This window comes from Haematobia irritans, chromosome 1, assembly GCF_050003625.1.
Source record: "Haematobia irritans isolate KBUSLIRL chromosome 1, ASM5000362v1, whole genome shotgun sequence".
Lineage (NCBI taxonomy): Eukaryota > Metazoa > Arthropoda > Insecta > Diptera > Muscidae > Haematobia > Haematobia irritans.
In genome coordinates this window covers 145,455,927-145,528,015 of record NC_134397.1, presented here as the reverse complement: position 1 = coordinate 145,528,015, position 72,089 = coordinate 145,455,927, and the positions used below count along the sequence as shown (strand labels likewise).

The 72,089-nt window shown below is 31.0% G+C and overlaps 1 protein-coding gene across 2 annotated transcripts; it reads left to right on the top strand.

Annotated features, from left to right (window-relative positions):
* The first annotated feature begins 36,300 nt into the window (after positions 1–36,300).
* Positions 36,301–63,499, top strand: gl (glass). 2 transcript variants are annotated; one of them, XM_075291839.1, is made up of 6 exons: positions 36,304–36,456; positions 45,408–45,556; positions 55,863–55,993; positions 59,988–60,719; positions 60,812–61,593; positions 62,994–63,499. In XM_075291839.1, the coding sequence occupies exons 2-6, from the start codon at positions 45,511–45,513 to the stop codon at positions 63,070–63,072; spliced, it is 1,770 nt and encodes a 589-aa protein (XP_075147954.1). In that variant the 5' UTR covers positions 36,304–36,456; positions 45,408–45,510; the 3' UTR covers positions 63,073–63,499. The 2 variants fall into 2 exon arrangements, with proteins under 2 accessions (XP_075147955.1, XP_075147954.1); XM_075291840.1 differs by lacking the exon at positions 62,994–63,499 and having other exon boundaries at positions 36,301–36,456; positions 60,812–61,597.
* Positions 63,500–72,089: the final 8,590 nt, after the last annotated feature.

Genomic DNA, 72,089 nt, shown 5'->3' with positions numbered 1-72,089 from the left:
TTAATTTCTACAGAAAATTTGTCAAAATTTTATTTCTATAGAAAATGTTGTCAAAATGTTATTTCTATAGAAAATTTTTTTTTTATTTCTATGGAAAATTTTGTAAAAATTTTATTTCTATAAGAAATTTTGTGAACATTTTATGAATATAGAAAATTTTGTCAAAATTTTATTTCTATAAAAAATTTTGTCAAAATTTTATGTCTATAGAAAATTTTGTCAAAATTTTATTTCTAAAGAAAATTTTGTCAAAATTTTATTTTTAAAGAAAATTTTGTCAAAGTTTTATTTCTATAGAAAATTTTGTCAAAATTTTATTTCTAAAGAAAATTTTGTCATAATTTTATTTCTATGGAAAATGTTGTCAAAATTTTATTTCTAAAGAATATTTTGTCAAAATTTTATTTCTACAGAAAATTTTATCAACATTTTATTTCTATAGGAAATTTTGGCAAAATTTTTTAAATATTATTTTTAAATAATATTTTAAATAAGCAGTAGATACGAATTATTTTAAAATCATATAAATTCCCACAATAAAGATAACAATCACACTTCAATAAAGATGTTATGTTTTTACACCCTGCACCAATATTATAAGTTAGTTCATATGTTTCTTTCATGGTGCCTTCTTCAATAATGCTTAGGGCCGCATCTTGACTACGGTTGCCACTCGAGCCAAAACTAATCACCAAATTATCAAGAATATTTTCAAAAAAAAATTATTTTGCAAACTTTTATGTCTATAGAAAATTTCGTCAAAATTTTATTTCTATAGAAAATTCCGTCAAAATTTTATTTCTATAAAAAATTTTGTCAAAAAATTTTTTGTATAGAAAATGTTGTCAAAATTGTATTTCCATAGAACATTTTGTCAACATTTCATTTATATACAAAATTTTGTCAATATTTTATTTCTATAGAAAATTTTGTCAAAAATTTATTTCTATAGAAAATTTTGTTAAGATTTTATTTCTACAGAAAATTTTGTCAACATTTTATATAAAATATTGTTGTCAAAACTTTAGTTCTTAAGAAAATTTGCAAAAATTTCATTTCGTTAGAAAATTTTGACCAAATTTTATTTGTTGTTGTTTTTTATTGCAGCTTAAAACCATACATTGACTAAACTACAAGAGCAGCTTAACCAACAGAGGAAAACAATGATAATTGGTTGATAGTTTTGCTGCAAGTAGAGGATGCTGATGAGGAATGTGGTAATTCCGAAACGTGCGTCCATCCAACCATCTTGCAGTCTATAGGGCTTTGCCCAAATAAATTTGACAAACATTCTTTTCCTCTGTTGGTTAAGCTACTCTTGTAGTTTAGTCAATGTATGGTTTTAAGCTGCAATAAAAAACAACAACAATGCTTAAAGAACAAAACCAACAATAACAAAACAAAACAAATAGAAAAAGAAGAGGAGGCACGCTCAAAATAAACCCAGCCATGTGAATTCAAATCGATGATTTGACAGTGGCATAGGAAAAGAGATATGTTTGTTTCGAATTTATTTCGGCATAAGCCGGCTATCAATGTAAAACCTTTTTTCGGAGGGTTCAAGTGTGGTTTTTGTTGGGTTTAATAAACTGCCTGAATTTATTCTGATAATTGGTTGATAGTTTTGCTGCAAGTAGAGGATGCTGATGAGGAATGAGGTAATTCCGAAACGTGCGTCCATCCAACCATCTTGCAGTCTATAGGGCTTTGCCCAAATAAATTTGACAAACATTCTTTTCCTCTGTTGGTTAAGCTACTCTTGTAGTTTAGTCAATGTATGGTTTTAAGCTGCAATAAAAAACAACAACAATGCTTAAAGAACAAAACCAACAATAACAAAACAAAACAAATTTTATTTCTATAAAAAAATTTGTTAAAATTTTATATCTATAGAAAATTTTGTTAAAATTGCATTTCTACAGAGGATTTTGTCAAACTTTTATGTCTATAAAATATTGTTGTCAAAATTTTATTTCTACAGATTTTTTTTTCAAAATTTTATGTCAATAGAATATTGTTGTCAAAATTTTATTTCTATAGAAAACGTTGTCAAAATTTTATTTCTACACGCTCACAAAAAATCGCTTCTGTAACATATACTCCCAAACATATTTTGCTTCAAGCATATATATTTTTGGGTATTGCCCAAACATTTATATGTTTGATCTCTACCAATATATAATATGTTTGAAAGCATATTGGTCTAAACAATATATGTTTGGGTAGTCTAAGTTCCAAACATTTTGTATTTTTACATCCAAATTCAATAATGTTGTCTTCCAAAAAACAATATGTTATTATGTGAACATATAATATGTTTGGAAGCATTTTGCACCCAAAAATATTATATGCTTAAAAAAATTCTCCCAAACAATATTGTGCTCAAATTTTATTTATTTATTTATATATTTACAATCATAATGAATTATGAAAATAAACAGGTAATATAGGTGCTAACAACATAGGTCTTCGACCTGAATGCTCAAAATTTTGTTTCTGCCCAATTGTATATTCCCCCACATCTTTCTCACTTCCACGAGATTTTTTAGTTCTTAGCACCTTTTTCTGTAATACAAACATTGTAGAAGAAATTATTCAATTGTATGATTTTTTTATTTTAATTTGACCTTTTGCCGGACGGGGATTCGAACAGCGGACCACACAGTTTGTAAGGATCAAAGAAGTAGCTGATCAATTGCCCAAGGAAAAATAAAATGTTAATTTTGTAATAACAAGCAACAACCACCAACTTAATTCAATATCGCTCCCTGTTAAATAGCGCTCCAAGCTACTAAACACATATATGTTTATAGGCTATTTCTAAATTAATATATGTTTGCATCCAAGCATATTATATTTACAAACATTTTATGTCCCAAACATAATATGTTCTAACATATTAACATATATGTCCCAAACATGTTATGCGAGTTTATGAACATTATATGCTTGCACTCAAAAATATTGTGTTTAAAAATTTGTGTTCCAAACATATAATGTTTATAGCCAAACATATGAAAAACAGTCTTTTTCATCCGTGTATATGAAATTTTGTCAACGTAATTGCGAAATATTGAAGAATAAAAGGAAATAATACATACAAAAAACGAATAATTATTTTCTATTTAATAAAAAAGAAAGATCGAATAAAATCAAAATTTCTAATTTTATTTCTATAAAAAAATTTGTCAAAATTTTATGTCTATAGAAAATTTTGTCAAAATTGTATGTCTGCAGAAAATTTTTTTCAAAATTTTATTTCTAAGAAAATTTTGTCAAAATTTTATTTCTATGGAAAATGTTGTCAAAATTTTATTTCTAAAGAATATTTTGTCAAAATTTTATGTCTTTGGAAAATTTTGTAAAACTTTTATTTCTATGGAAAATGTTGTCAAAATGTTATTTCTATAAGAAATTTTGTCAAAATTTTATTTCTATAGAAAATTTTGTCAAAATTTTATTTCTATAGAAAATTTTGTCAAAATTTTATTTCTATAGAAAATGTTGTCAAAATGTTATTTCTATAGAAAATGTTGTCAACATTTTATTTATATAGAAAATTTTGTCAAAATTTTATTTCTATGGAAAATTTTGTCAAAATTTTATTTCTGTGGAAAATTTTGTCAAAATTTTATTTCTATGGAAAATTTTGTAAAAATTTTATTTCTATAAGAAATTTTGTCAACATTTTATGAATATAGAAAATTTTGTCAAAATTCTATTTCTATAAAAAATTTTGTCAAAATTTTATTTCTAAAGAAAGTTTTGTCAAAATTTTATTTCTATGGAAAATTTTGTCAAATTTGTATTTCTATGGAAAATTTTGTAAAAATTTTATTTCTATAAAAATTTTGTCAAAATTTTATTTCTAAAGAAAGATTTTATCAACATTTTATTTCATAGAAAATTTTGTCAAAATTTTATTTCTATAGAAAATGTTGTCAAAATGTTATTTCTATAGAAAACTTGGGAAGTTTCTCTTAGTTGGAGAGGAATATTTTATTTATATTTGGGAATATAAATAAATCTACCAAAACATCAAGAATTCTACCATTCTACCATTTATGGTAAAATTCTACCAACTGTGGAAACCGTGCCCCTGAGTCGATTTGTTGTAGCCCACTTATTTTCTTCTGACTATTCAGTCAGTCTATTGTGATACCACATAAACCCTTAAATGACAGTCAAAGGTAGACTGTCTGAGAATATATTAATGCCAACATGTGTTGGAACATTACTTCTCAACAAATTTGCCACCTCTTTTATTGTTAATATTTTAGCCTTAAAAACGCTCAGTGTTTAATCAATCTTTTCGCGATTTTAAGTTCCAATGTTTTTGAATATATTCCAAAACCCACTTGTCCACCCAATTTACAGCCAATGGTATTGCAATAAATATACTAAAAGGATTCATTCATTGTTGAAAATGTTATAGAGGAGGTATAAAATGTGCTATATTTTTACACATCGCTGTATGATCTATGTTGTTGTTGAGATTTTTTAAAGTCTTTGGACCGGTTCACAATTGCAAAAAATAAAACCCAACAGCTCAGGGGTGTAGATTTCATTATAGACGTGAATAATAACAACAGCAACAACATAATCATTATGACAGCAATGGTGAAGCAACAAAATTGACATTTTTTGCTTCTGGTTGTTAGTTGTCTCCCAATGAAATGGTCCTTTAAGTTGTACTGAGTAAAACATTAATTGAAAACACCAAATTTCATATGCACCACAGATACTTATCCTTTGTATATATAAAAGACAGAATAATTTCATGATTCACCTGTACAAATAAAAATACACCGACACACATAAAGGATGTTTCCAAGGAGCCCAAAAAACGCTTCCGTTTTCAATCACAATTGTAATTATTATGATTTTTGCATGGTCACAAATAAAACCACCAATTCTCGATAACACTTGGTCCTTCGACAAAGTAAACCGCAAATACAATTTGGTGGTGAGGGAGCTTCCTTCCATGTTCGTACATTCTTAGTGATCCCTCAGAGTACATAGGCAATACAGTGAAAAACAATTCCACCCCGTTTCCCAAAAGACTTTTGGCAAACATTACATGTACCGCATTGCTGCAATGTTTCCAATAGCAACTATCTGGCTTTATCCTGTGTTACTGTATCAGTAGCACAATCGTGCACCATATCTTACCAATTGGGCATACATGCACAAAACGATACCTGTTATCTAACCTGCTTTGATGTTCAAATCTCGACTGTCGCATTGGAAATATCTTTTCGATTATCCTCTACAGTTTGTTTATTCAATTAACACGTGCTATCCTGTGTACCAATCTTTAAAATAAACATATCGTTTAATAGAATTTATTTATTTAACTTCATCCATTATATGCAGTTTTCTTAAGGGTTGAGGGAGAGCGATGGTCCACATCGTTCAAATAAAACCACTGAGAATATTTCACACTTAGAACTAAATATCAGAATACTGAAAAAACAGTGAACCCATCTGGAAGAAAAATTTTGATTAATTTTACAAAATTTAGATTTTTTTAAGAAAATTTTAATTAAACTGTATTATTTTTCGACAAATTCAAAAAAATGTATTGCATGTAATTAATTTTTGTTCACTTTTGTTAAAGAAAATTTTGAAGTTTGAAGGAAAAAGTTGTAGTCCAAAATAGCAAGAATGTCTTCTACAGAACAGAAAAATTCCTTGTTAAACTTGCGCTAAACTTAACACATGTTTAATGAAAATAATATATTCTTTTAGTTTATTTTTTTTTTAATTTAAGAATTTTTTTCAAGCCCAATGAAATGTTTTGTGTCAAAATATGTTTCAAAAATTTTCTGAATGTGTTTTTTGCGAATTGTACACTCAGAATTAAATATCAGTTGTGCTGATCTATTTCCTTCAATCACAAGCGTTTGTCTGTCTTTAATATCATTTGATTATAATTTAAATAGATTTTCGTTTGTAATTGCAAACAAATGGTTGTAGCATTTAATTGCATCTCTTTTGAAAAAAATTATTTGAATTCGATAGAAATGACCTACCTTAAATAAATTCGTAACTGTCATTTAGTACTTCTAATTGATATTTGGTATTCTCAGCCGAATGCCGATTGATGAATTTTCAAATGTCATTTTTATTTTAACAAATTATTTACTATCAAGGGAAGGCATATTTTTGTAGGCTTCAAATTGGTTTAAAAATGAAACGTTTTTAACTTTTCATTGAACCTGCCGTTTTGTATCTGGTAATAGCTGTGGACCATTTTTAATGTGCTATGAAATTGTGGGTATGTTTTGGAATTAGTTTTATAAACTCTAGCAGTGATAACAGGTTGGCTGATAAGTCCCCGGTCTAACAAAGAAAAAAACATTTTTTTTGTCAAAATTCGTTTTTATTATTCAACATAGTTCCCTTCAAGAGCGATACAACGATTATAATGACCTTCGAATTTTTTGATACCATTTTGGTAGTACTCCGTCGGGTTTGCCTCAAAATGGGCCTCAGTTTCGGCAATCACCTCTTCATTGCAGCCAATTTTTTCCCAGCGAGCATTATTTTGAGGTCTGAGAACAAGAAAAAGTCGCTGGGGGCCAGATCTGGAGAATACGGTGGGTGGGGAAGCAATTCGAAGCCCAATTCATGAATTTTTGCCATCGTTCTCAATGACTTGTCTTGGTGGAACAACACTTTTTTCCTCTCTCTCTCTATATATATATATATATATATATATATATATATATATATATATATATATATATATATATATATATATATATATATATATATATATATATATATATATATATATATATATATATATATATATATATATATATATACCCAATTTTTTGCTGGGAAAAGTGTGGAACTACCCTACGGGAAATGGATCAACCACAGAATTGGTACAGGACTAGTCCCTGGTGTGTATGGACCAGTCCCAATTCTGATCAAAACGTATGGAGGGACCGTCCACCTTAACATGGGTTTGTCATTGACGGAGTAAACTTACATTTTAGGACGCGTCTTGGACTCACCCTAAAGGACACGTCCTGGGACAATTTAGCAGGATCAACCCATAAACAGGTCCTCAGGAACCAGTCTCGGACAAACTCTTAGAAATCTCTTTCAATTTGGGCTCCTAATCGAACCCGAAATGAAAAGAAATTTTTGAAATATGTCGAACAAAAGGTTATTCTGATAATTTTATTTCACTAAATGTGAAAATTGCAACTAACTGGAGCGCAGGTACCAGTTCTGTGATAGGTCCGTCAGTGGCAATTTGCACCAATTTCCCGTAGGGTACTTTTAGTTGCTTTATTATAAATTGATTCTCGAGTTATTTTGATGTCTATTTTTTATTCAATTTTATGAAATAAAACATTAGATGACCCTATAAGTTCAGTCTATAAAGTTTTAGCTAGGGGGGCTATAGCCCCCCTAGGAAAATTGTCTAGTTACGCTAATGGCTATGCGTGCCAAATTTGGTTGAAATCGGTTCAGATTTAGATATAGCTCCCATATATATGTGTTTCTGATTTCTACAAAAATGGTCAAAATACCAACATTTTCCTTGTAAAATCACCACTGCTTAGTCGAAAAGTTGTAAAAATGACTCTAATTTTCCTAAACTTCTAATACATATATATCGAAGTTTCCATAAAATTGCTTCAGATTTAAATGTTTCCCATATTTGTATACCCTGCTCCACACTGTGGAACAGGGTATTATAAGTTAGTGCATATGTTTGCAACACCCAGAAGAAGACGAGATAGACACATGGTGTCTTTTGCAAAAACGCTCAGGGTGGGCTCTTGAGTCGATATAGCGATGTCCGTCTGTCCGTGAACACATTTTTGTAATCAAAGTCTAGATCGCAGTTTTAGTCCAATCGGCTTCAAATTTGGCACAAGTATGTGTTCTGGCTCAGAATAGATCCCTATTGATTTTGAAAGAAATCGGTTCAGATTTAGATATAGCTCCCATATATATATTTCGCCCTATATGGACTTATATGGCCCCAGAAGCCAGAGTTTTACCCTAATTTACGTAAAATTTTGCACAAGAAGAGCAATTAGTACTATAGTCAAGTGTGCCAAATTTTATTGAAATCGGTTCAGATTTAGATATAGCTCCCATATATATCTTTCGCCCGATATGGACTAATACGGTCCCAGAAGCCAGAGTTTTACCCCAATTCCATATGGCAGTTAGGCACTTAACTGCTAAAAATTTTTCAGTTAAAGGTAAGATATTTGGAATTTACTTTCTGTTAACTGGCAGTTAAAGCCTAACGGAGCTACATGAAAATGGCCGTATATGTTGTTTGTTTGGACCAATCTGCTTGATGTGTTTGGGAGTATATGTAACAGAAACGATTTTTTGAGGGTGTAGGCAATAAAATTTGCCTAGAAGAAATAATGGTTCAGGATACCGCTTTGTGTTCTAACAAATACTGTCCGTCATACGCTAGAACACAAAATCTTATGATTATACACCAAAAAAAAAAATAATTTCCTCGAAATTTTTGGACAAACGTAATTCCCCTTTGTTATAAAGTATTTTCTTTATGCTAGAATTTAAGACAATCGTTGCAAAGATAGTCTCTAATATACTTTATTTACTTTTAAAGAAAATGTTTTAGTTACAATTGGTCGAGTGAAACAACTTCAAACAGATAGTAGCTGCATTAAAATAATTTATTAGAAACAAACATGTCCTTGGCCTTAAAATATTTGCATTTAGGTCCATGTAAATTCTCTTTTGAGTGCAGTTTTGCTAATTTTTCTTTTTTTATATTTTAAGATGGAATTAAAAACAACAACATTTAACATTTTCCTTCAACATTAAACGGCAATTATCTGCAATAATATTTTTAGCAAATGCCCTTCTTTTCTTATATATGCTATACGGCAATCGTATCGACCCTTTCATTCTGTAGTAAAGACCAAATTTTTCTGTACCCCTCATAGACTTGTTTTACCCCTGGACCCATTGTACAATAAGTGTTGTACATATTTTTCCAAAATATTTTCTTAGGTTTCAAAAATCAATGAAATACTTATTCGTTTGCCGTTAGAGCATTTGTGAGGATTCATTTGTTTTCAGTTTTTCCCTTTTCGACAACATTTCTATTGGCGTCCGTTACGTTATTTGAAATGAATGAAACAAAAAAAAAAAAACAAAAAGAAAATGATTTCCATTTGTGGACTCATTCGAAGAGTTCATGTTAACTAAAGAAAAAAAAATGGTGGTATGAATATATAGCATTTACATACATAAATATGTTTATATACTTGAAGACCACATATTGGATAACTGTCTTTATTTTAGAAAGGCAAAACTTTAATGTCTGCGGTGGACGGAAGATTGGCAAACGTTTAAATACAATGTATATGGTTCATATAAAATGCATAGTTATTTAAAAATGCATTGTTAACTTAAATCGAAAGGGTTGTTTCTCCCATTAAACTATTAAAAAAATAATTTTAATTGAAACAAGAAACAACCCAAACTTGGTGCGAAAACTGATCAGAAACAATGCATACACAGAAAAAAAGTCAGTTGTAAAACTGATGCTAAAATGAACTAATATTTATTGCAAAAATTTTATTTTGTTTTAGTTTATTTTTAAAATTTTGTAAGAAATTTTCCCCAGCCCAACGATTTTTTCTTTATTCCAAGAATGCCTCAAAAATTTCAATGACATACAAATTAGTTCAATTCTAACTAAAGCAGAAGAAGTTTTTCGTAAACTTCTCAAAAATAGTAAGAATTACGTACAGAGTGATTAAAATGGTAATGATCCGACGCCTAACATTTTTTCCTTATTTTAGTTAATTTTCAAGAAGGATTCATTTCATAAAAGATACACACAATTTTTTTCTGATTCTATCACGAAATTAATTGACCGAAATTAATTTTAATTGTAATGTCTTCAATCACGAAAATGACAGTATCTACCACAGTTTTAATTAGGTATAAAAAATACTTGATTAAAAAATTAATTGATTTCATTAGAAAATTTCAATTAATTTTTTAATTGATTCAATTAAAAATATAATTGATGTTGTTTGCAAAACTATATTAATTTTTTAAATGAAAACGTAACTATTTTCCATAACTTTCAGTAAGTCGACTTAGTGTTTTTAGTTTGATTAAAAAGTTGATTGTTTGAAATAAATTTTTAATTAAAAATTAACAAATTTTCCAAACTTTTTTAGTCTTCCGAGTGTGATTAAAAAGTTACTTATATTTTTAAATTAAAAATTTAAAAATGTTCAATCATTGACCTAACATTAACTTAACGTTTCTATTTTGTTTAAAATTTTAATTGTATCAATTAATTTATTAATTGAAAAAAATTTTCAACTTCAATCATTTTTTTAATTGGAAATATTTTGGTGATATTTATTCCTGTGTAGTTAAAAATTCAAAAATATCACAAAATTTTCATTAATTTAATTAATCTCAAAATTTGGAATACATTTAGTTCAACTTTCGCACGAGACAATTAAAATTTTAATTGATTGAACAAATTTTTTAATTGAAACAAAAATCAAACAGAAAAATTAATAGTAAAAATTAATTTTTTAATTTACTTTCTATTAATTTTTTAATTGATACTATCATTTCTGTGATTGAAGACATTTCAATTAAAAAATTAATTGAATCAATTAATTTCGTGATTGAATCTGAAAATTTGTTTTTGTGTGTATGATGCTATTTGGTATTTCTGATTTCATTTGAAAACATAAGAAAAAAATTAAAAATTACATAAAAAATTATTTTTTTTGCTAAAACTGAAAAATAATTTTTTTTGAAGTGAACATTAAGTCTATCTCTAGAAGAGCATTTTTGGATATGCATTAAAGGTAATGACTAAAAAGTAAGAACTTCTACATTTTTTAGGTGGGAAGGCATAAATGCGTTCGGTACAGCAGACCCTTACTACACTCAATAAAGAGTGAACCCACCAGGAAGAAAATTTATGGCCTAACTTCTATAACAAACGCAGATGTCACGACGATTTCACAAAAATTATTAAATATTTTTCGACAAATTCGAGAAATCGAAAGAAAATTTTGTAGTTTGAAGGAAAAAATGGAGTTCAAAATTGCAAGAATGTCTTTAGTGACATACGAGGTTCAAAATGTGCGCATTATTGGTAAAATTTACAAATTCCAAGAAATTCTATACTATAATGTGTAAGACGCGAATTTAGTTAATCTTTATACTTTATTTGTGTATAATTTATTCCCCTTAATTTAACTAATGCAAGAAATTATTAGATCCAAAGAGACTTATTTAAGGAATAATATTCGCGTGAACTAAAATACACTCCAAAAAACAGTGAACCCTATATTTCACTAAAGCCGATTTAATACTATTTCAGTTTAGTTAATTAAAATAACTAAAAATTCGTGTCTCCCACAAAATAGTTCAGAATTTCTTAAAAATTGTAAATTTTACCAATAATGCGTCCATCTTGACCATTCTTGCAATTTTCAACACCATTTATTTCCTTTAAACTACGAAAATTTTTTTAATAAGTGCAAAATAATAAATTTGTCGAATAAATTTTCTTGAATTTGTCGAAAATTATTTACTTATTTTGTGAAACTGCGTCACATCTACGTTTCTAATACAGTTTAGTTAAAATTTTCTAAAATTAATCGAAGTCTTAAAAAAAACTAAAATATTTTTTCAATTTAATAAAGACTAGCTCAAAAAATGTTTTTTTGTACAACGACGATCTTTGGAAAATATGAATATTTGGTGAACTTGTTCTTTTAGGTAAGAAAGTACATTACCTGCAATAAAATAAAGCATAGCTATTCAGAAAGCTCAAACTTCAAAGAAAAATTCCAATTGTAATATCCCTGCGGCGTAGTTCATGTGCTTGGAAGGCCTTTTTCCAGGCCTGTCTAGGCATTACAGAGGCCTGCTTAGGACATTACAACTTCCTTTCCATTTAACATAGGGTGAGATTGGAGGGCAAGGCCTTCTTTGTAGCTTACATAAAAGGGCGTTCACCAGCCCTCTAAACAGAAGGAGTTCTACAGGGGTGTATATAAGAATTCCTACATAATTACTGAAAATAAAACCACACCTTCGCTCCTTCTTATTACAGGCATGCTGCAGCGCTACGTCAAGAAGGTGTTCTGTAGTACAGGGCGTTCTTCCCTATACGTTCTCAAAAGAATGACTTTATCATTACTAGACATAGTTCTTGTTTTAATTCAGATTTATTTTTACAATAAGAAGTTTCGATTTCAAAGATAGATAAATAAATAGATAATTAATATAAAATTAAAGAAAAAAAAAATATACAAATTTTTAAGTCAGGACTTCTTTCGCCACATTTGTTGTTGAGATCTGGAAGAATTTAAATTCAAGAAATTATAGAAAAATAATGGCCCTTTTTGGGAAATTGAAGGCAATCCAATTATGTTAGATGCTTGTCTACTTATATTTGTAAGTGGGATTTTATAAAACGAGCGATTGACTTAGAAAGGCATTGAAAATGCATTGTAATTATAATTAAATAGCAATGCAAAGTTTAACTTTTCACAATTTCACAAATTTAAAAACACAAAACAAGGAACGCGTCTGTACTTCACAAAATCAAAACTGAACGAACGAATGGCGTGAATTGGCGTCCGCAAAATTTTATTTTCTGTCATAATATGAAAAACCACTTGACTTCCAAAGGCATTACAAATGCATTCTAATTATAAATGAATAGGGATGTAAACAATTTTAAAGCTCTCTTTTAAACGAGAGCATAAGACAACTCTCTTGCTACATCATTTTAACACCCATGCTATACAACTTCTATAAAGAAGGCAAAGAGAATGTCTGGGTGTATAAAATGAAAAAGTAAATGAAACGCAATGCTTAATTACAGGTCTGATTTTAGAATGCCTACGATGAATGTAAAATCAGTACACATGCATGTCTTATAAATACAACTCCTTCCAATTTAAGGCATTTAACATGCCTGAATTTGTAAGGTCCTTCTCGATTCCGCCGCTGGGATGAAACCTATTATTATATGCATAATTATATCAGTAAATAAATATGTATGTATGTGTAAATATTTCATTTTCATATCCAGCTGAGAAAAACTTTAAGAGTTCTTCTTAGAACTTAATCAAAGAATAAAGCCAAATGACAAAGAAATGCTTCTGTGATTTCTGCATATCTATGAAGACCTCTCAATAAATGTGTTTTGCATAGTTTTTTTTTTTCTTCAATTTTTCATAATTTATCCAATTCAGCCACAATTGTGATATCGAATAACTGTCGACAAGGAAGCACAATTAATGAAAAGTGTAAGCCCAATACGAACGAATTTAAAATACACTACTCCTCTGCAAAAATGTTTACAAAATTATTAATAAAAAATCGATTAAAAGTAAACTATCTGGTCAGAGAGAGACGGCGAGCAAATCAATGCAGCAAAATTTGCTACACATAAGGAAACAATAATTTCTTCCCGAACGATATTTTAAACAAATGCGTCTTCCCCCACATATTTCTCACTTACACGAGGTTTTATAGTTTTTAGTGCCTTTTTCTGTAATACAAACAACGTAGAAGAAATTATTCGATTTTATAAATTGTTTAAATTTTACTTTTCGCCTGGACAGAGAATCCAAAACCGTGAACCATAAAGTTTGTAAGCCAACACACTGTCCACTGCGCTATGTAGATGTTATTGTCATCAAAATACATTTATCATTATAGCCATCAACGCACAAGCACCACAAACAAACAGTGGTATTTTTATATAGCATAGTTTTCGGCACCCACGAGCCGACGTAAAGAAACTTTATTTAAGAGAAACATACATGCATGCCCGCCAAAGGGTCGTGGGTTCAGTCCCTGTTACCCCCGGAACCTCAGGTACGTCATGTTGCCCTCTAAGAACCATACAAAAATTATGTATACTGATACCCAGATTTGACTTTCACAGCCTCTTGGAAGAACAAGTGTGATTTCAATATATGCTTTCTGACAACCAATGCTATACACATGTTGTTGGCACATGTTGTCACTATATGCCTATATGCGTGTGTTACTATCTTGGTGCTTTTCTAAGAGCTTGCAGATTTTAAATTTAAATAAAACACATTATGAAACGACAAAACCAAAAATGTATTTGGTAGATAATTTCTTGTCATTTAACATTTAAATATACTTTCGGGCATATGGTCACCACGACCATTTTGCACAAAGGTCGTTCTGGAGGTCCAATTTTTGATCATCCTTTCAAGTATTTCAGCAATGACACGTTGAATATAGTTTTCCAAAGCGTCAATCGACCACATTTCGTTTGCATTCATATCTTGAAGTTTTGGCAACAAAAATTCATTGATCATATTCAGTATCGATTTCCATTTACGGTAACGCGTCGTCCTTCGTTATTTTTAAAGAAATAAGGACCGATGAGTTCACCAGCCCATAGACCGCACAAACGACAGCCATATTTTCTTCTGTACACAGTCTTCTCATTCTTTTCGGTGGCTTGGTATCCAAAAGAGTGAATGCAGATCGAAATTTGGAAATTACGTTTTTATGGTGGTCTCAGATGGACGATAGTGTGCACCAAAAAATTCACGAATTGCTCTATAAATATTTTTGACCGAACACTGTTTTTGAAAATAAATTTCCACGATTTGTTCTGGAGCTAACCTATTCATGATGATTTGCCAACCAGTACTGAGTACACTGAAAGAATTCTCTTCGTTAATTTTACGAAGAATTCTTCATTAACTATTCTTCGTGAATTCTTCATTAAAATAACGAAATTTTCATTCATTTTCGTAGATTTTACGAAGAACATTTTACGAATATACGAAACTTCTACGAAATATTCTACATTAACTTTTCTTCGTAAAAAGTTCGTACTTTTAACGAAACTTTCTTCAAATTTCATGAATTTTGTGAAGAAGTTGTTACGAATATTTTACGAAACATTCTGCGTTAAAATTTCTTCATAAAAAGTACGAAACATTTTTTTTTTTAAATAACGAAGAAGTTTCATTGAAGTTGTAAAATTTCCGTTCGCGACATAAAATTGTCTTTTATAATGTGCTTGAGTGTATTCCTTTATTCTATTTTTTTATGCATGTCTATGGTACTTCTCATTTGGGTGATAGCGCGCTATGAATAAAAGTGAAGCAATAAACTAAAAATTATTTAAAAACTTAAGATGTAAAGTAGTGATGTACGAAAGTTTTTCATAAAAAGTACGAAAATTGTTCATAAAAACTACGAATGTTTCTCATAAAAAGTACGAAACATTTTCATAAAAAGAACGAAATTGTTTCATAAAAAGTACGAAGATTTTTCATAAAAAGTATGAAGATTCTTCATAAAAAGTACGCATTTTTTTCTTACAAACTACGAAAATTTTGGAAGAACTTTTCTTCGTAAAAAGTACGAAATATTTCGTACTTTTAATGAAAAGTTTCTTTGGTTGTAAAACAATGACAAATTTCGTACTTTTAACGAAATTTTTCATTCTTTTTAAGAAGAAAATTCTTTCAGTGTAGAGCGTGACTCTAAACAGTCAACACAGCTGCAGATAACAGAGTGATTCATATTAAAAAAAAAAACTTCTTTAAAGGCATCCTTTATATAGCCCCCATACACACCAAAAAAATAAAATATGAATTTGTATATTGTTAAAAATGTATGGACTCTTCCATAAAAATATGAAATGTTTATTAATGTGCATGAACTCTTTCATAAAATTAATGAAACTTTACATAAAATATCCAAAAATAGTGGTTTTTCTCTTAGCGTTAGAGAGCCACAATATAGAGTTACTCTCATACGTACTCGTATACAATGAAAGCATATAATAAGAGACAAAAAAAACATAACGTGTCTTTGCTGTGTTTGGGGTTTTCAGTACAGGTTGAGTCACCGTCGTGATTTGCTGAAAAAAGTTGACGAAATAAAACAAAATTAGATGGAAGCCTTGGTACTCATATTTATAAATAATATAAAATATTATACAATTGTGTTCTTTAAGTTCAAATACAAATTGAATTTAAGTCCGATAGTATCTCAATGTTTTCTTTATGGGAAGACTGAATTCTTACTATTTGCGATTCCGAATATCGGAACATGGGGGTATGTAAAAGTAAATATTTTTCATTGTCGAAATATATGTATATTTAATTTACAATATTAACAATTTCATCAAAATTACGTATACATTCGTACACGCAAAAAAAAAAAAACGTTTGGAAAACGTGTACCGAAAACGTTTTTCTTTTGTTAGAGTTTTTTGAATTGCTTCGAAAAGTATACACTTTTATCACCAAAAAAATTCGTTTGTTACAAAATTTTTATTTTTTCAATAAAAAAAGTTATTTTTGAACCAACAACACAGTCCATTTCGTTTATATCAAACACTGTTCTTTTCTAAATTTAGGTCTTTAATAAGACACATTTTACAGTTCATAGTAAAAATTTAATATAGTAGAATGTAATGTTGAAAATTTTTTCGGAATCTTCCGATCATATCTGGAATATATGTAAAAAAAAAAAAACTTTGGTCGAAGCAGGGATCGAACCCACGACCCTTGGCATGCAAGTCAGACGTAGCAACCACTGCTCCACGGTGACCAACTAAATGTATTTTTCTGTTAAATAAACTTTGTTTAATCGGCTCGTGGGCGCCGCAAGCTATGCTATATAAATATAACTTAGTTATATGGGTAATTGTCTATTGATGACAATAACGGCTACATGGCTCAGTGGATAGTGTGTTGGCTTACAAATTGCATGGTCCGCGGTTCGATTCTCCGTCCAGGCGAAAGGTAAAAAAAATTTAAAAAATTTATAAAATCGTATAATTTCTTCTACATTGTTTGTGTTACAGAAAAAGGTGCTAATAACAAAAAAATTCGTGGAAGTGAGAAAGATGTGAGGGAAAATGCAATTAGTCAGAAAAAAATTTTTTGAGTTAGTCTTTATAAAATTGTTTTTACATCCTGGTAAAGAATAAACGTTTATCACAAAAAAATATACTTTTCTTCTAAATACACTTCCTTTCAATGAAAAGCAAATGAGAAACGAACTTTGTTTGTCTAAAATTTCGTTTGGGAGGAAAGAATTATTTTTTTGCGTGTAGTCAATGAAAACCTGTACTTTTTCATTTATGAAGTTTTTCATACAACTTATGAATTCTGTGTTTGGAAAATTTTTGTGACCACTATTCATAAAATAAATGTATTATTGTTTTGTTTTTATAAAACAATAGACAGTTTTGACATCCGAAACCTATTGGAGGAGCAAATTTTATCCGCTCCGGTTGAAATTTGGTTGGTGATGTTGCACACAAAAAAAATTTTTTGTCTTCAATCACGAAATTAATTGATCGAATTAATTTTTAATTGAAATGTTTTCAATCACAGAAAGGATAGTATCAATTAAAAAGTTAACTGAAAGTCAAAAATGTATTGATCCAATTAAAAAATTAATTGATACTATTGATTAATTGATTTATATAATATATAATATATAATATATGATATATATATATATATATATATATATATATATATATATATATATATATATATATATATATATATATATATATATATATATATATATATATATATATATATATATATATATATATATATATATATATATATATATATATATATATATATATATATATATATATATATATATATATATATATATATATATATATATATATATATATATATATATATATATATATATATATATATATATATATATATATATATATATATATATATATATATATATATATATATATATATATATATATATATATATATTTCGTAAAACTCTTTCTATGTAGTATATACCTTCTAAAACCCATGAAAGAAAATTCGTCCATAGAGGTACAAAATTTATATAGCCCCCAAATTTGTACTTCTAATAACCATTATAACAAAACAGTTGTTAGCAATCGTTACCATCAGAAGGCAACAAATAATTTATGTTCTCAATAACATAATTTGTAAGTAATTTGTTGAGCATCCAACCGTACAAAATATTTGTTGTTGAACGTTACGTATAATCCTTAACAAATATTTTTGAATTTGAACGAAAAAATTTGTATGTGGTTTGTTGGAGTCTATCAATGACCTGTAACAAATTTATTGGTGTATTTACAAAAAATTAAATTGAAATTGACAGAATTATTGCACCAAAATTGCAAAATTGCCGGAACAATTTTGGAGATATTTTGTTAAGTACACACAGAGAAGGAATATGACCAAAATGCTATTTTTGGACGGGGAACATGTAACACTTTTGTGTCGAAAATCCTATACTCAGTTTTGTAAATGTATGACGATTTTAAATTTGAGTAGTTCAGGGTCTAGCAAGCATTTTGACAACTTTTTACCCAGTGATATATATTCTAGTTAATTAGAATTGTAATAACTCTAATCCCGATATTAATATGGTTTTATTAATTATCTCATACAACAAACACTTTTAAGAAACTACCAACTTGAAAAATATAAATTTTTCACAGAAATTCACAGAAATTTTCTGTATTCTCTGATGAATGAGCTCTTTGTTTGCTATCATACACGTGCATTTGCTCATACCAGGGATGGAAAATGCAGTACTATAGTACTTTTTTTCAATACTTTTTCACCCCGGTGAGTACCGTAGTACCCCCTCGAATGATTTAGTACCTTTTGTGTAGACATTTTTGAGTCGATATCAGATTTATGGTACAATATCTTTGACAAAATATTTTAATATTTTGAGAAAGTCTTTATCAACCTTATTTGCTAATAGTCTTTTACAAATATGGCAAAACAGACATGTTCATGTGGGAAGAAAATCTCGATTTTGTAAAAGACATAGTCAAAAACAGGATTTTATTGATCTTCAAGAATGTTTTAGTCGAAAAAAGAATGCGATTCTATATTATCGATTTTTTATTTCGGTAGAAAATGTTGTCAAAATTTTATTTCAATTGAAAATTTTGTAAAAAATTTATTTCCATAGGAAATTTTTGCAAAATTTTATTTCTATAGAAAAAATTTTTCAACATTTTTTTTCTACAGATTTTTTTTGCAAAATTTTGTTTCTATAGAAAATTTTTGCAAAATTTTATTTATATAGAAAATTTTGTCAAAATTTTATTTTCTTTAAAATTTAGTCTCTTGACAATAATTTTCCAGTGAAATTTTTGTTGAAATTTAGTAAAAAGTACCTTTCCGCTCAAAAAATACCTTTTTTGTATTTTCTTAAAAATTGTATTTTCCATCCCTGGCTCATACTCATTTTGTTCTAACGGTATTCTTCGCATACTTCTTTTAGCTTTCGTACATGTTCTCAGCGATGTGCGCGTAACCAGTCTTGTATTTTTGTTTTTGTTTTCATATCGATAGCAGTCAACTATTTTCGCAACAAAACAATTTGTTGAAAATTCAGAATATTTCTATTATTTTCGCTGTCAAGCATCTACAAACACATTTCAACAACACATGCCTCATATTCAATAGACAAATTGGTTGAGCATCAGCAGATTTTACATACAAATGAAGTCGTTAATATTTATTTGCAGTTATTTTTTTGTGTGTATATATAATTCTGTACCTCCAATTTTTGTATGGTTTGTAGAAGGCATATACTAACATCATCTACCAAATATATATATATATATATATATATATATATATATATATATATATATATATATATATATATATATATATATATATATATATATATATATATATATATATATATATATATATATATATATATATATATATATATATATATATATATATATATATATATATATATATATATATATATATATATATATATATATATATATCGTAAAACTCTTTCTATGTAGTATATACCTTCTAAAACCCATGAAAGAAAATTCGTCCATAGAGGTACAAAATTTATATAGAACTTTGGTACGTGATTTTACTATATGCCCTCCCACAGACATGCTAAATTAGGTCCATAAAGGTACATAATTATAAGTACACCCATATAAACCGATCCCCAGATTTGACTTGTGGAACCTTTTGGAGAAATAAATTTTACCCCACCCGGTTGAAATTTGGTAGATGATGTTAGTATATGCCTTCTACAAACCATACAAAAATTGGAGGTACAGAATTATATATACACACAAAAAAATAACTGCAAATAAATATTAACGACTTCATTTGTATGTAAAATCTGCTGATGCTCAACCAATTTGTCTATTGAATATGAGGCATGTGTTGTTGAAATGTGTTTGTAGATGCTTGACAGCGAAAATAATAGAAATATTCTGAATTTTCAACAAATTGTTTTGTTGCGAAAATAGTTGACTGCTATCGATATGAAAACAAAAACAAAAATACAAGACTGGTTACGCGCACATCGCTGAGAACATGTACGAAAGCTAAAAGAAGTATGCGAAGAATACCGTTAGAACAAAATGAGTATGAGCCAGGGATGGAAAATACAATTTTTAAGAAAATACAAAAAAGGTATTTTTTGAGCGGAAAGGTACTTTTTACTAAATTTCAACAAAAATTTCACTGGAAAATTATTGTCAAGAGACTAAATTTTAAAGAAAATAAAATTTTGACAAAATTTTCTATATAAATAAAATTTTGCAAAAATTTTCTATAGAAACAAAATTTTGCAAAAAAAATCTGTAGAAAAAAAATGTTGAAAAATTTTTTCTATAGAAATAAAATTTTGCAAAAATTTCCTATGGAAATAAATTTTTTACAAAATTTTCAATTGAAATAAAATTTTGACAACATTTTCTACCGAAATAAAAAATCGATAATATAGAATCGCATTCTTTTTTCGACTAAAACATTCTTGAAGATCAATAAAATCCTGTTTTTGACTATGTCTTTTACAAAATCGAGATTTTCTTCCCACATGAACATGTCTGTTTTGCCATATTTGTAAAAGACTATTAGCAAATAAGGTTGATAAAGACTTTCTCAAAATATTAAAATATTTTGTCAAAGATATTGTACCATAAATCTGATATCGACTCAAAAATGTCTACACAAAAAGTACTAAATCATTCGAGGGGGTACTACGGTACTCACCGGGGTGAAAAAGTATTGAAAAAAAGTACTATAGTACTGCATTTTCCATCCCTGGTATGAGCAAATGCACGTGTATGATAGCAAACAAAGAGCTCATTCATCAGAGAATACAGAAAATTTCTGTGAATTTCTGTGAAAAATTTATATTTTTCAAGTTGGTAGTTTCTTAAAAGTGTTTGTTGTATGAGATAATTAATAAAACCATATTAATATCGGGATTAGAGTTATTACAATTCTAATTAACTAGAATATATATCACTGGGTAAAAAGTTGTCAAAATGCTTGCTAGACCCTGAACTACTCAAATTTAAAATCGTCATACATTTACGAAACTGAGTATAGGATTTTCAACACAAAAGTGTTACATGTTCCCCGTCCAAAAATAGCATTTTGGTCATATTCCTTCTCTGTGTGTACTTAACAAAATATCTCCAAAATTGTTCCGGCAATTTTGCAATTTTGGTGCAATAATTCTGTCAATTTCAATTTAATTTTTTGTAAATACACCAATAAATTTGTTACAGGTCATTGATAGACTCCAACAAACCACATACAAATTTTTTCGTTCAAATTCAAAAATATTTGTTAAGGATTATACGTAACGTTCAACAACAAATATTTTGTACGGTTGGATGCTCAACAAATTACTTACAAATTATGTTATTGAGAACATAAATTATTTGTTGCCTTCTGATGGTAACGATTGCTAACAACTGTTTTGTTATAATGGTTATTAGAAGTACAAATTAGTTTGTTGCAGGAAAATTAACAAATTTTGTTATTGGTTTTCCAACAAAAGTTATTGGTTCTCAAACTTATTTTTATCTGTGTAGCCCGCATTTTACTTCCGTTGAACTTTGGTAGGTGATATTCCTATATGTCCTCTAAAAACCATGCTTGCTTTAATTTTTGGGCAAATTTATCTTTCCTACCTCCCACTTCTAAAACTTGGAAGTATTACTGTAGGGCGTTTAATGAATTCGAACTACTGTGGTGAATTTGAAACAAACATTGACTGAAAACTTGGTAAGGCCCACTAAAAGGCACAAAGAGAATAGAGCACAGACGATACAAACCAATCTGTAAATTTTTCAGACATACTACAAACAATGCCATATAACCAGTAATGCCACAAATTTCTGATTGTGTATGTTTGTGTGTGAACATACAACATACATACATATGTGCATCCACAAAATATGTATGGCCAGAAAATCTACAAATCGATGCGAATATGAGTCGGTTAACCGCTCTTACACTGAAGTAGCGTACAGTAGACATCCGAAACGAAATGGTGGAAGCGACAGCAACTGAAATATAGAAATGGAGGAAATATAACTACAACAACCAGAAGCAACAACACAACAAACGACACATTTGTGGCTGGGTTGGAGCGGTGGAAAGCCATTGGTTGAGAGGTTGATTAGGTTTGCGGTATAGATGAAATGGTTGGGTTGGCTTAACAGGCAATGGTGGTTTGTCGTTTTCTGAACGAGGTTGGTATAAAGATGAAAGAGAGAGAGAGAAAAAAATCTACAATAAATATGATTTTAAGACCGAAAATTTATATCTTATGCTTAGTACTAAGTTCGTTTCTGCGAAAAACGAATATCTCCATCTATCTCCGTATATAGGATCTCAAACCCAGGGATGTTACCTTATTTATACGAAAAATATGCCTGCCTATTTTTTCGTGCGAAAAATCCAGGGTTGTATAAATATGTGCTTTAAAATGCTTAAAACAAAAATTTCGCATTTATTCCGCGCTAACATTTTTTATATGGAGTATAACAGTTTTTCGCGCGAAAACGTGATCTTGGTACTAGGCTTTACACGGTTTTTGAGAAATTCCAAAAAAAAAACTTTGTACTTGTTTCCGGTAAAATTCACTTTTTAGACTTAGCGTACTTTGGAATGGACACATCGATATGATATGGATCAAATGAGAGAGCAATCGAAAAGAAAAATTAGAAAAAAACAAATATTTACGTAGCCACATAATTAGTCGTCGCTACTTGATAATAAGCACAATTGCTCTGGACTAAAGTCGGTATCATCGAGGGATGTCATTCGGGATATATCCCGTCTCGAAATCCTGGAATTTTCGGGACGGCAATTATCCCAATCCCTGGGATTTTCAATTTTTAATCCCGGGATTTTTCGGGATCCCGGAAAAAAAATCCTAATTTCTTAAATGTGTGGCTTTTTTATACCCTCCACCATAGGATGGGGATATATTAACTTTGTCATTACGTTTGTAACACATCGAAATATTGCCGTAAGACCCCATAAAGTATATATATTCTGGGTCTTGGTGAAATTCTGAGTCGATCTGAGCATATCCGTCCGTCCGTCCGTCTGTTGAAAGCACTCTAACTTCCGAACGACTTGAAACTTGGCACAAGTAGTTGTTATGGATGTAGGTCGGATGGTATTGCAAATGGGCCACATCGGTCTACTTTTACGTATAGAACCCATATAAACGGACCCCCAAATTTGGCTTGCAGACCCTCTAAGAGAAGAAAATTTCATCCGATCCGGCTGAAATTTGGTACATGGTGTTAATATATGGTATCTAACAACTATGCAAAAATTGGTCCACATCGGCCAATAATAATATATAGCCCCCATATAAACCGATCCCCCGATTTGGCTTGCGGAGTCTCTAAGAGAAGCAAATTTCATCCGATCCGGCTGGTACATGGTGTTAGTATATGGTCGCTAATGACCATGCAAAAATTGGTCCACATCGGTGAATAATTATATATAGCCCCCATATAAACCGATCGCCAGATTTGACCTCCGGAGCCTCTTGGAAGACCAAAATTCATCTGATTCAGTTGATATTTGGTACGTGGTGTTAATATATGGCCTCAAACACCCATGCAAAATTGGTCGAAATCGGTCCCCTATATAAACCGATCCCCAGATTTGACCACCAGAGCCCCTTGGAAGAGCAAAATTCATTTGATTCGGTTGAAATTTGGTACGTGATGTTAGTATATGGTATCCAACGAACATGCAGGTATTGGTTCATATCAGTCCATAATTACATATAACCCCCATATAAACCGATCCCCAGATTTGACCTCCGGTGCCTTTTGGAGAAGCAAAATTCATCCGATCTGGTTGAAATTTGGTACGTGGGTGTAGTATATGATATTTAACAACCATGCCAAAAGTGGTCCATATCAGTCCATAATCATATATAGCCCCCATATAAACCGATCCCGAGATTTGGTTTTGGAGCCTCTTGGAGGAGCAAATTTCATCCGAGTCAGTTGAAATTTGGTACATTGTGCTATTATATGGCCGTTAACAACCATGCCTAACTAGGTCCATATCGGTCTATACACGCAAAGAAAAAAAAAACGTTGGAAAACGTGTTACAGTTTTTTGAATTGCTTCGAAAATTTTAAACTTTTATCACCAAAAAAATTCGTTTGTTACAAAATTTTTATTTTTTTTCAATAAAAAAAGTTATTTTTGAAAGAACAACACAGTCCATTTCGTTTATATCAAACACTGTTCTTTTCTGACTTTAGGTCTTAATAAGACACATTTTACAGTTCAAAATTTAATATAGGAGAATGTAATGTTGAACATTTTTTCGGAATCTTCCGAACATATCTGGAATATATGTAAAAAAAAACTTTGGTCGAAGCAGGGATCGAACCCACGACCCTTGCAAGTCGGACGTAGCAACCACTGCTCCACGGTGCCAAACTAAATGTTTGTTTCTGTTAAATAAACTTTGTTTATTCGGTTCGTGGGCGCCGCAAGGTATGCTATATAAATATAACTTATATGGATAATTATCTATTAATGACCATAACAGGTATATAGCTCAGTGGTTAGTGTGTTGGCTTACAAAGTGCATGGTCCGCGGTTCGATTCTCCGTCCAGGCGAAAGGTAAAAAAATTTTTAAAAATTTATAAAATCGTATAATTTCTTGTACATTGTTGGTATTACAGGGAAAGGCGTTAAGAACTAAAAAACCTCGTGGATGTGAGAAAGATGTGAGGGAAAAAGCAATTAGCAAGAAAACAATGTTTTGTTTTTGAGTTAGTCTTTATGAAATTGTTTTTACATCCTGGAAAAGAATAAACGTTTATCACAAAAAGTACATGCTTTTCTTCCAAATACACTTCCTTACAGGAAAGGCAAATGAGAAACGAACTTTGTTTGTCTAAAATTTCGTTTGGGCGGAAAGAATAATTTTTTTGCTTGTAGTTATATATAGCCCTCAGATAAATCGATCCCCAATCACAAAAATTGGTCCATATCAAGTTCATAATTGTATATAGCCTCCATATAAGAGACCCCCATATTTCAATTCTGTCTCCCTACGTACCGTACAATAGTCCATATCGATTCGTAATTATTTGTAGACTTACCTACACATACCTTTTTTGTCTAATATATACCACGTATGAACTAACTCTCAATTTAGAAAACGATTTAAGATACCACAACCCAAGTAATTCGATTGTAAATGACATTCTTACGTAGAAGTTTCTACGCTATCCATGGTGGGTACATAAGATTCGGGCTGGCCGAACTTACGGCCATGCATACTTGTTGGAGTAATAAATTGAATCTTCATTCAGTGCAAACGTCCCTTAGATTTCATACCCGACAAATTGAGTTAATAAACATTTATGATACACCTTGAATAAAAATATATTATAAATGGGCTATACTACACTGGTAGAAAAAGTTTCGTTATATTAACAAAATGTGTCATTAAAAGTGAGCCATTGAAACAACTTCGTTAATACAACGAAATTTTTCGTTGTTATAAAGAATTTTCTGTTAATTAGCATAACGTTTCGTACTATTAACGAATATTTTCATTGTATTAATGAAAATGTTTCATTATATCAATGTACAATTTTCGTTGGCTCAATTTTAATGAAATTTTCTTTGTGTGTATAAACAGCACAATTTCATAAAAATCGAAGCAAACGATCAGTTCTTCCTTTGAACAATGAATTCATTTGAAACGGATTCATTTTCGTGCAAAAAAATTAATGCACTGTTATTTTAAGAAGTTACTTAAAACGATGAAGTACAAAATAAGTTTTGCCATCATTTTTTTTTTGTTTTTCTTTATCTTTCATTTGTGTATAATTTTTATACCTACGACCATAGAATGGTGACGGGGTATAATAAGTTTGTCATTCCGTTTGTAACACATCGAAATACCAATTTCCGACTATATAAAGTATATATATTCTTGATCAGGGAGAAATTCTAAGACGATATGGCCATGTCCGTCTTGCTTATCGGTCCATGTTTTGGTGTAGCCCCCATATAGACCGATCTCCTGATTTTACTTCTTGGGCTTATAGCATCCTTAATTTTTATCCAATTTGCCTGAAAGTGGAAATCTAGTGTTCTTTTACGGCCACAAAGAGGTATACCGAAAATAGTGAGTCCATGTTTTGATATAGCCCCCATACAGACCGATCTCCAGATTTTATTTCTTGGGCTTATAGAAACCGTAGTTTCTATCCAATTTGCCTGAAATTGGGAATCTAGAGGTATTTTAGGACCACAAAGAGGTGTGCCGAAAATCGGCCCTTCTTTTGATATAGCCACCATATAAACCGATATCCAGATATTACTTCTTGGGCTTATGGAAACCGTAGTTTTATCCAATTTGCCTGAAAATGGAAATCTAGAGGTATTTTAGGACCATAAAGAGGTATGCCGAAAATAGTGAGTATCCGGTCCCCCACATAGATAGATCTCCAGATTTTACTTTTACACTGAAGTGGGCATATAAAAACCGTAGTTTTTATCCAATTTTCCTGAAATTGGAGATCTAGAGGTTTTCTAGGACCATAAAGAGGTGTGCCGAAAATTGCGTGTATTGGTTCATGTTTTGGTATATCCCCCATATAGACCGATCTCCCGATTTTATTTCTTGGGCTTATAGAAACCGTAGTTTTTATCCAATTTGTATGAAATTCGAAATATAGAATTATTTTAGGACCATAAAGAGGTGCGCCGAAAATGGTGAGTATCGGTCCATGTTGTAGTATAGCCCCCATAAGACCGATCTCCCGTTTTCTAGAAACCCAGAAACCGTAGTTTTTATTCAATTTGCCTGAAGTTGTAAATATATTTTAGACTCACAAAAACGTGTACCGGATTTAGTTTTTTATAGGTCCACTTGGTAAGGCCTCCATATAGACCGATTTCACTTCTTGAGGGTATAGAAGGCGCACTGATCATGAAAATTGCTTGAAACTGAATGTTAAATTTCCAGATTTTACTTCTCGTAATCATTTAAATAATGGGGATGCAAATCTTCAGATTTTAGATTTCAAATCAAGGCGTTATTTCATGATTTTCCTGCACACCTACAAGAGATGTTAATGATTCCTCTAAAACACAAACAAAAATTAGAGTAGTACATTGTAATTCGTTAATTTTGCGTTTTAAAGGCTTTGAATAGCTTAAATAAATGGAAATACTTCCAGAATCTAATATAGTCTTCATAGGAAAAATCTTTAGATTTATCTTCGGAACTGCTCTATTTTGGAGAATATCTGTCATCAAACCCCCCTTAAATTTCATTATATTGCTGTGTACACTTGTTTTTTTTTTTTCATTTGTGTATAATTTTTTCCGTTTTGTTAGTTCATTTAACTAACGTACTCAAAAATTATTAGAGTGAATTAAAATAAAGTTAAATTGACTTTAGTGAAATAGAGGGTTCACTTTTTTTAAGTATAGGGTCTTTCGTCCGGTAATAGAATTTTGAACAGTCGGACTAATTTCCGAAAGGTCTTGCTCTGTCGACTTTAAAGACAGTGCAACGCATGCTTAAATATTTCTCATTGACAAACTCAAAAATTATGAATTATTTTATGTAAGTTTCAAACATACCATACTAACCACCTGTCTACACAAAAGTTTTTTTTTTTAAATGGAGGAAAAATGGAATTGATAATAAGCACAATTGTTCATTGGAAATATCCGTCAAAGTGTTCACTAGGGTCTTTCGTCCGGTAATATAGTTTTGAGCTGTCGGAATAATTTCCGAAAGGTCTTGCTCTGTCGACGTTGAAGGCAGTGTACGGTATGCTTAAAAATTTGAAATAAATTTCTCATTGGCAACCTCGAAAATGGCGAATTTGTTTATGTAAGTTTCAAATTGATTATTGACCATACCATGTTTACCACCCGTCGACACATACATTTTTTAAAAAATGGAGGAAAACATGTACTCATGAATCATTAAGGTTTAGAATGTATTTTACATTTGTATATATTTGCAATAGTGTGTGGCCAATTCGAAACTGTGTTGAGAATTACAGATTTGCTATAACAATAAAAAATAATAACAGCTACCAACAAATCATATTGTTCTAACTAATAGGCGAAAATTAAAACCACGTATGACTAATTTTTATTAGATTTATTCATTTATTTCAATTTTTGTTGTTGTTGTTTTGATAAAGACTTAAGAGATTTTATTTTAATTTCAATCGTAGATTGAAATGTAACCATGCTACTGTATGAAGTAAGGGGTGGCACAAAAAGGGGCAGACATTCTTGTTAAGAAAACATACAAATTAAATTCATTTAATTGTCCTTAGCAATCATTTTATTAAGATTTCATCGAAAACCACACTTTACAGTTCAGGTAATATACCTAAAATACTGTTCGAGATATCGAGCCTTCCTAATGAATTAATACGCGTAGCAGACGTGAACTAAAAATGGGAAAAAAAGTTTTATACAAATGAAGTACACAATTTTGGGTACTTCATTTGTAGTTACACAAAAAAATACTGGTACTATAAAATTTTGTAATTGAGTTTTGTTTCAATTAAAATATTTGTTGAAACAATTAAATTTTTAATGGAATATTTTTAAAAACTCAATTAAGACTTTAATTGGAAAAATGTTCGTGAAATTGTTTTCTGTGTATAAAATAAAGTGTTATACAAATGAATGGAGATTATTCTATGTTATCTAAAAGATGGGCTGAATCGATGCATGAGCATGAAAAATTTCGAAACATTGATTTTATTTAATTCATTTTTTTATCGTTTTATCGTCCGATCGTCCTCAAATTTGCAGTTGGCATATGAGCCTTCGACTCATAGACAAATCCTATTGATTTTTTATTTCTATAGAATATTTTGTCAAACTTTTATTTTTATAGAAAATTTTGTCAAAATTTTATTTCTATAGAAAATTTTGTTAAATTTTTTTTGCGATAGAAAATGTTATCAAAATCTTTTTTTGACAGCAAATGTTGTCAAAATTTTATTTCTATAGAAAACTTTGTCAAAGTTGTATTTCTATAGAAAATTTTGTCAAAATTTTATTGCTAGAAAATGTTGTCAACATTTTATTTCTATAGAATATGTTGTCACAATTTTATTTCTATAGAAAATTCTGTCAAAATTTTATTTCTAAGGAAAATGTCAAAATTTTATTTCTATAGAAAATTTTGTCAAAATTTCATTTCTATAGAAAATTTTGTCAAAACTTTATTTCTATAGAAAATTTTGTCAAAATTTTATTTCTAAAGAAAATTTGTTCAAAATTTTATTTCTATAAAAAATTTTGTTAACATTTTAATATCTATAGAAAATTTTGTCAAAATTTTATTTCTATAGAAAATTTTGTCAAAATTTATTTCTATAGAAAATTTTGTCCAAATTTTTTTTCTATAGAAAATTTTGTCAAAACTTTATTTCTATAGAAAATGTTGTAAAAATTTTATTTCTATAGAAAATTTTGTCAAAATTTTATTTCTATAGAAAATTTTGTCAAAATTTCATTTCTATAGAAAATTTTTGTCAAAATTTTATTTCTATAGAAATGTTGTCACAATTTTATTTCTATAGAAAATTCTGTCAAAATTTTATTTCTAAGGAAAATTTTGTCAAAATTTTATTTCTACAGAAAATTTTGTCCAAATTTTTTTTCTATAGAAAATTTTGTCAAAACTTTATTTCTATAGAAAATGTTGTAAAAATTTTATTTCTATAGAAAATTTTGTCAAAATTTTATTTCTATAAAAAAATTTGTTAACATTTTATATCTATAGAAAATTTTGTCAAAATTTTATTTCTATAGAAAATTTTGTCAAAATTTTATTTCTATAGAAAATTTTGTCAAAATTTTATTTCTATATAAAATTTTATCAAAATTTTATTTCGATAGAAAATTTTGTTAAATTTTTTTTTGCGATAGAAAATGTTGTCAAAATCTTTTTCGGACAGAAAATGCTGTCAAATTTTTTTTCTATAGAAAACTTCGTCAAAGTTGTATTTCTATAGGAAATTTTGTCAAAATTTTATTGCTAGAAAATGTTGTCAACATTTTATTTCTATAGAAAATGTTGTCACAATTTTATTTCTATAGAAAATTCTGTCAAAATTTTATTTCTATGGAAAATGTTGTCAAAATTTTATTTCTATAGAAAATTTTGTCAAAATTTTATTTCTATAGAAAATGTTGTCAAAATTTTATTTCTATAGAAAATTTTGTCAAAACTTTATTTCTATAGAAAATTTTGTCAAAATTTTATTTCTATAGAAAATTTTGTCAAAATTTTATTTCTATAGAAATTTTTATCAAAATTTTATTTCATTCGTTTTGTTATTGTTGGTTTTGTTATTTCTATAGAAAATTTTCTCAAAATTTTATTTCTATAGAAAATGTTATCAACATTTTATTTCTATGAGAAATTTTGTCAAAATTTTATTTCTAAAGAAAATTTTGTCAAAATTTTATTTATATAGAAAATTTTGTCAAGATTTTATTTACATAAAAAAATTTTGTCAAATGTGTTTTTCTATAGAAAATGTTGACAAAATTTTATTTCTAGAGAAATGTCAAAATTTTATTTCTAAAGAAAATTTTATCAATATTTTGTTTCTAAAAAAAAATTGTCAAATTTTTATATACACAGTCTCACATAAGTTTACATACCCTTGAGGTTTTTACCTTATAACTAAACATGTTTCTTGTTGTTGTTTATAATCCAGACTAAAAACATCTTCTTGAAAATGGACAAATACTTTGTTTTTCAAATTAATTTACAAAATCTAAAGCATATATATGCATATTTTATTATATTTTAATAATTAAAGAAAATACAATTTCTTAAACCGTATGTAAACTTGTGTAAGACTGTGTATATATATAGAAAAGTTTGACAAAATTTTATTTCTAAAGAAAATTTTGTCAAAATGTTATTTATATAGAAAATTTTGTCAAAATTTTATTTCTATAGAAAATTCAATATTTGAGCTCACGAACCCCAAATAAATTTCAATATGCATATTCACATCTTACACTACTCCTGGATAACACCAACAATTCCTATTGATCCAATGCATTTCTTTGGAAACTAGCTTTTACTCTGGTATGCATGTTAATATATTTTTGCAACAAATATCAGTCTCAATAGTAAAAGCGTCCCCCGTGTATATTTCATCCAATTGAAAGTTTCTCTTGATACATATAAGCGTATTCTCAAGCTCTACCATTCATCCGTCTGGCATAAAGTCAAACAGACACTCTTTCATTCATTAATGCCATCAAACTTCATGACCACATAAAAATTGCCACTATAACTACCAATATTCCAGTTGCTCACTCATTCAACCATTCCTTCTCACACATGGTAATAACAAAAAAAACCGTCAGAGGTATCTGATGTCGCTCGTCCAATAATGATATTGGGTGACAATTTCAAACCTACTGTCTATGCGGACGCATGTTCGTACGTACGGGACAGCATGTCCGTCCGTTCATTGCATTTTCATAGTATGAGTGATGACTGGTTGTAATTCTTGCTGTGAAGAATTAAAGCCGCAAAATGTACACACACACACATGCCCATTTTAAGGAAATACTGTCTCTTCTCAGTTCAGACAGGGGTAGCAAAACTCGAAGTGATTTACAAACTGATGTTTGGTGTCATCCATCCTATCAATCCATTGAGGGCACACGATAGTGGGGGAGGGGTTTCGGTATTGAGCCGGTTCATCCACTAGTTTCTTTTTTATTTTGCCTTTCATTTCTCGTGTTAAAATAGGGGCGATATTCTTATTGTCATTTCTTTCTTGGTATTGTTCATAGTGAATTTTGTGTGTTTTTTTCAGCCTACAGTCATTGGACAATGAATTAAGTCCAAATTTCTTACACATTCCACTTTCCCATAGTATGGTTTATTGGTGTGTCTATGATCACCCCAAACATGTTTCAAGAGCAAAGTGTTATATTTTGTCGATGAAGTTGGAATATTGTTGTCCCAAAAATGCTGTTTTCGTGGCAATTATATAAATAAAAATGTAGAATAAATACGGATATGGGCCTCTTTATTTCTTGATCGGTTTATATAGAGGAGCCTATAAATAATCTTAATTTAGTTTATTTAAATGTTGGTTTTCTACATTAGATTTACGGCTTTTGTGACATACGAGTACATATTATGCCGTCGTAAATGTATGTCGCAAAAGTCACAGTTTGCTACAGGCCAAATCTGATAATGTACGATATGTTGATACTCACAGAAACAAAAATATCACCAAAATAATTTAATTGAAGTTGAATTTGATTGAGTTAAGAAATTTTAACCGTCTCGGATGAAATTTACCCCGGAAATCAACCCTAGGGATCTGTTTATATGGAGGCTATATAATTATGAACCGATATGGACCAATTTTTGTACGGTTATTAGAGGGCATATGATAACATGATGTACTAAATTTCAATCAGATCCCAAATTGCACTTCATATGGGGCTTTATGTAATTATGGACCGGTATGGACGAATTTTTCCATAGTTGTTAGATACTAACATCACGTACCGAATTTCAACGACATCGGACTAAATTTACTCCTCCAAGAGATTCCCGAGATCAAATCTGAACATCGGATATAATTATATATAATTATGGATCGATATGAACTAATTTTTGCATGGTTGTTATGCTGATGGCATATACTAACATCACGTACCAAGTTTCAATTGGATCTGATGAAATTTGCTCCTCCAAAAGCCTCCGTATGTTAAGTCACCGTACACACACTGTGACTTGCAGAACGAATAGCAGCACACGAATTCACGTTAGTTATTTTCAATAAATTATATATCAAATAATATTTGTGATCTGTGAACATTAAATGTAATTTAATTTTTTCTTTTTATGTAGATATAAAATCCCAAAAGATGGTTAGTGGCACTAACCGAAATATTGGAAATAAATATTAAAACAAACCAATAATCGATTGTTTCTATGACCTCAAGCCGAACACAATTAATAATCAGAATAATCATAAAATAGGTCAACAACACTCAAAAATACGTACAAAATTTTATTTCTATACAAAATTTTGTCAAAATTTCATTTCTATAGAAAATTTTGTCAATATTTTATTTCTATAGAAATTTTTGTAAAAAAATTTTATTTCTATAGAAATTTTTGTCAAAATTTTCGGAGGGTTCAAGTGTGGTTTTTGTTGGGTTTAATAAACTGCCTGAATTTATTCTGATAATTGGTTGATAGTTTTGCTGCAAGTAGAGGATGCTGATGAGGAATGTGTCTATAGGGCAGTCTATAGGGCTTTGCCCAAATAAATTTGACAAACATTATTTTCCTCTGCTGGTTAAGCTACACTTATGGTTTAGTCAATGCATGGTTTTAAGCTGCAATAAAAAACAACAACAATGCTTAAAGAACAAAACCAACAATAACAAAACAAAACGAATGGAAAAATAAGAGGAGGCACGCTCAAAATAAACCCAGCCAACTGAATTCAAGTCGATGATTTGACAGTGGCATAGGAAAAGAGATATATTTGTTTCGAATTTATTTCGGCATAAGCCGGCTATCAATGTAAAACCTTTTTTCGGAGGGTTCAAGTGTGGTTTTTGTTGGGTTTAATAAACTGCCTGAATTTATTCTGATAATTGGTTGATAGTTTTGCTGCAAGTAGAGGATGCTGGTGAGGAATGTGGTAATTCCGAAACGTGCGTCCATCCAACCATCTTGCAGTCTATAGGACTTTGCCCAAATAAATTTGACAAACATTATTTTCCTCTGTTGATTAAGCTACACTTGTGGTTTAGTCAATGTATGGTTTTAAGCTGCAATAAAAAACAACAACAAAATTTTATTTCTATAGAAAATTTTGTCAAAATTTTATTTCTATAGAAAATTTTGTCGGAATTTTATTTCTATAGAAATTTTCTATAGAAATTTTACAACTATAAACCAATTATCAGAACAAATTCTGGTAGTTCACCAAACCCAAAGTGAACCACACTTGAACCTTCCGAAAAAAATGTATGATAGTCGGCTTTTGCCGAAATAAATCTGTACAAACATTTTTCTTTTCCTTTGCCAATTCCAAATCATCGATTTGAGTGCAGTTGGTCAACGCATTGGTTTTTAGGCTGAGATCAAAACAACAAATATGATTGAAATACAAACCAACAATAACAAAACAAAACGAAAATTTTATTTCTATAGGAATTTATGTCAAAATTTTATTTCTATATAAAATTTTGTGAAAATTTTATTTCTATAGAAAATTGTGTCAAAATTTTATTTTTGTGTAGAAAATTTTGTCAAAATTTTATTTCTATAGAAAATGTTGTCAAAATTTTATTTCTTTATAAAATTTAGTCAAAATTTTATTTTTATAGAACATTTTGTTAACATTTTATTTCTATAGAAAATTTTGTCGGAATTTTATTTCTATAGAAAATTTGCAAAATCTACCAAAAAAAATCAAGAATTTCACAAATCTACCAAAGAGTAAAAAATCTAATATTTTTGGTAGAATTCTACCAACTGCACGGTAGCATGGTTGCCAGTGCTCCGAAAGCCAAACCTGGGGGTAGATTTATTTAGAGGCTATACCTAAAGGTCGTCCGATATGGCCCATTTGCAATATCATCCGACCTACATCAATAGCAACTACATGTGCCAAGTTTCATGTCGATAGCATGTTTCGTTCGGCAGTATGCGGGATTTCAATAGATGGATGGCTCAGAATATATTTAATATATATATATATATATATATATATATATATATATATATATATATATATATATATATATATATATATATATATATATATATATATATATATATATATATATATATATATATATATATATATATATATATATATATATATATATATATGTATGTATATACCCAAGGTGGATGGTATAAATATGATTGAAAATTTTGGTCAGAAATAATACGATTTTATATACCATACTATTAAATATTTACCGAAATCCAAAACAAATCCAACTATAATTATAATAAGAAAGAAAAGTAAGAAAATGCTTTACGTTTAAATAAAATATATTATCATTTTCAATAATTTCAATTAAAACCTTAATTGGAGCAATTATTTTCGAGATTGAACCAGAAACATTTGTTTGTATTGCCGATATCCCCGGGATAATTCTATTAGTCACTATTTGAATTTCCTGAATTTATTTATAGAAAATACCGCCATGAGAAATATTTCGATACTTCACATTGTATAAACTTTCCAAATTTTTATTTATTATTATTTTTTATTTATTTTTATTATTTATTAAACATTTAGAATATTTTCACGATAATTCAAATATTTCATAAGAAGCCGAAATCTTTCACGTGTTTCTTATTGTTTCTTATTCTGTACCAAAGAAAAACGTTATGCCACACTGGCTTGATTATTATCGATGAGTAGTAATTCAATTGCCATAGGCTGTATTTTATTCACTGTTTACGCTACGTTATTATGTATGCTCCCCTCATTTATTTGTATTTGTCACTTTAGGCTTTACATCGCTAAACAGACACACACAGACACTTATACACAATCTCATCCACAGTAAACCTATACAATGACGAAATTACCCATCAATATGGTAAAGACAAAATAGTTTTTCTGAATCGATCTGAAACTTAAAATTAGTTGCCGTCTTTAGTTCGTCGTTGCAAGTTGTTCCTTAGTTAGAAATTATTAAAACATTCCAAAAAGAAAGAGAAAAAACACAACATTATTCACACAAAAATTAAATTTATACAAAAGTATTCTTTAGTAATTTAATAAGGGATTAAAATAACTAAACGCGTAACGGGATTTTTTCGAAATAACAAAAAAAAATATTGTGTGAAAAGTTAAATTAAATTAAAAAAAATATATATTATATAAAATTAAACCAATATTTAAGCACAAATATTTCTACATAATAACCACAAACTTCTTAATACATCGTAAATCTAGGATATCATAAATTAAAATTAGCCTTAATAATGGAATACTACTTGTTCAAAAGGTGTGTGTTAAATTCAGATTATACACTTACAAAATTAACAATTTATTAAAAAAATAAAAAAAAAAACTTTTAAAGACTGAATCTTGTGATTGATTAATAAAGAAATTAACAAATAAAAGAACAAATGTTAAAAACATTGTGTGCAATCAATAAAAATAATACATATTTTTGTTTCAATTATTTATTAATTGATCCAATTAATTTTTGATTTAAATTGGAACTTAATCGCGATAACTTTAATAAGAAGCTCTAAAGTCTATTAATAAAATATAAATAATAAATAAATAAATTAAGTTACATAATTGATTAAAAGTTTTTTGAATTGAACACGCTTTAAAATTCCAGTAAAATTTCAATTCAAACATTTTTGGTGATATTTTTGTGTATACAAAAAATGAGGATTGGAGAAAACAAAAAGAGCACTATAGTACTCGTATTTACCAATTTTAAAAATCCAGTATTATTTTCTATTATATGTTTACAGAAAAAATCAGTTGTAAAACTGATGCTAAAATTAACTTGTATTTATTGCAATAAAAAAAATTATTTTGTTTTAGCATTGTTGTTGGTTAAGCTACTCTTGTAGTTTAGTCAATGTATGGTTTTAAGCTGAAATAAAAAACAACAACAATGCTTAAAGAACAAAACCAACAATAACAAAACAAAACAAATGGAAAAAAAAATTTTGTTTTAGTTTAATTTTAAAATTTTGTAAGATATTTTCCCCAGCCCAACGAATTTAATTCCAAGTGTCTCAAAAAATTTCATTAACTTAATGCCAGTACTACAAATAAGTTCAATACTTACTAACGTAGAATATTTTTTTCGTCCACTTCTCAAAAAAAGTAAGAATGAACTACAGCGTGATTACAATGGTAATGATCTGGCGATTTTTCTTTATTTTTAGTTACATTTATGCTTTTCGAGAAGGATACATTTCGTAAATGGTAGTTAAAAATCCAAAAGTGTAAGAAAATGTACGTTAATTTAAATAATCTTAAACATTCGACTACAATTTAGTGCAATTTTCGCACGAGATAGTTCATTTTTCCCATAGAATAGTTTATTTTCTTTCTGTGTACATGCAAAGAATGTTTTCATTTAGGCAAAGAATTTAATAATCCACACCCAAAGAAGGCATATGATTATCCCAAATATGTTCCAAAAGCAAATGCTACTTTTTCACGGAGAATATTGCACAAACATAAACATGCTTGCCAAAATCGAATACATAATTGCCGGAATCGCGTACATGTTCCCTGTGAAAAAGTAACATTATACTCTTGTAATAGGTTTGGGCACTAAAACCAATTTAACTCTGTTTTATTTCATGGATTTATTAGATTTGAGAAGGTTTCCTTAACTTCAATAATTTTATGCGCGCATTTTTTTAGTTTAAATGAACTAAAAAAAGTTTAAAGAAAATTATACCAAAATGAAGCATGCAGATTTACTAAATTTAAACATATTTCCCATAAAATAGTTCAAAATTTCTTAAAATTTGTAAATTATCCACAAATCCGTTCATCGTGAACTTCATATGGCACTAAAGATATTTTTGCAATTTTTAACTCCAAATTTCTCCTTCAAACAACGAAAATTTCTTTAACACAAGTGAAGATAATTAATAATGTCTAAAAATTTTTCTTTTATTTGTAGAAAAATATTTACTTATTTTTTAGAATATCGGCATTTGAAATAGAGTTTAGTTATAAAATAGTTCAAAATTTCTTAAAATTTGTAAATTATCCACAAATCCGTTCATCGTGAACTTCATATGGCACTAAAGATATTTTTGCAATTTTTAACTCCAAATTTCTACTTCAAACAACGAAAATTTCTTTAACACAAGTGAAGATAATTAATTATGTCTAAAAATTTTTCTTTTATTTGTAGAAAAATATTTACTTATTTTTTAGAATATCGGCGTTTGAAATAGAGTTTAGTTACAATTTTCTAAAATTAACCAAAATTTTCCATCCTAATGGGTTCACTGTTTCTCATTTTAGTATTTTTTATTAAGCTAATTTCGTTTACACTGAAAAAAACAATTTTCCTAATACGAAAGTTTGTGCAACCTAACCTTTTGGACACGCAATTTATACAAGGGCAAATTTCATCATTTTTGCTTTAAAAATATTTTCCATTACACTTAGGACACGAATCTTTGAAATTTCCGTACACACCATTAAGTCACTTTGTATTAAGGCAAAGTTAGCTTTAAGTAAGGAAAACAATCCTTTATTCAATTAAATAGCAGAAATATTGAATTAAAGAAAAGTTTCAAATATAGGCTAAGACTTATGGTATTTACTTTGCTTGTAAAAAATGCACACCTTTTTGCATTTTGCCCGGAAAATTAACTTTTTAGATTGCGAAAAGGCTTCGAATTCTGTTGTGAAAATAGTGCCACGCAGAGAGGTGAATTGCGGGCATTTTCAGCACTGCCGACAGACGAGAGTTCTGCGATTGCCCTGTTTGCTCCTTTGAATTCATTTCTGCCAGCTGAAATGATAGCATTTTTTTAGGTTGTTGGCAACATTTTAAAAATGTGCATTCTGTACTAACAAAATGAAGACAAAGAAAACACCATTATTTCGAGGATTTTACATCTTAGGATTAATTTTTTTCACATTTTTTATAATTTGATTTGAAAAAAGTGTGTTCGGTTCCAAAGATTTTGTCTTCACACTAATGATTTTGGTATTAATACCAAGCCAAAGAAGTGGAGAATTAGAGTAATGATGCGGCTTCATTAAAGTAAAGAAATTTTTTAGAGACTTATCTGGCATTAAAACTAAGATCAATAATATAAAAATTATGATACAGATCGCATTCATTCTCTTTTAGCGGCACATTAATAAAGCTATTCACGTACAACAAAATACAACTTAATTCCAAAAAAAAAAAAAAAACTTTAAACCAAAGATGCAAAAACCTCATAAAGAGCCTTAGCCTATATTTGAAGCGTTTTTATCTTAAATCTAAAGATTCAATATTTCAGTTAATTTAAAACGATTTCTCCAAATCAAAAATATCTTTGTTTACTTTAAGGAAACTTTACCTCATTTCAAAGACATATGACTTTAAGGAAGGGACGCAAATTTCCAAGATTTACGACACAAATCTTGGAAATTGAATGACAAAAATTTTTGAAGCAAAGATTATAAACTTTCTTTTAACTAAAATTTCATTGTTTAAAAAAAGTCGAATCATATCATAGTTTTGGTCTCAAATGCGCTAAACTCAAATTTTAAGGAGAGACTAAATTTCTGGAAATTTTATCCATACTCTACCGGAGCCACCGTGGTGCAATGGTTAGCATGCCCGCCTTGCATACACAAGGTCGTGGGTTCGATTCCTGCTACGAACGAACCCCAAAAAGTTTTTCAGCGGTGGATTATCCCACCTCAGTAATGCTGGTGACATTTCTGAGGGTTTCAAAGCTTCTCTAAGTGGTTTCACTGGAATGTGGAACGCCGTTCGGACTCGGCTATAAAAAGGAGGTCCCTTGTCATTGAGCTTAACATGGAATCGGGCAGCACTCAGTGATAAGAGAGAAGTTCACCACTGTGGTATCACAATGGACTGAATAGTCTAAGTGAGCCTGATACATCGGGCTGCCACATAACCTAACCTAACCTAACCTATCCATACTCTATTACAAATTTGGCCTGGCCGAATTCTCCACCATAGATTGTGTAGAAAGTTATACTAAAGACTGTTATGCACAATCGAATTACTTGGGTTATGGTGACAGGTTCCGATGGCACAAGCAGAGAAGGAATATGATCGCTTCAAACATGCTTCAAGAGCAAAATGTTATTTTTGTAGGTTGACCATGTTACATGTTTGTCACTAAAATGTTATTTTCTCGTCAAATATAACCTGCTTGCCGAAATCAGATATATGATTTCCGAGAAAATAATATGGTTGCGAAAACCATGTTACATGGTCACCACCCAAAAATAACATTTTGCTCTTAAAACATGTTTGAGGTGATCATATTCCTTCTCTGGGTGCAAGGAAGCTCCGTTAATGCTACGTTAGCTAACAAACTTTTAAACCGTAGTATGGAAATATCTGTCTGTCATCTTGTTTATATATTCCATATGCCAGTTAGGAACTTAACAGCCGAAAATTGTTCAGTTAAAGATAACCGGATAAAATATATTTCCATTTTGCTTCCTGTTAACTCACAGTTAAAGCCTACACGGATGAAAAAGACTGTTTTTCATATGTTTGGCTATAAACATTATATGTTTGGAACACAAATTTTTAAACACAATATTTTTGAGTGCAAGCATATAATGTTCATAAACTAGCATAACATGTTTGGGACATATATGTTAATATGTTAGAACATATTATGTTTGGGACATAAAATGTTTGTAAATATAATATGCTTGGATGCAAACATATATTAATTTAGAAATAGCCTATAAACATATATGTGTTTAGTAGCTTGGAGCGCTATTTAACAGGGAGCGATATTGAATTAAGTTGGTGGTTGTTGCTTGTTATTACAAAATTAACATTTTATTTTTCTTTGGGCAATTGATCAGCTACTTCTTTGATCCTTACAAACTGTGTGGTCCGCTGTTCGAATCCCCGTCCGGCAAAAGGTCAAATTAAAATAAAAAAATCATACAATTGAATAATTTCTTCTACAATGTTTGTATTACAGAAAAAGGTGCTAAGAACTAAAAAATCTCGTGGAAGTGAAAAAGATGTGGGGGAATATACAATTGGGCAGAAACAAAATTTTGAGCATTCAGGTCGAAAACCTATGTTGTTAGCACCTATATTACCTGTTTATTTTCATAATTCATTATGATTGTAAATATATAAATAAATAAAATTTTGAGCACAATATTGTTTGGGAGAATTTTTTTAAGCATATAATATTTTTGGGTGCAAAATGATTCCAAACATATTATATGTTCACATAATAACATATTGTTTTTTGGAAGATAACATTATTGAATTTGGATGCAAAAATACAAAATGTTTGGAACTTAGACTACCCAAACATATATTGTTTAGACCAATATGCTTTCAAACATATTATATATTGGAAGAGATCAAACATATAAATGTTTGGGCAATACCCAAAAATGTATATGCTTGAAGCAAAATATGTTTGGGAGTATATGTTACAGAAGCGATTTTTTGTGAGCGTGTAGCGGAGCTACATGAAAATGGCCCTAAAAGGCAGATTAATTACCTTCACTCAAAAACCAGTGAAAATATATTTCCATTTTTATTCTTTTACCTGGCAGTTAAAGCCTAACGGAGCTACATAAAAATGGCCGTAAAAGGTAGATTAAATATCTACACTCAAAAAACAGTCAACCCACAAGAAAACAAAATTTTGGTTAATATACAAAATTTTATCTGTACTGTATAACAAACGCCGATAAACAACTTGAATAAAAAAAGAAAATTATTTAGTTTGAAGGAAAAAAGTGAGAGTTCAAAATTGCAAGAATGTCTTTAGCGAAGTTAAAGATGGGCACATTATGGTAAAATTTATAAATTTTAAGAAATTCTTTTTTGTGGGAAGTATTAATTTATATAATCTCTATGCTTCATTTGTGCATAATCCTTTCCCGGTTTTTAGTTAATTTAACTAACGTATGCAAACAATTATCAAACACAAGGAAACTATAATAATAATTCCATGAACTATAGTAGAGTTAAATGGCTTTAGTGCTCTAGAGAGTTCACTTTTTTCAGCGTATAAAAGCTTCTTTAGTACCTGATCGGATGATAAAGAGGAGTTTATAAATTATTATGAACCGATACGAACCAATCTTCATATGGTAAATGGGGCGCCAAATTTCGGGTGAAATTTGTTCCTCCATGAGGCTCCAAAAGTCAAATGTGGCAGTCGGTTTATGTGGGGTCTCTATATGTAATAATGGACCGGTATAGGTCTTTATAGGTTTTAATGGTTGTTAGAAGGCATATACTAACATCACGTACCAAATTCCAACCAGAACGATTGAAATTTTCTCTCCCAAGAGGCTCGGGAAAAGGCACACGACTTTAAAGAAGATATGCACATTTCAAAGATTAGTCTACTGAATTTAAAGCAGCACATTTTTAACTTCTTCTTCCTATTAAAATTTCTCATGAAATGTTTATTAATGTTATGTTATTTACTTTTTACTGATATTGCGAAGAGCTGTGTTTATATTACAAATAATTGTACCATGTGATAGGCAATTCCATCTCCAAAATGTCAATCTATAAGTGAAACTAAAATAAATTCAGAGCATTGGCTGCTAAGGCCATCAGCTAAAAAATATAGATTAATTTTAGGGAATTTTAACAAAACATTATTACAAAGGGCAATATCACAAAGTAAACATTTTTCGACAAAATTCTGTAATACTATTAGACATAATTATTTTCCCCCCTGTTAAAGAAAATTTTATAGTTTAAAGAAAACAAGTATATACGGCCGTAAGTTCGGCCAGGTCGAATCTTATGTACCCTCCACCATGGATTGCATAGAAACTTGTACTGAAGACTGTCATCCACAATCGAAGTAATTGGGTTGCGGTAACACTTGCTGATGGCAAGGTATCTTAAAACTTCTTAACACCGTCTTCTGTAAGTTAGTCCATACGGGGTATATATTAAACAAAAAAAGGCCGATTAAACACGTATATAATTCAGATTGACAAAAATTTTAATAGAAATAAAATTTTGACAAAATTTTCTATAGAAATAAAATTTTGATAAACTTTCTATAGCAATAATATTTTGACAAATTTTTCTATAGAAATAAAATTTTGACAAAATTTTCTACAGAAATAAAATCTTGACAAAATTTTGTATAGTAATAAAATTTTGACAACATTTTCTATAGAAATAAAATTTTGACAAAATTTTCTATAGAAATTAAATGTTGACAAAATTTTGTATAGTAATAAAATTTTGACAAAATTTTCTATAATAATAAAATTTTGACAAAATTTTCTTTAGAAATAAAATTTTGGTAGATTTTTTTTGGGGATCGGCTATATATAACTATAGACCGATACGGACCAATTTTGGTTAGCGGCCATGTACTAGCCCAATGTACCAAATTTCACCACGTACCAAATTTCAACCGGATCGGATGAGTTTTGCTCCTCCAAGAGCTCCGGAGGTCAAATCTGGGAATCGGTTTAAATGGGGGTTATATATAATTAAGACCCGTATGGACCAATTCTTGCATGGTTGTTAGAGACCATATACTAACATCACGTACCCAATTTCAATCGGATCGGATGACTTTTGCTCCTCTAAGAGGCTCCGGAGTTCACATCTGGAGATCGGTTTATATGGGGGCTATATATAATTATGGGCCGATGTGGACCAATTTTTTGTATGGTTGTTAGAGACCATATACTAACACCATGTACCAAATTTCAGCCGGATCGGATGAAATTTGCTTCTCTTAGAGGCTCCGCAAGCCAAATCGGGGGAACGATTTATATGGGGGCTATATATAATTATGGACTGATGTGGACCAATTTTTGTGTGGTTGTTAGAGACTATATACTAACACCATGTACCAAATTTCAACCGGATCGGATGAATTTTGCTCCTCCAAGAGGCTCTGCAAGCCAAATCTGAACGTCGGTTTATATGGGGGCTATACGTAAAAGTGGTCCGATATGACCCATTTTCAATTCCATCCGACCTACATCAATAACAACTACTTGAAGATAAAGTTTATAATCTTTGCTTCAAAAATTTTTTTCATTAAATTTAGGAAACAAATTTTGTAAATTTGCGTTCCTCCGTTTAAGTCGAATGTCTTTGAACTAAGGCTAATTTTACTTAAAGTAAGGAACCACATTTTTGATTTAAAGAAATTGTCCTTAAATTAACTGAAATATTGGCACTTTAGATTTAAGATAAAAACGCTTCAAATGTAGGCTAAGACTTATTTTGAATTAAGAAAACATTTTTTACTTTGAAGTATCCGTTATAATTTCTATTTTTAAACTGGCATTTGTTTGTACGTGAGTACCTTTGTTAATAAACCGCGAAAAGAGAATGAGAATTTGATAAATGAGATCTGTATCCTAAATTTGATTTTATTGGTCCTAGGTTTAAAGACATATAAGTCGCTAAAAAATGTCTTTATTTTAAAGAAGCCGCAATCAATACCAAAATCCTTAAGGGAATGTCAAAATCTTTGGATCCAAGAAAACTTTTTTTGAGTGTATATAGTCCTACACAGAAAAAATAATGAACTGACTTATGGGAAGAATGAACTACCTCTTGCGAAAATCAAACTAAATTTTAATCAATTTATTAAAATTTTCTTAAAGAGGTGTCAAATTGATGAACATTTACTAACATTTTCGGATTTTTAATTTACGAAAATTTTAGGACGAAATTCTTCCTTCACGTAAAAGCAAAAATGAACAAAAAATAAAGAAAAAATCATTGGGGCCAATACATTACTATATTAACCACTCAGCATTCTTCCTATTTTTGAGAAGTGTACGAAAAACGTCTTCTGCTTTAGTTAGCATTGCATTTATTTGTATGGTCACTGAAATGTATGCCCACGCATAGTTCATAAAATTGTTGAGACTTGCTTGGAATAAAGAAAGTTTCGCTAAACTCAAACAAAAAACATTTTTTACAATAAACTTAATTTATTTTTAGCATCAGTTTTACAATAAATATAGTCATGTTTTAGATTATATTTGGTTAGATCTAAGGTGGCTAATATATAACTCGAAACGCGATCAACCCCAAAACTATTTGTTTGGAGTTTTATTTTTTATCAAAATTTATTTTGTATGCTCAATTCACATTGACCGACAATATTTTTTATGAATAGTTGTAAAGTTTTTTTTTTCTGATCCTACATTACTTACACATTTTAACATGAACATTTAATAAATTGGCATTCGCTTCATTTGGCTTCTTTGCAGTTCAACACAAACTACAAATTATGAAACGTAAAAGGTATCAATTCCTCTATCGATTCCAGCAACAAACACAAAGACTACAGCAACCTGCTAAAGGAGTCATGTCATGGGATTGCTATATAAAAGTTCCAAACTCTTGAAAATAATTCTGGGTAAGTAGGTGAATTTACATCAAACCAAATATATTTTATATCAAATATATGAATTGTGTTAATATTTAATAAAGTTCCGAAATATGTTTTGCCATCAAAAAAAAATTGCTTCTGTAACATATACCCCAAACACATTTTGCTTCAAGCTTATATATTTTCAGGAGTAGTCCAAAAAAAATTATTGTTTGTATTGTTCAAACATATTATGTTTCACCTTAGGGCATACACTAGTAGAAAAAAATTTTAATGAAATTTTCTTTGTGTGGATATATTTTTAAGGCGTCAATTGGTTACTTCCATTATTTTACTTGCAGCATACTCTCTAGGTCTCTCTTTCTAAACACATATATGTTTATAGGCTATTTCTAAATTAATATATGTTTGAATCTAAGCATATTATATTTACAAACATTTTATGTCCCAAACATAATATGTTCTAACATATTAACAAAAAGGGTAATGCGGTCAAAATTTGGTCAAGGGAAAACGCGTGTAAATCAGTGAAATCGTTTATTAAAAAAATCAAATTAAATTTCTTTTTCAAGTTCAATTAGTATAAAATTCAGGAAAAATATTCAGTTAGGCTTTCGCTTTTCCAAATCCGAATTGCCGGGCCTCACGCTTGACACCTGCCATCAGATTTTGTACAGCCACCTTGTCCACCTTCTTCGCCGCAGAAAGCCAGTTTGCCTTGAACTGCTGCTCGTCCTTAGCAGTTTTTTGGTCTTCTTTAGGTTCCGCTTGACAATAGTCCAGTATTTCTCAATTGGGTGGAGCTCTGGCATGTTGGGAGGGTTCTTGTCCTTGGGAACCACCTGCACGTTGTTGGCGGCGTACCACTCCATGGCCTTTTTACCGTAATGGCAAGATGCCAAATCCGGCCAAAACAGTACGGAACAACCGTGTTTCTTCAGGAAAGGCAGCAGACGTTTATTCAAACACTCTTTCACGTAAATTTCTTGGTTGACAGTCCCGGAAGCTATGAAAATGCTGCTTTTCAAGCCACAGGTACAGATGGCTTGCCAAACCAGATATTTCTTTGCGAACTTTGACAGTTTTATATGCTTGAAAATATCTGCTACCTTTCCCCTTCCTTTTGCCGTATAAAACTCCTGTCCCGGAAGCTGCTTGTAGTCGGCTTTGACGTAGGTTTCGTCGTCCATTACCACGCAGTCAAACTTCGTCAGCATCGTCGTGTACAGCCTCCGGGATCGCGCTTTGGCCGAAGTATTTTCTTTATCATCGCGATTTGGAGTCACTACCATCTTGTAAGTCGATAGTCCGGCTCGTTTTTTGGCTCGATGCACGGTTGTAGACGATACACCCTGCTTATTTGCGGCATCTCGGAGAGAGAGGTTAGGGTTTCGCTTGAAACTACCGGCAACTCTCTTTGTCGTCTCAGCGGCTTCCGGTTTTCGATTTCCCCCCGATCCAGACTTCCTGGCTGTCGACAAACGTTCCCCCAAACACTTTAATTGCATTTGTAACGGTTGATTTGGCAACTTTTAGCGATTTTGCCAGCTTTGCGTGCGAGTAGCTCGGATTTTCGCGATGCGCGAGCAAAATTTTGTTACGCTGCTCTTCTTGCTTGGACGGCATTTTGACAACTGAAGAGTGAATTCCAAAATCAAAATAGGAGCAACATTCTACACACACCTTCAAAATGAGGGGTGTTCAGGTTTTTTAAATGCAAAATTGAAAGAAATACGTCAAGTTTATATTGATCAAATTTTGACCGTATCACCCTTTATATGTCCCAAACATTTTATGCTAGTTTATGAACATTATAGGCTTGCACTTAAAAATATTGTGTTAAAAAAATTGAGTTCCAAACATAATTTTTACACCCAAACATATGAAAAACAGCGTTTATCGTCCGTGTACTAAAACATGTTTTAGTTTGGTTGAAACAAATAATAAATATATACAAGACTGTGAAGAAAGGAATCGATTTTCAAAACTATTGTAATGTCTTTGGCGGTTTGCAATCTTCAAGACAAAAAATTTATACATTTTAGAAACTTATGAATGCAACTTTAGTAAGATTAATTTATTTTAGATAAATAAACTAATTTCGAATTGATCAAATGTCTTTGGCGCTTTTTGTTAACTTTAAGACAGTAAGTAAAATTTACTCATTTTAGAAACTTATGGAGGCAATTTTAGTAAGATTCATTTATTTTATAAAAATACGAACTAATTCCGAATTTAATATAATTTTCTACTTCATTTGTATAAAACTTTGTTTTTTTTTTATATTTATTTCAACTCATTAAAATATGTAAAAACTAATCAAAATAAGAATAGTTTTTTCACAATTGGCAAAATTTAACTAAAATCAATTTATTTTGATTAACTTATTAAAGTTAAATCGGCTATAGGAATTTTTATTTAATTTTTACTGAGGGTATGACATAGTGTCCTTTACTTTAAAAATTTTTTGTATATCTTAGTAAAATGAACTAAAAAAATGTATATGGGACAAATTTTCCTAAAATTTTTACATTTTTTACATTCCATCATGAACTTCGTATGGCGCTAAAGACAATTTTTAACTCCAATATTTTCCTTCAAAATACGAAATTTTCTATAACAAGTGGAAAAATTAATTATGTCTAATAAGTTTATAATTATGCCTAATAACTTTTCATGAATTTTTCGAAAAATATATACATATTTTTGTCATATCGGAGTTTGTAATATAGTTTAGTTAAAAATTTCTAAAATTAACCTACACGGAAAGAAGAGTTTTCTTTTCTGAGAAACGAAAGTTTAGACAAGCAATGCTAAAAAATTTTCTTTAATAGCAAATAAAAAATTTTAGAGGCAATCGATGTCTCGCTTATCATAAATTGTGTTTTATTTGATCTGAAACAAAATACTTTATAAGAAAAGGGAATTTCGTTTGTATAAAATTTCGTTCCGGAGGAAAGTATTTTTTCTTTGGGTGTACGAAAACATTTTCATTCAAACTAAATTAGGCTATCTATATAAAGATACCCAATTTAAATTAAATATCTTTACTACAATGCTTATCATGCCCTACTCTAAATTTAAGATATTGCACGTACATACATCATCATGTGAATACACATCCACTCACACACACTCTGTACACACAAGGTTGTGTAGAAATGCTGCTGTTCGAATTAGCTATTGGCATAAGCATCCCTCCGATGGTATTAGTTTTTCTACTATCCAACAAAAACAACCACCATCGCCACCACAACAACTCATGTTGGAAAAAAGAGGCGGAGTTTCGAGTAGACAGTGTTTCACATGTGGTAAATTTTGTTACATACTAAATTGTTAAAATTTATCTATAGTACCTAATTTGTATATTTTCCACTACACCGAAAAAAAATAAACTATTTTATAGGAAATTGAACTGAATTGTACTCCACAATTGGAGATTTCCACAAAGCGTTGTTAAAACCAAGAAAATTTAATGCCCTGTTGTACTTTCTAACTACAGTTCACTAATTTACACCCTCTCATAGAAGAAACAATGAACCAAAAATAAAGAAAAAATTATTTCCGCCAGATCATGTGTAGTTTATACCCATGTATAGTTCATAAAATGTTTGAGACATACTTAAAAAAAAAGAAAATTACATTGAGCTGTGAAAATTTTTGAAATATAAAATAAAATTTAACTGTAAATAAATAATTTTTCTGCAATATAAATAAGTTAAAATTAGCGTTAGTGTAACTACACGCAACAAAATCTTTCCTCCCAAACGAAATTTTAGACAAACAAAGTTTGTTTCTCATTTGGTTTTCGCTGTAAGGAAGTTTATTTGGAAGAAAAGTATATTATTTTTGTGATAAACGTTTATTCTTTTCCAAGGTGTAAAAACAATATCATAAAGACTAAATTAAAAATAAAAACAATCTTTTCTGACTAATTACATTTTCCCTCACATCTTTCTCACTTCCACGAGGTTTTTTAGTTCTTAGCACTTTTTTCTGTAATACAAACAATGTAGAAGAAATTATTCGATTTTATAATTTTTAAAATTGTTCCTTTCGCCTGGGTGGAGAATCGAACCGCGGACCATGCAATTTGTAAGCCAATACACTATCCATTGAGCTATGTTGCTGTTGTCAATAGACAATTATCCATAACATATATGTTATATTTATATAGCATAGCTTGCGGCGCCCACAGCAACATACATTTAGTTGGGCACCGTGGAGCAGTGGTAGCTACGTCCGCCTTGCATGCCAAGGGTCGTGAGTTCGATCCCTGCTTCGACCGAACACCAAAAAGTTTATATTCCAGATATGTTCGGAAGATTCCGAAAAGATGTTCAACATTACATAAATGGTGATACGGTCAAAATTTGGTCAATACAAACTTGACGTATTTCTTTCAATTTTGCATTTAAAAAACCTGAATACCCCTCATTTTGAAGGTGTGTGTGTAGAATGTTGCTCCTATTTTGATTTTGGAATTCACTCTTCAGTTGTCAAAATGCCGTCCAAGCAAGAAGAGCAGCGTATCAAAATTTTGCTCGCGCATCGCGAAAATCCGAGCTACTCGCACGCAAGGCTGGCAAAATCGCTAAAAGTTGCCAAATCAACCGTTACAAATGTAATTAAAGTGTTTGGGGAACGTTTGTCGACAGCCAGGAAGTCTGGATCGGGGGGAACCGCTGAGACGACAAAGAGAGTTGCCGGTAGTTTCAAGCGAAACCCTAACCTCTCTCTCCGAGATGCCGCAAATAAGCTGGGTGTATCGTCTACAATCGTGCATCGAGCCAAAAAACGAGCCGGACTATCGACTTACAAGAAGGTAGTGACTCCAAGTTTGACTGCGTGGTAATGGACGACGAAACCTACGTCAAAGCCGACTACAAGCAACTTCCGGGACAGGAGTTTTATACGGCAAAAGGAAGGGGAAAGGTAGCAGATATTTTCAAGCATATAAAACTGTCAAAGTTCGCAAAGAAATATCTGGTTTGGCAAGTCATCTGTACCTGTGGCTTGAAAAGCAGCATTTTCATAGCTTCCGGGACTGTCAACCAAGAAATTTACGTGAAAGAGTGTTTGAATAAACGTCTGCTGCCTTTCCTGAAGAAACACGGTTGTTCCGTACTGTTTTTGCCGGATTTGGCATCTTGCCATTACGGTAAAAAGGCCATGGAGTGGTATGCCGCCAACAACGTCCAGGTGGTTCCCAAGGACAAGGACCCTCCCAAAGCGCCAGAGCTCCGCCCAATTGAGAAATACTGGGCTATTGTCAAGCGGAACCTAAAGAAGACCAAAAAAACTGCTAAGGACGAGCAGCAGTTCAAGGCAAACTGGCTTTCTGCGGCGTAGAAGGTGGACAAGGTGGCTGTACAAAATCTGATGGCAGGTGTCAAGCGTGAGGCCCGGCAATTCGGATTTGGAGAAGCGAAAGCCTAACTGAATATTTTTCCTGAATTTTATACTAATTGAACTTGAAAAAGAAATTTAATTTGATTTTTTTAAATAAACGATTTCACCGATTTACACGCGTTTTCCCTTGACCAAATTTTGACCGTATCACAATTTACTACTATATTAAATTTTTACTATGAACTATAAAATGTGTCTTATTAAAGACTTAAAGTCAGAAAAGAACAGTGCTTGATATAAACGAAATTGTGGTGTTGGTTCAAAAATATTTTTTTTATTGAAAAAATAAACATTTTGTAACAAACGAATTTTTTTGGTGATAAAAGTTTAAAATTTTCGAAGCAATTCAAAAAACTCTAACAAAAGAAAAACTTTTTCGGTACACGTTTTCCAACGTTTTTTTTTTTTTTTTTGCATGTACGGAATTTTTTTTCTGTGTATAAAATTCTGGTTACAACAACACAGAAAGAAGAAAATTTTAAACAACCACATTGTTTAAAAGCAAATAAAAATGATAACACCCTCAAAAAAAACGCTTCTGTATATATACCCCAACCACATTCTGTTTCAAGCATCAATATTTTCAGGATTGGTCCAAACAAAATATTGTTTGTATTGTTCAAACATATTACACTGGTAGAACAAAATTTTAATGAAATTTTCTTTGAGTAAATACATATATTTTTAAGGCGCCATACTTCTATTCTTTTACTTGCAGCATACTCTCTAGGATACTCTTTCTAAACACATATCCAAACATATTATATTTACAAAAATGTTATGTCCCAAACATAATATGTTCTAACATTTTAACATATATGTCCCAAACATGTTATGCTAGTTTATGAACATTATATGAGATTTCCAATCATACATATTTTACACCCTAACATATGAAAAATCGTCTTTTTTCGTCTGTGTAGAGACAGTCGTTGCATCACTTGTCATAAATTCGGATTTATTTACTCTTAAGGAAAATGCTGTATAGCAATGGGGAATTTCATTTGTCTAAAATTTCTTTCCGGAGGAAAGTAGAGGCACGAAATTGTCGTGACACGTATGATTCACATATGAATCGTGATCAAAATTCAAAGCAACTCTCACAAATAGGACTAAATCAAATATGTTGTTCGTAAGTGAAAAGTAATATCAGTTCGTAAAAGTTTTCCGATCTAACTTACGCAAAAATTATAAACGAAATATTATGTTATAAACTTTGTTTTAATTAAAATTCCACTATTTTAAAGAATTTGCTCTTAATATTGTGTAAATTGAGTGTCCCAACATTTAGGTTGCATAATCTTTCATATTAGGTCAAAAAGGAGCCACCGTGGTGCAATGGTTAGCATGCCCGCCTTGCATACACAAAGTCGTGGGTTCGATTCCTGCTTCGACCGAACACCAAAAAGCTTTTCAACGGTGGATTATCCCACCTCAGTAATGCTGGTGACATTTCTGAGGGTTTCAAAGCTTCTCTAAGTGGTTTCAGTGTAATTTGGAACGCCGTTCGGACTCGGCTATAAAGAGGAGGTCCCTTGTCATTGAGCTTAACATGGAATCGGGCAGCACTCAGTGATAAGGGAGAAGTTCACCAATTTGGTATCACAATGGGCTGAATAGTCTAAGTGAGCTTGATACATCTGGCTGCCACCTAGCCTAACCTAACCTAGGTCAGTATTTTTATGTGTTATTTCATTAAATTTAGGGCACGAATTTTTGAAATTAACATCCCTCCGTTAAATTCGTATCTCTTTTGAATAAAACAATTTTTTCTTAAAGTAAAGAAACAGTTTTGATTTAAAGAAACAATCTTTAAATGAACTTCGATGTCGAATTTGTAGATTAAACAATTCAAATATAGACTAACCCCCATTTTCAGGAAGCTCCGTTAGCGCTACGTTAGCAAACGAACTTTTAAACCGTACTATGGACATGTCAGTCATCTTGTCTATATATTCCATATGCCAGTTAGGAACTTAACTGCTAAACATTTTTCAGTTAAAGTTAACCGGAGAGAATATATTTCGATTTTAATTTCTATTAACTGGGAGTTAGAGTCTAACGGAGATACATGAAAATGGCCGTAAAACAAATTTTAAGGTTTCTGCATATTTGGTTTAAAGTTTATTTTTGTTTAATTAAGGGACCATTTTTATACCCTCCACCACAGGATGGGGGTATATTAACTTTGTCATTCCGTTTGTAACACATCGAACTATTGCTCTAAGACCCCATAAAGTATATATTCTGGGTCGTGGTGAAATTCTGAGTCGATCTGAGCATGTCCGTCCGTCCGTCTGTTGAAATCACGCTAACTTCCGAACGAAACAAGCTATCGACTTGAAACTTGGCACAAGTAGTTGTTATTGATGTAGGTCGGATGGTATTGCAAATGGACCATATCGGTCCACTATTACGTATAGCCCCCATATAAACGGACCCCCAAATTTGGCTTGCCGATCCTCTAAGAGAAGCAAATTTCATCTGATTCGGCTGAAATTTTATGCATGGTGTTAGTATATGGTCTCTAACACCAATGCAAAAATTGGTCGAAATCGGTCCATAATTGTATATAGCCCCCATATAAACCGATCCCCAGAGTTGGCTTGCGGAGCCACTAAGAGAAGCAAATTTCATTCGATCCGGCTGAAATTTGGAACATGGTGTTAGTATATGGTATCTAATGACCATGCAAAAATTGGTCCATATCGGTCCATAACTATATATAGCCCCCATATAAACCGATCACCCGATTTGACCTCCGGAGCCTCTTGGAAGACCAAAATTCATCTGATTCAGTTGAAATTTGGTACGTGGTGTTAATATATGGCCTCAAACACCAATGCAAAAATTGGTCGAAATCGGTTCATAATTATATATAGCCCCCATATAAACCGATCCCCAGATTTGAACTCCGGAGCCCCTTGGAAGAGCAAAATTCATCCGATTCGGTTGAAATTTGGTACGTGATGTTAGTATATGGTATCCAACAACCATGCAGGAATTGGTTCATATCAGTCCATAATTATATATAGCCCCCCGGTTCCTTTCGGAGAAGCAAAATTCATCCGATCTGGTTGAAATTTGGTACGTGGTGGTAGTATATGATATTTAACAACCATGCCAAAAGTGGTCGATATCAGTCCGAATTCATATATATACCCCATATAAACCGATCCCGAGATTTGGTTTTGAAGCCACTTGGAGGAGCAAATTTCATCCGAGACAGTTGAAATTTGGTACATTGTGCTAGTATATGGCCGTTAACAACCATGCCTAACTAGGTCCATATCGGTCTATAGTTATATATAGCCCTCATATAAATCGATCCCCAATCACACAAAAATTGGTCCATACCAAGTTCATAATTGTATATAGCCACATATAAGCGACCCCCATATTTCAATTCTTGCTCTCTACGTACCGTGCAAAAGTCCATATCGATTCGTAATTATTTGTAGACTTACCTATACAAACCTTTTTCGTCTAATATATACCACGTATGGACTAACTAACAATTTAGAAAACGATGTTAAGAAGTTTTAAGATACCACAAACCAAGTAATTCGATTGTGGATGACAGTCGTAGATTCGTAGAAGTTTCTACGCAATCCATGGTGGAGGGTACATAAGATTCGGCCTGGCCGAACTTACGGCCGTACATACTTGTTTTATTTGATGTCTTTTTTATAATTCTGATTTAAACTGATTTTTGAACTGATAGAAAATGAAAATGCATGAATGAGATCTGCATTTTAACATAATGTTATAGATCCTAGATATAAAGCTAGATAGCTTCGAAAAAATGTCTTTTATTTTTATTTTATTGTAAACCACCAGCATCTTTGTCTCGGTATCAATACCAAAATTCTTAAAGAAAGATTAGAAACTATGAATCCAGGTGAATAGTTTTTTTGAGTATGGGGATACAAAAGAAGACTTTTCATCTAATCAACATTTTTCAAAATAAATTCGAAAAGCAATCTGTAAAGTCAACTAATCGATTTTATATATTTTTGACAATCAACCCAAATGGACTTTTGGCGAAAAATTCGATTAACCGCGAGTATGAGAGTATATGCAGACAATACAATTTAATTTAAAAACTATTCTAAACGGTATACATAAGTACAAAAATTCAGTGAATATAAGTGTAAAATCATCTATTAGCCCAAAAATTTCAAAAGTCGAAAAAAAAGTTATGAAAATTTTAAAAAAGTCCAAAACTCATAAAGTTTGCTTTTCCAAATGTTAAAAAAAGTTTAAAAGCGGGCTTTTTTCAAACTTTAAACTTTTTCAAAAACTCAAAATTTCTATTTTTTTTGAAATAGGAATAATGAAATAAAATGTTTCGAAATCGAGTATCGCAAAGTTTCTTTGTCTATTTCATTTTTTTAATATTTCTTCGAAAAGTTCAAAGTTTTTGCATTGCATAACTAACAAAAACTGTTTCGGGTTCAGGAAAATACTTTGGGTAACATTTTCGAACGTACACATTTTACGAATTGTAGTTCGTTGACCATGAAGAACAAAAATATAACAGGGCACATCGTCTGCAAATTTTTCTATGAGTGTAATCGAAATATAGATGATTACCAATCCATTCCCAAAAAATTAAAATTTACCACTGCTGAAGCTCTTCACCACAATAAATACAAAGGTATTTATTGGAATTGAATCTAATTTAAGGATACCTTACAAATAAACCCACTTCAACAATACGTAAAATTATTAATTTATACTCACCATGCTAAATGTTGGCATAGCTTTACAGGTGGTTGATTTTTTCCAACAAAGGAAAAGAAAACTAAGGGATGCTTTTTCTATTTCTTTGTCCAATAAAGCCTTACAAAATTTATCTTCATAACGATGAGCATGTGATTAATAATTGTTATTCTTTTCTCCCACGTCTATTACGCAGATTCACTGGAAGATCAAGAGGGTGGAGCTATGTACATATCGTGCGATGTCTCAAATGGAGGTCCTGTGGAACCTGAAACGGGTTATGTTCCCAATAATCCATTATTCGGTTTGGCTCTGGATAGTCCGCAGGTAAATTTTAACGCATTCATATCAATTCGGGTAAACTAACGGTAATTGTTTGTACCTATTGCCGCCGGAAAAACGTGTGATTATACAAAAAATTGAATAGAATAAATGCTGCAGTAAAATTTTGTGGTAATTTCAAACAAAACAAAAAAATACCATTAAACCATAGTATGGTATTACAGACGACACTGAAAAGAAAAATAAATTTTAATGAAGTTTTGAAAATATATGAAGTTATTTTATACAAGTCTTAGAAAATAGGATATTTTACCATTTAAAGTGAAAATTTAAATTTTGGTCAATTGAAGAAAAGAAGAAGAGAAAATCAATAAAAAATAAAAAAAAACAATGAAAATAAAATTAAAAATTTCACCCTTCTTTTGAAGAGATTTTGCAAATTATGAAAATTTTAAACTTTTTGTTGAGTTTAAAGGCCAAAAATTTATGTATACAAAAATATATGTCGAAAATAACAAAATAAAAATTATTTATAAGATAAAAAATAAGTTTTTAGAAAAATATTTGATATGTGCTCTTGGATACGTGTTCTTAATTTTTGTTTTATTCATAATAATAAAGAACATTTCGATAAGTAATTAGAATGTTATGCCTTGGTGTCATATTACGATCATATCACAAACATTTTAATTGACGTTTCGGTGCAGCGTGTTCGATGGCGTTTGTAGCTCAGTGTGCTTAGACGTTCTGTTATGGTGCCCACAAACCAAGGTTCACATAGCGGTCTGAGCGAAAAAGTGTTTAAATTGAAAAAATTAGATAAAAAGAAAATAAAAGTGTAATAAAAAATAATAATAAAATTAAAATTTAAATTGATGGACAAAAATCGTGCTTTTAGTTTTTTATACCCTCCACCATAGGATGGGGGTATATTAACTTTGCCATTCCTTTTGTAACACATCGAAATATTGCTCTAAGACCCCATAAAGTGTATATATTCTGGTTCGTGGTGAAATTCTGAGTCGATCTAAGCATGTCCGTCCGCCCGTCTGTTGAAATCACGCTAACTTCCGAACGAAACAAGCTATCAACTTGAAACTTGACACAAGTAGTTGTTATTGATGTAGGTCGGATGGTATTGCAAATGGGCCATATCGGTCCACTTTTACGTATAGCCCCCATATAAACGTACCCCCGATTTGGCTTGCGAATCCTCTAAGAGAAGCAAATTTCATCCGATCCGGCTGAAATTTGGTACATGGTGTTAGTATATGGTCTCTAACAACCATGCAAAAATTGGTCCACATCGGTCAATAATTATATATAGCCCCCATATAAACCGATCCCCAGATTTGGCTTGCGGAGCCTCTAAGAGAAGCAAAATTCATCCGATCAGGCTGAAATTTGGTACATGGTGTTAGTATATGGTTTCTAATAACCATGCAAAAATTGGTCCACAAAGGTCCATAATTATATATAGCCCTCATACAAACCGATCCCCAGGTTTGACCTCCGGAGCCTCTTGGAAGACCGAAATGCATCCGATGCGGATGAAATAGGGTACGTGGTGTACGTATATAGTATCTAATAAGCATGCAAAAATTGGTCCATATCGGTCCATTATTATATACAACCCCCATATAAACCGATCCCCAGATTTGACCTCCTGAGCCCCTTGGAGGAGCAAGTATATGGTATTAACAACCATGCAAAAATTGGTCCATATCGGTCCATAATCATTTATAGCCTCCATATAAACCGATCCCCAGATTTGGTTTTGAAGCCTCTTGGAGGAGCAAATTTCATCCGAGATTTTGTACATTGTGTTAGTATGTGGTCGCTAACAACCATGCCAAACTTGGTCATTATCAGTCTATAGTTATATATAGCCCTCAGATAAACCGATCCCCAATCACACAAAAATTGGTCTATATCGGTTCATTCATTTCAATTCTGGCTCTCTAATTCATACCGGTTCGTAATTATTTTTGGGCTTCCTATATATAGCGGTCAAGAACTGAATTATATACGTATTTAATCTTCCTTTTTTGTCTAATATATACCACATATGGACTAACTTACAATTTAGAAGACGGTGGTAAGAAGTTTTAGGATACCATGCTATCGGCAAGTGTTACCGCAACCCAAGTAATTCGATTGTGGATGACAGTCTTTAGTAGAAGTTTCTACGCAATCCACGGTGGAGGGTACATAAGATTCGGCCTGGCCGAACTTATGGCCGTATACTTATACTTGTTTTATTAAATATTTTTCTAAAAAATTATTTTTTAAATATTTTTTCCATTAAAAATCAATAAAAAATTTAAAATTATCGTAATTTGCAAACCCTTCCCAAAAAAACTTCCATGGAAGTAAAAATGTCAAACGGTACAGATTCAAATCCCAGCGGGGATGATTTTTTTTTAAATTTTTTATTATTATTTTTTCACTTTTTTTATTGATTTTCCATTTCTTTTTGTGAAATTTTATTGTCCAAAACTTAAATTTTCACTTAAAACGGCCTATTTCCGTACTTTCTAAGACTTGTCCAAAAGGACTGCATCGGAAGTGAAAAAAATCGATAGGGGATCTCGGGATGCGCTTTAAAAGAAATGTTTGTGGACTTGTCCAAAAGGACTGCATCGGAAGTGGAAAAACTTGATGGGGGATTCCGGGATGAGCTTTAAAAGAAATGTTTGTTGAACAACTTCCAATTTTTTGTTTGCTGGGATAGAATAGGAAATCTCAATAATACCTACATAGCTTGCAAATATGGGATAGAGAGTACGAGGCTAGCTGCATTTGTTATAGACACAGACAGTGTTGCCAACAATTGAGATGCATAAATGAATAAGGTGTGATTTTTTAAGAGCTAGGGGAAAATTGACAAAAAACGCATACAGTTCAGAAAAAGATGCAAGCAGTTTGTAAGACTCATGGTTAAATTATGAAATGTTTGACAGTGAAACAAAACGCGAAACGTGTATCAGCTGTTCTAGTGGTACGATTACGACATGTCCAGATTTCCGAAAATCATACAATGATTTGCTCGGAGTGCTTCGTGCGCGAGCAACTTTTGTATGATTTTCCTTCATCTTGAAATACTCATATAGTCGATTGTTGTTCATAAGTGTAAATCCAAGATTCATCACTTGTCACGATTTCAAAGACGTGTTTCAAAGCACCTCGATCATATATTTGAAGCATTTCATTCTACCAATCGACACGAACCATTTTTGAGCGATTGACAAATTGTGTGATATCCAACGCGAACAAATTTTTTGACATTAGTAAAAAGTACTTTTTCGCTCAAAAAAATAACTTTTTTTACTTTCCAAAAAATTGTATTTACCATCCTTGTTTGCCGCCACAGCATCCATGGTTTCCGGAACAATAACTGATTTTGGACGACATTCACGAACTTTGTCTTGAAGTGCACTACAACCTCGGTTGACCTCCTTGACGAAGCTTCATCGCAAAAATTGAATTAAGTTCACTGTTGCTGAGTTAACCCACGTCGAGCTTTGTAAGAAATAATCGCACGAAAATGTTTACGATTTAATTCAATTTTTTGGGCGAGATTAATGTTGTAAGTTACTTTAAACAACACAAATAATGCTGGTATACCAGCGTTTTGACATATATGTCAAAACGTTCTGAGTACGTATAATCTCAAAAATGTCAAGCTTTACGTTAGAACAGTTAGTTGGCAGATTGCAATCCCGAAATATAGAAGGGAACCCTCGTAGTGGGTCATTTCACTTTAAATAACCTACTTTTGCAATTGCATAATTTTAAAATATTTTAATATTGCAAGGAGATAATAAAATTCCATCCTCTTTATCGAACGAGACCCACCAAGACTAATCAATGTAAACGTTTGTTTCAAATATTTCATCTTGATTTGGATAAGATTTGAACGGGATCTCAATTTCCCGGGACATTTGGAAAATATTTCCACTTTCCCGGGAATTCTCTATTTTCTAAATCAATCATATATTGTCTCTAATTTTAAATATTTTTTTTCGTTTCATTACAGCAAGAGTGCGCTGCTGCATCCTGTATTGGCTGTTTATCGTGTCAGGGTAATACAGTCTTACCACTATCCTCATTGCCAACAAACGATTTCGATTGCGGTTCCTGTTTCGATCCCATCGTTGCCGTCGACCTTGGTGGACCTGCACAAAATAATTCACAAGTGATTCTAAATAGCACTGGCAGTGCTGGTAGCGGAAATACTTGCACTTCAAATTTTTGGTCCACCGACGAGATGGCGTCAACATTTCCAGGACTACCAGCTTTAGACATCGATCCCCTACCCAGCCTCTTTCCCTTCTCGCCATGTGGTGCGTCATACAACTTCTCAGCCAATCCTCATCATCAAGCTTCACTCTCGTACACCGTACATCCTCATCAAATGTTAATATCGCCCAATAGTCATCAGCAAACAGCAGCTGTAACCTCGTCGGCATCCTCAACACCCGGACCCTCGGGAGGCCAGCAACAATCATTATCGCACAGTAACGCATTAAATTCGTCCGGAGCCCAAACGTGCTATTACGATCCGATAAATGCATCGGGTAGTGTGGTTTCAGCCCCATCGGCGGTGGGAAATTCATGTGCTTTGCAGCATATGAGTACAACCGGAGCCGGAGCTGGCGGCACTGGTTCTACAGCTTTATATCCCAGTATGAGTGTCAATGTCAGTATGAATATGACCATGCATGGTTATGGTGCTACCGATGCTTCAATGCCTATGCAGTGTTCTCAGGTGAGTGATCAAAGCTAAAGGTCATTATTTCGGATATCAAAAAATGTACGGAAATTATCAGAATTTCATCGTATTTTCTTTATTTCTTACAGATGCAGTGGGCCCCAACAAATTCTTCATCGGCCGTAAATGTTTTGTATCCGCCCCTATTGAGTCCCTCCCATTATCCAGGTGCAGCTACTTATTCCTTTACAGCGGATTTCCGTTCACCCACACTACAGGCCAACCATAGTCAGAATCATTCCAATATGTTATCCTCCCTGCCAGAATCATTAGAGAAGGATACTTCACCATCGCCAATGCCTCCTACGGATGCTATTTCACCAAAAAGTTTCTACACAAGCACACAAATGGGTCAAAGCTATTCCCCACCCACCAAAAGTCCAACTCTATTCACCCAAATACGTGACACGAAACCTTTCAGCCAACTCACTGGCATTCCCCTGACATCAGGAGTTGCCAGTGGCTATGAAGATGAAGACAGCAACGAAGAGGGCTCCGATACTAAGCCAAATTTGTGTCGATTATGTGGTAAAACTTATGCCAGACCCAGCACGCTCAAAACACATTTGCGAACACATTCCGGGGAAAGACCGTACCGTTGTCCGGATTGCAACAAAAGTTTCTCACAGGCCGCCAATCTTACAGCTCATGTACGCACACATACTGGTCAAAAACCATTTCGATGTCCAATTTGTGATAGACGTTTCTCACAAAGTTCCAGTGTCACTACGCACATGAGAACCCATTCCGGGGAGCGCCCTTATCGATGTACAGCCTGCAAAAAATCCTTTTCGGATAGTTCAACATTGACCAAACACCTGCGCATACACAGCGGCGAGAAACCGTATCAGTGTAAACTGTGTCTATTAAGGTAAGTCACTAAAATCGATTGATATAGGAAAGAAAATTTTATATTTTGTGAAATTCATTGGGGTTACAGGGGTTGGTGGCGATTTTCAATCTAGTTAGGAAAAGATGGCTTTCATATTACTAGTCTCTCTTCATCGAGTTCATTTTGAACTCACGTTCTCTCCAGATATCTTTGAAGGACAGGCTATGGCAATCCGCAGCTCAGTATTTCAGACTCAGAGCCCAAACGGCGGATCGATAAGGGTTCGACCAATTGATTCATAGGTACTTTGTACCATCTCTCTCTCTTCTCTCTCATCTCTCTATCTCTTCACTCATGAGCTGCCAGCCAAACGCAAGCAGGATCTATTTTTGTTGATTAAGTCCAATAGTTTTTCATTTCAAGAGGAAAGGTTCCCCGTGATTTGGACCGAATGGCCGCACATCGGACGTTCATACTGTACTCGTCTTGAAGTGCTCAGAAGAGAGCATATACTAAAATACCCAAGATCGTAGCTATGTAATCAATAATCTATGCAATAATTGGTGGCGGTTTCCAACCTAGTTAGGAAGAGATGGCATTCATATCACTAGTCTTTGCGATCGGTTTTCTCACATGATATACCCTCTTAATGGTTACACGGCTTAGATGGTCTTCCCCTTAATGAGGTTCTTATGGCTGAAGATTTTAGTTTTCTTCACCGAGTTCATTATGAACTCATGTGCTTTACAGGTGCCGATGGCTGTAGTAATCCGCAGCTCAGTAGGTTAGGTCAGTATTTCACACTAGGACTCCAAACGGGAGGTCGATAAGGAGACAACCAATCATCATCTCTCTTCCTTCCTCCCATGTGCTGCCAGCCAATGCTACTATTTTTGTTGCGAAAGAATATTAAGTCCAATAGGTTTTTAAGTCAAGAGGAAAGGAGTCCCGTGATTTGGAGCTCGTCTTGAAGTGCTCAGAAGAGAGCATATACTAAAATATCCATAATCGTAGCTAAGTAAACAATAATTTGATCTCTCTAGAATGCTTCTCACCATCACGATCGATGGCGGTTTTCAGTCCAGGTTGGAAGAGGTGGCTTTCATATCACTAGCCTCTCCGAGTAGGTGATTAATTGGTACTCTATCAGTTTTCATGGTCTTACCCATGATATTTAGGTTGTCAAACGCCATTATAGGATCATGGGGATCATGGACGTGGGAGTGCTCTGATCATAAATGTGGATATCGAGATTCACCTCTATTGTCCTACACATGAATACGGTTTCCGTCGACTTAGTATTATTTCAACTTCGCTTTTTATCATCCTGGTGAAGGGTATCACAAATTGTATTATATTATGGTTATGTATTTTAGATATTGTACATATATGAAAATAATATGTATCCTTATCTCTCTCCCTCTTTCTCTCTCTTACAGGTTTTCCCAATCTGGAAATTTAAATCGGCACATGCGCGTCCATTCCACCAACAATAATGGCAGTAATTTGCTAACATGACAAAAGCCACGTGGAGGAGGTGGATTTCAACACTATCATCCCCACAATCATCCACACGCTTACGCACACCATCATAGCCATGCCGCAGCAGCGGCAGCAGTTGCCGCTGCCTCCATACATCCAGCACATCCTTTTAATGCCAGTAACTATGGCGATTACGTCAATCATCCCCATACCCACGCACACCATCATCATCACCATCATTCTCATGGCATTGGTGACTATGCAACATCCGGTTCACAAAACTATTCAGGGTATTATTTGTGTGCTGCATTGAATAAGCCCAAATTGGAAAGATTCTATTAAGATTTACTCCAAAAACCATCCAGCCAATAATTCAGAAAAAAAAACAAAAACAACAACAGCAAAACAAATCAACGAAAACCAGAAAAAACAAAAACAACAACAAAATACAAGTAAAACTAGATTTGTAAAAAATTACAAAATATTTATTAATTTATACACAGAGAAAAAAGGACATCATTTTAGTGATGGAAACATTAACTCATTTCTGTTACAATAATTTTATGCCGCATTATGGTAGCATTTCTAGAAATTATTCTTTAAATCAAATCAATTTTTCTTACCTCAAGTATATTAAAAAATGTTTGAGAGATCCGAAATGATTCTAAAAACAAGTAACAACAATATTGGCCGAATATATGGTAACAACACGCTGAGAACAAATATGATCACCGCCTAGAGCAAAATGTTATTTTTGGTTGGGGAACATGGATCCTGTAGTATTTTCTCATGTTGCCCACTTTCTTCGACCATTTTCCCTCAAAGTTCTACTTTGGGGTATGACGTTTCAAAGATCTTATAAAGAGCTTCCTATAGTATTTCCTCATATTGCCAAATTTCTTAAAAATCTGCGGTCGTATTTTCCCCAAACATTACTCTGGATCATGTCGCAAAGTTTTAGCTCTTGACTCGGCCACAATGTAATTTACCCACACCTGTTTCTATCCTCCCAAGCATAAATACTCGATTCCAGTCTTGCCGGTACTGTTATTGAATGAATTTCAAATCTCATTTCACTTTATTCTGTGTATACTTACCAATCGATGGACAAATATATATCTAAAGTGTTCATATTCAAAAAAATTGTAATCATATGTTTTAGAGAAGTCACCTTTACAGGGTGGCTGATATTCTGTATGCAATAAATCAAAATAGTTTTGTCAGCTTGTAAGCAAAAAAAGTAAAGGAGCTGCTTCATGTATCATTAGATCTTACTACTCTACGGACATAAAAATCATTAAAATTTAGCAAATGGTATATTTCGAAACATTTAAATTTTTCTCAAAATTTTATTTATAGAAAAAATTTTTTCAATATTTTATTTAGAAAATTTTCTCAAAATTTTATTTCTACAGGAAATTTTCTCAAAATTTTTTTATACAGAAAATTTTCTCAAAATTTTATTTTTATATAAAATTTTCTCAAAATTTTATTTTTATGTAAAACTTTTTCAAATTTTTATTTTTATAGAAATTTTTTTCAAAACTTTATTTCTATACACAATTTTCTAAAAATTTTAGTTCTAAAAGTTTCTCAAAATTTTATTTTTATATAAAATTTTCTCAAAATTTTATTTTTATATAAAATTTTCTCAAAATTTTATTTTTATATAAAATTTTCTCAAAATTTTATTTCTACAGGAAATTTTCTCAAAATTTTATTTTTATATAAAATTTTCTTAAAATTTTATTTTTATATAAAATTTTCTCAAATTTTTATTTTTATAGAAAATTTTTTCAAAACTTTATTTCTATATACAATTTTCTAAAAATTTTAGTTCTAAAAGTTTCTCAAAATTTTATTTTTATACAGAAAATTTGTTCAAAATTTTATTTTTATATAAAATTTTCTCAAATTTTTATTTCTATTGAAAAATTTCTCAAAGTTTTATTTTTTTCAAAACTTTATTTATATATACCATTTTCTAAAAAAAATAGTTCTATAGAAAATGTTCTCAAAATTTTATTTCTACATAAAAGTTTCTCAAAAATTTTTTTTATAGAAATTTTTCTCAAAATTTTATTTATATAGAAAATTTTTTCAATATTTTATTTATATAGAAAAGTTTCTGAAAATTTTATTTATGTAGACCATTTTCTCAAAATTTTATTTTTATATAAAATTTTCTCAAATTTTCTATTTAATTTTTTTTTCATTTTTACAGATTTTTTTTTCAAAATTTTATTTCTCTATAAAATTTTCTTAAAATTTTATTTCTATATACAATTTTCTAAAAATGTTAGTACTATAGAAAATCTTCTCAACATTTCATTTCTATTTATTTCTTTAGATTTTTTTTTTAATTTTATTTCCATACAAAATGTTCTCTAAATTTTATTTCAATGCAAAATTTTCTCTAAATTTTATTTCTACAGAAATTTTCTCAAAATTGTACTTCTATAGAAAATGTTCTCAAAATATTATTTTTATATAAAATTTTCTCAAACTTTTTTTTTGAAAATTTTCTCAAAATTGTATTTTTATGGGAAATTTAAATGCTAGAGGTCTCTAACGATAGCCAAATATGTTATAAAGCAATCACACTATCACGCTTTAATTCCATCACGGATAACATTAATTCTGTATGCAATAGATCAAAATAGTTTTGTCAGTTTGTAAGCAATAAAAAACAAAGCAGCGTCTTCATGTATCAGTTTGGGATCTTTACAGACAAAAAATTCATTAAAATTTAGCAAACGGTATATTTCGAAACGTTTAAATTTTTTCAAAATTTTATTTATAGAGAAAATTTTTTCAAATTTTTTTTATATAGAAAATTTTCTCCAAATTTTATTTCTATAAGAAATTTTCTTAAAATTTTATTTATATAGAAAATTTTCTCAAAAATTTATTTTTATATAAAATTTTCTCAAAGGTTTTATTTTCACAATTTTATTTCTATATAAAATTTTATTTCTATATACAATTTTCTAAAAATTTTAGTTCTATAGAAAATGTTCTCTAAATTTTATTTCTATAGAAAATGTTCTCAAAATTTTATTTCTACATAAAAGTTTCTCAAAAATTTATTTTTATAGAATTTTTTCTCAAAATTGTATTTTTATAGAAAATTTTTTCAATATATTATTTATATAGAAGATTTTCTCAAAATTGTATTTCTATAGAACACAGATCTTATACAGACAAAAAATTCATTAAAATTTAGCAAACGGTATATTTCAAAACATTTTCATTAATGCATAAAAATGTTCGCCAATAGTACGAAACGTTTCGTTGTTTAACACAACATTAGTTATACTATCAAAAAATTGCATTGCTTTTACGAATTTGTTTCGTATTTTCGATTTTAATTACCCATTTCTTTAATATAACGTAGCTTTCCTGCCATTGTGCGCGAACGAATTATGCCATTAAAATTGAGACAATGAAACAAATTCATTGATATAACTAAATTTTTCGTTATTATAATAGTTTAATTGTCTTAATGAAAATGTTTCGTTATATGAATGACAATTTTTCGTTGGCCCTAGTTTTGTGAAATTTTCTTTGTGTGTGGCACAAGAAATTAAAAGGTAGGCCACTAGCCCAACAGTAAATCAGAACAATGTCAAACTATTTTACCTGCTACCACTTTTACTCTGAGTAAGTGAGAGAACGAACACAACTAATAATGTTTTGACATTTTACCGAAACAGCCTAAATTGTTTTGATACTTCAATTACATTTTAATATCTAAAATGTTATTTTAATGAAATATATTTGTTAATGGATACTTCAGATATTGTTCATCGATGGTTATATATAAATCACTTAGCGTTAATGCTCAAAATCATATTGTATTGAAAAAAGGTTCTTTAATATTTTAAGTACGTCTAACTTTAGATAATCAAGTAATGTAAATAGATAATTACCTGTAATGTATATTTTAAAAATATTTAAATTCCATACTCAAAATCATTATATGTATGAAAATATTTTAGTTTATGTTAAATAGTTTTTTTTTTTTTCTAAGAAAATTTAAAAATAAAACCCAGTACTAGAATAAGTTGAAATTAATAATTAGATTTTCAATAAAAAATTGTATTTATCGAAAATATTAACCGAATTCCAATTAGGTCTTAAATGGGTAGATTTAATAACAAAAAACACGCATAATAAAAAAAATCAATTCCCAAACAAATGAAGCTAAAATTAACAAAATAACAAACAAGAAAAAATAATTTAAAAATCCTACACATTAAGTATATATCGGATCAAGTACTCACATTCATTGATTAATCCATATTATTTAGTCTTAAGTAAGGGTGCTTCAAACTTGCTTCATCATACACACTTCATTTTTCATACTAACTTTAACTTATCAATAAAACAAAAGACATTAATCAAAACTAGATTTTCCAAACTCTAGTCAAACTTTAAGCTTAAATATCTCTTACTTTTTTATTAATGCATAAAGTGTGGTTTAAATGAAAATAATATATAAATAAATAAACTAAAAATCATTCCATATAATAAGAATTGTGATTTGCATTTGAGAGGCTTGGTTTGTATGACTGAAAAATTTCGAAAATGAGGCAGAACCATTTTTAACAGCAGGTCCTGCCTTTTCATCACCATAGTCTACGACGACGTAAAGAGCCGTAAATAGGCTGAAGAAATTTGTCTTCTCTGCGTTGAACAATTATGAAATGAAAATTGAAATAAATTATTACAAATTGTTGTAAGGTACACTCAACAAAAGTTTACTTGGATCTAAAGATTTTGACCTTCCTTTAAGGATTTTGATATTGATTTGGAGCCAAAGATGCGGGTTCTTTAAAATAAGGTCATTTTTTGTGACCTATCTGGCTTTAAATCTAGGATCTATAAAATTAAAATTAGGATACAGATCTCATTTATCGATACTAATAAAGGTATTCAGGTACAAACAAATGTCAGTTTAAAAATCCAAATTATGACGGATACTTCGAAGCAAAAAATATTTTCTTAAATCAAAAAAAAAAAATTAAACCATATATACTAAATTCTCAAAATAAGTCTTAGCCTATATTTGAAGCATTTTTATCTAAAATCTAAAGATTCAACACTTAATTTAAGGACGATTTGTTTAAATCCAAAATGTGTTTCTTTACTTTAAGGAAACTTTGTCTTAGTTTAAATACATGCAACTTTAACGAAGGAACGCAAATTTTCAAAATATATGTTCTAAATTTAATGAAAACAAATTTTGAAGCAAAGATTATAAACATTCAATTAATTAAAATTGCATAATTTTAAAGAAATTTGTCCTTAATAATGTGTAAATTGAGCACCCTAAAATCGAGGTTGCGTAATCTTTAATATCGTTAATAAATACCAAACTTCTTAAGGTCAAAATCTTTGGATTAAGGTCAAAATCTTTGGATCCAAGTACATTTTTTTTGAGTGCAGGAGATCAACACTAATCCCTAGATATAACACTGGTTTCGCTACCCTTTTCAAATGTTTCCTTTGAAAGGGTATTTTTAATATTCAACATGGTTAAAAACAAATAAAGAAATCGTATGTTAACTTCAACAGCTGAAAGCATTTTAGGAGTTAAATATTCCTTGCATTTTTACTTAAATCCCTAACACTTACAAGTGAAACGATTAAATTATTTAATTCCAACATTTAGGACACTGAACTGGAGAACATTTCAACATTTTGAATGTATATATTAAATTGTACTTTTGATGATTTTTGTAATTCATAAAACTATTTTTATACCCTCCACCATAGGATGGGGGTATATTAACTTTGTCATTCCGTTTGTAACACATCGAAATATTGCTCTAAGACCCCATAAAGTATATATATTCTGGGTCGTGGTGAAATTCTGAGTCGATCTGAGCATGTCCGTCCGTCCGTCTGTTGAAATCACGCTAACTTCCGAACGACACAAGCTATCGACTTGAAACTTGGCACAAGTAGTTGTTATTGATGTAGGTCGGATGGTATTGAACATGGGCCATATCGGTCCACTTTTACGTATAGCCTCCATATAAACGGACCCCCAAATTTGGCTTGCGATTGCTCTAAGAGAAGCAAATTTCATCCGATCCGGCTGAAATTTGGTACATGGTGTTAGTATATGGTCCCTAATGGCCATGCAAAAATTGGTCCACATCGGTCCATAATTATATATAGCCCCCATATAAACCGATCCCCCGATTTGGCTTGCGGAGCCTCTAAGAGAAGCAAATTTCATCCGATCCGGCTGAAATTTGGTACATGGTGTTGGTATATGTTCTCTAAAGACCATGCAAAAATTGGTCCACATCGGCCCATAATTATATATAGCCCCCATATAAACCGATCCCCAGATTTGACCTCCGGAGCCTCTTAGAGGAGCAAAAGTCATCCGATCCGATTGAAATTTGGTGCGTGGTGTTAGTATATTGTCTCTAATAACCATGCCAAAATTGGTCCATATCGGTCCATAATTATATATAGCCCCTATATAAGCCGATCCCCAGATTTGACCTCCGGAGCCTCTTAGAGGAGCAAAATTCACCCGATCCGGTTGAAATTTGGTACGTGGTGTTAGTATATGGTCTCTAATAACCATCCAAGAATTGGTCCATATCGGTCCATAATTATATATAGACCCCATATAAATCGATCCGATTTTATACCCTCCACCATAGGATGGGGGTATATTAACTTTGTCATTCCGTTTGTAACACATCGCTCTAAGACCCCATAAAGTATATATATTCTGGGTCGTGGTGAAATTCTGAGTCGATCTGAGCATGTCCGTCCGTCCGTCTGTTGAAATCACGCTAACTTCCGAACGAAACAAGCTATCGACTTGAAACTTGGCACAAGTAGTTGATCTCTGGAGCCTCTTGGAGGAGCAAAATTCATCCGATCCGTTTGAAATTTGCAACGTGGTGTTAGTATAAGGCCGCTAATAACCATGCCAAAATTGGTCTGTATCGGTCTATAGTTATATATAGCCGATCCCCAATCACACAAAAATTGGTCCATATCGGTTCATAATCATGGTTGCCACTCGAGCCAAAAATAATCTACCAAAATTTTATTTTTATAGAAAACATTGTCAAAATTTTATTTCTATAGAAAATTTTGTCAAAATTTTATTTCTATAGAAAATTTTTTCCAAATTTTATTTCTATAGAAATTTTTTTCCAAATTTTATTTCTATAGAAAATTTTTTTCAAACTTTACTTCTATAGAAAATGTTGTCAAAATTTTATTTCTATAGAAACTTTAAACTTAATTATATACGTATTTAATCGGCCTTTTTTAGTTTAATATATACCACGTATGGACTATGTGGTATATATTGCGGTGTTAGGAAGTTTTAAGACACCTTGCCATCGGCAAGTGTTACCGCAACCCAAGTAATTCGATTATGGATGACAGTCTTCAGTAGAAGTTTCTACGCATTCCATGGTGGAGGGTACATAAGCTTCGGCCTGGCCGAACTTACGGCCGTATATACTTGTTATACCCTGCGCCACACTGTGGAACAGGGTATTATTTTTTTAATAAAATTGTGTTCCATCCTAGTGCATTAGCCAACTTAAATTTTGAGTCTATAGATTTTGTAAAAGTCTATCAAATTCTGTCCAAATCGAGTGATATTTAAATGTATGTATTTGGGACAAACCTTTATATATAGCACCCAACACATTTGACGGATGTGATATGGTATCGAAAATTTGATCTACAAAGTGGTGCAGGATATAACATAGTCGGCCCCGCCCGACTTTAGACTTTCCTTGCTTGTTTTTTATTGAATTTTTGAAGTGTATTACTATAGTATTAATTTTTTTTTTGGAAGCCCATTTTCTACCGTTTACAAACCTTCAAACATTTTTGGGGGGTTTCGAAAAAAAAAATCAAAAACAATTTGGGGGTGGTTTTCTTAAGATTTGGGGTCAACACTGACCACGTCAAATAACTAAATTAAAGGGTTGCTAGAGTGCCTTTACTATGCGTATATTTGGAAACAATTAAGCGTACCCAATGAGGATCTTTCAAATGTATCAAAATAGGATCTCATAAAAATATTGCTTTCTATGTTAGACATTTATTAATTCTAAATTTGTTTAAAAAATACAAATGCCAAATATCACTTAGACTCCCTATCGCTACAAAATCCACAACAATCTTTTGACATAGTGACATAGTAACCTCACAGTTTGTAAAGAAAATCAGAAAGTTCCGTACATGGTATTTTTTACCCTTACCGCTTCGACTTAGTTAGTAAACTTAAGGAGAAATAAATGAAGGAAGCCTGGACGATGGCTTTTGTGATATGGTAGCGATGGGGATTACATTTAAATTTGGAAATCTAGCAGGGGTAGTCAACTATTTTACTAATTCGAAATTCGCACAAAAGAGTTTAACATATATTCTTTAAATTAGTAAATTCTGTTTAATTCCAAAATGTAACTTATTTATGTCTTTCTTGCACTTTCTCTGCAGATATTTTACCAGGTTTTAATTCAAATTTTTTCGTTTAAAATATGAAATTTCTTAAATACTATTTTTAATAAATTGTCTTTGAGTTGCTCAAAAGCATATTTACGTCATGGTGCAATTAGTAAAATATGTTCAGGAAAACTAAACTTATATTTTCTTTAATGGTGGAATAACTTTTTTGGATTTAGATCAGCTCCTCAAAAGTCATAGAAATTAGAGGTGTGCGCGTGACACGAAATTGTCGTGACACGCGTGAATCACGTGAGTCGTGAATAAAATCAGAAGCAACTCTCGTGAATGTGCGTGAATGGGACTAAAATAAATATGTCGTGCGTGAGTAATAAAATCGGTTCGTGAATTTGCGTGAATACAATTTCTATAAAATCACGCTCACGATAAAAGTCAAGATTTAATTCTTAAAAATAAAGATTTAATTCTTACTTATGTTAAATGAAATTGATTTAGCTGTCGAACTATATTTTATTTATAAATTTTGTTACCTTTGCTCATTCCCGGTTGGAAAATGTCGTGAGTCTCGTGAATTTGTCGTGAGTAAC

Coding starts and splice junctions, on each gene's coding strand:
- gl (XM_075291839.1), top strand. CDS start 45,511: ATGGGATTGCTATATAAAAGTTCCAAACTCTTGAAAATAATTCTGG. Junction 60,720..60,811: donor TGCCTATGCAGTGTTCTCAG/GTGAGTGATCAA, acceptor TATTTCTTACAG/ATGCAGTGGGCCCCAACAAA. Junction 61,594..62,993: donor TGTAAACTGTGTCTATTAAG/GTAAGTCACTAA, acceptor TCTCTCTTACAG/GTTTTCCCAATCTGGAAATT.